We start from the raw sequence: 72,089 nt of genomic DNA, 5'->3' as shown, positions 1-72,089 counted from the left end.
TTTATTTGATTAATTTGTGTTATTTCACAATTAATTAATTAAAATAATATATAGTATATTTGCGGCACGTTCCAGAGTGGAAGATACTACCAGTATCGCCCTGGTGTAAGACCACCATTCAGAATTGAAACGTTGCTCCAAATGGGTTTAGCCGTGTTTAGTGACTAGATCTGAATAGCCAGGTACTTCCCCACCTTCCTCTTTCCCTTCCCCACTTACCCTCAGCCACACAACATCCCCCAATTGGGGATGCCATATTCTCACTGGCTCTAGACGGGAGCAGTTGGGACTCTTGTGAGGTATTCACTATAAAACAATTCACTATAAAACAGTTCTGAATATTTCAATTAATTGAGGTTAATGAGGGCGTACTGTACAGGGCCCGCAAATACTTGAATAGTACACAACTGCTAACCCTGTACAAATCACAAGGGCGCCCCACGGTTGGATTTGGCAGCCACCTCTGGTGTGAAGCCCGAAAATACCTGAAAAAACCCTCGACTCTGTGCAGAAACGGGCGGTCTGTTTGATAGATTCTCCCATCTTAACAAACGGATTGCAATTTTTAGAGCATATGCTTGTTCTACCGGTATTTCTATGGAAGATGCTCCGAGGAACTAGCATCATTAATCCCTTCAGCACCGGAGCATAGTCGGGAAACACGCCAAATGCATGCCCAACATATGTACACGGTTAACATTAGTCGCATGAGAACGGGTCGTTTCTACGACTCGTTTCGGTGTTCAACGGCTCGGCTCTGGATCAAATTTCCGGCCTCTGTGTTTCCTCCCTCATATGACATGGGTCTCTTCAAGACACATGTTCACTCCTTCCTCTCCTCAAAAAGACCCTCCACACAGCATCTTCAAAGATGACATAGCCCCTGAGGGAAATTATTATCCTCAGGGCCTCTTGTGTGGAGTAAATGTAAAAAAAAAATCAAAGATTTATTCCACTAAAAAATAATAATAATATCTTTATTTAGGAAAGTTTACACATTACAACTATACATACATATTATGGTGTACATTGATTTGTAACTTTTATATTTAAGGTTATAAAATTAACAAAAATGAAGAACTATTAATACAAAATATGTATTAATAGTTATTATTATACACCAGCACAAATATTGTGTACAAAAATCGTTTTCTGAAAATCATATAATAGGTATTTTATAATAAAAGGAAAGAAAACAACTCAAATAAATCAGATTTTATAAAATATACTTCCAATAATACTGTAAACACAATACTAATATTATTGAACTTTGGTATTTTAATTGTAAATCAATCTACATTTTCAAATAATAAATTAATGCTATTAAAAAGATAGAATATCTTATAAAAGCCTGTTCTACAAAACTAATTTTAAAATAATTAATTCAACTGTAAACGTAATATAAATAAGTTTTGATTGTATAACTTTACTTTTAAATAAACCCGCAATTTTAAATATTCGCGCCAAACGTTCCAATGCATTACGTATTTTCGAATATTCAACCAACAAATAAATCTGTTCAAGTCCGTCCAAACAGAAGCTCGACAGAAGGACAAAAGATTTGGCAACATTGCATATCAAGTAAGTGCTTTCATAAAAAAGATCAACATGCGTTCATGATTTAATGATGAAAATTTTGTGAGCATATGCATAAAATAGCTGTATATATAATAGCTGACCACATTTTAAATTTATTTCACAAAAAAACATGTTGCCACGTAATTTATAGCGTTATATATCACATGTGAAAGGATGATCAAGAAAGGTGGTTTACTCAAAGATGTTCCAATAAGTGTTGTCCGATATAAATATATATATATATATATATATATATATATATATATATATATATATATGAATTAATAGAGTGATAATACGTTACCTAGACCTAGTATAACCTAATTTCATTCAACTAGTGTAGCATTTTCATTCGTACACACATATTCTTTGAATGGCTACATTTTTATTTGCAGTTTAATAACATTCAAAAGTTAAATTTCTTCTTTTGAAGGGATTCCACATCTCCAGGAAATATTTGTTTTGTAAATACTACCAGCTTCAAAAATTCTACAATTATAATTATATTATATCTCGTGATTTTTCACGGGTCTGCGCTAGTTATTTATACTTGAAAACGGTTTGCTTATCTCCACTGCCATCCAATTATATATTGTATATTATTATATTGTATACAATATTGGCATGCAGATGAATCAGTGTTTCTTACAAGGTGTACACTTCTTACACCCTGTATTTCTTCATCCCATTCAAATAAATAACTGTCCTTTCCAGAAGTTGTATGCGTCTCCTGGGGTGGCGCTGTCCTGTTAATAGTCCTACTAGTTGCTCCTAGTAGTCGTGAGTTTATAAACTATCCATATTGAATAGTTGTCAGACTTGCTTGAGGTTTTAATCATCTATGATCATTCATAATTGTCTCTCTTACTTGTAAAAGTATTGCACAAAAATATGAATAGTTTTCTCCTATTTAAATAATTATCTATTCGTTTTTCTAGATAAACATTATCAGTTAGTTCAAGGAAAATTCGTGTTAACAATGGCCAATAAATCATTGTTATAAAAATTCATTGACAAGTTCAAAGTCGATTCGTTATTGTCTATTGCCATGAAAATTTTAAACACTCAACCACATATTCCACGATGATTGTAAACAATTTGAACGAGTGTGTATCATACAGTAGTTTCTAGTAACCAGTACAGCACAGAAATCACACACGAATTAACTCGACGGATCGGCTCGTCGAGCCGGATACATATACGAACTTCCGTAAATAAAACGTGTTTTTTATTTGAAAAATCAACTGTATCCAATCTTCTCAAACTCTCACACTAAGTAGAAAGAGGATTGTATGCGCAATATCAAACAAACGTGGATTATACAGACTTTGCAAAGACATTCGACCGTACTATGACAAAAGATCCATAGAATAGGCTTTGACCAATCTCTACTTGAGTTTCAATAGGTTATGAGTCCAGGGGATACCCTGCAGGAATACCTCAGGGTCAAACTTGGGACTTTCACTATTCATGATATTGATTGATGATATTCAAGAATCCACCCAAAGTTCTACGTGCTTGCTTTTTGCCAACTATCTTAAGTTGCTCAGGATTATATGCGACATTCAAGATTGTATCAAATAACACTATGATTTAGACGCAACATCTTCATAGGCCGATGAGAATAAACTTTTGTTGAATGTAAAAAAATGTGTCACTATGACTTATACATAAGCCCTTGAGGTGATTTTGCACAAAAACGGCGCTATACAAATCATCCAAATGTTATTATTATAAACCCAATTAAATTCGGTAATAAACTGAATGATGAAATATTCTCTTCAGTGAAATCCATAAGGGATCTCAGGGTCATATTTGATCCCTAACTTACCTTTTCAGATCATAAAGTGGAGTTGACATCATCGTGTTACAAACTTCTTGAATTTGTGATAAGAACAATTAAAACTTTTCAAAGCCTGATGTGATGACATCGATGTTCAACTGCATTATACTACAAAAACTAAAATACGCTGCTGCCGTTTGGGTCTCAGTTCTGCTGTTTTGACACACACACCAGCAAAAATATATAGAATTACTAGAACAAATTCAAAAAAAGTATATGAGAATGCGTGGTGAATACCCGCGATTTATGCCTCAGATGGATTTGCTTTCTGACACGCGCTACGAAAGTCTCCAATCTAGGAGGAGGATCTACAATATATGGGGCCCTTACAGTAACAGCATTAAATATAATAAACTATTTTATTAACAGCCCATATCTCCTGGAATGCTATAAATTGTTCGTACCGATCAGATGCTGGGGTCGCCAGAGTCGACATCACGACTTGCTCTATATTCTACATGTTAAAACGGATGTCCTGGCTCAGCATAACATGACAACGGCTGCTAAATGAAAACTCGAGTTCTCTTGACATTTTCAACATTGGCCTTGAAAGTTTCAAAAGTCATTTTTGGTAAGTTATGTAAATGATGTCATGTGTATTGTAAGAATTATATAAATCAGTAATAGACATTGATAATTTTTTATCTGAAATCTAGGGTAAATCAAAAAATTGGGCTTACTGTATGAGGTCTCGGGCTCATCAACTGCGAATGACATCATGCTCGGCGAGCGGATCCGTTGCCTACATTTACCCCGATCCGATCTATCCGTCGTAGAGCATACTCAACGGACAGATCCACCGAGCAGATCCATGTGTGAATTACGCGCATAACCCACAGTACCTACTTAACCGTTATTACTATTGCTCGAGTAAACAAAATTACGTGTACATACATACATAATACAACGCGCCTACTGTTTCTACACACCACCGGTGAGACGCCAGATATTTTCACCTGCACATTGTCTTACAACATTGATGCATATGTATATATCAATTCATCTATTTGGAAACACAACATATCACGATTACAATAATGGTTCGGTACGCTTTACGGCGATACTTTTGCCAATGTATTACAAGTCAAAGGTCTGAAAAACTGAGCACGCCACAAGAAAAATTAATATTTAAGGCGATGCACTATTTCGTGAAATATTTTAAATTGAGCCGCTATCAATATCAACCAAAGATATTAGAAGAACGAGATATGCTATGTTGGCCGCCGGGCCGTAGGCGGAGTACTACCTAATTAGGGTACTTTGAATACTATCGGGACGTGTACGCACAGAAATATGTTCTATGTATTAGTGCCAACTGAAACGATACGTCCTTAGCGTAAGCGAAGGTGTGCAGTAGTCAAGGGCGGATCCAGCTTTGGCGCCAGGGGGGGGTCACGTAGTCGTGGTCAAGTTTTTTTTTTTTTTTTTAAAGAAAGACAAACATTCCCGGGTTACGAATAACCCAACAATAACTCCTACCACCACCACAGAAAGCCGAAAATGCTTGCTTGTGTTGTGATGGAGGACTTAGGTCCGGTCAGTTACAGTTACAAGAAGTTATAATTTAATTTTGATAATAATATATACAAGTAAAAAGTATGTATTGTTGGATATGGTAACACTAGGTATATCATTAAGATTGTCTTTTGCTCCGCAAGCCCGGGCGGCGTAGGCTCGTGTAATGTCAATTGTCAACCAATACAGTACAGATTACAATTATTAATCGTGTTCTTATTTCACCACAATATAACATGGTGTCAGGTGTGTCTTCAACATAGTATTGTGTGTAGGAATCTTGCAACTTTTTGAATTTCCTTTTCCTCGTTGTAGTTATTCGCCATCATATATAAAATCATAATTACACGGTAAAAGTTCATAACATCTGTCAAAACACCGCCATCTTTAGCAAAAAGCATAAATATACCAAACCACCTACTCATGCAAAAATTCAAATCAAAGGTTAAGTGGTTAAGTTCGCAGAGAACAAACAATAAATCTAGTGAACGTTAAACGTCAAATTCAAAAATTGGCCGGATATCAAAGTGTTGCCGTATAAAAAAAATAATCAGTGTGGAATTTTACAAAATTAAGGGAACATAATCGGAGACGGAACATTTTCATGTAAATCATTCAAAATCCATCATTAAAAATAATACTATGCATTTCTAAAAAAAATTACTAACGTTTTCGTAATCTTAGTAAAAAAATCTATCCACACTTTTAGCCTTCATTTTAATTGATTCTGAAGAATTTGTTACAAATATTAAAAATGTGTCCACTTCCGAAGTTATTAATTCATCATCTAGAAAAATAAAATCTGGTACTTACCGCTAATTCCGCTAACTTTATAGTTATACACGGGTTATAAAGTTTTAAAATCGTTGAACGTAAAATATATTAATTGTAAGGTATTGTTTTATTAATCTAAAATATAAATAACTTGCATCCCTCGTGCGGCATAATTTTATTTTTTTTAAATTCAATTATAATTTCGCCGAAATAAATTAAAATGTTAGCCTTGGGCAAAACCTCGATGAACGAGGTTGTGTCTCGCCTTAAGAATTGCTTTAGGAAGTATAGGAAGGCTGGTAATTCGCGCGGGCGCGTTAGACCTGTCCAGACCTGTCAAAAAACTTCCGAAAGAATAAGTTCTGTAACTTACTAAAATTACGTTAAGTGACTTTTGGTGTCGTTTACATTGGGAATTTGGCCAAACTCGCCTTCAAGAGCGATTTACAGGAAAAAAACTTACGAGTCTAACCCCAGCCTTAGAACATTAACAAATAACATTTGAGTTTAAACACACATACACTGGCATAATTATGAAACTGATTAAATTACTTACCATTTCTTGTAATGAATTGAATTTGCAGCAAAAATTTTTAAGAACACTATTACTTATACTGGAACTTATTTTTTTTTAACTTAGTAAACAAATAAAAGTAAACACTTTATTAATAAAGTTTAGTCGTTCCGATTGAGGTTAGGTTTTGCTAGACGCTAGACGTTAGTCGAAACAAAGCGCGCGCAAGCGTCACACGTGGTTACACGAAATGTGTCATAATAATATGAAAGGTGGCGGCCGAAGCGCGCGCCGGTGGCGGTGCGCGGTGACGCGGTAACATTCGAATTTTCGATGCGTTCGTTCCCGAATAATGCGTTTGCCGTCAAACAAAGTATTATATTAAATTAATTAAATATTGAAAGTACTTAAATAAAATTTATATTGTGACAAAAAATATATAAAAACATTATGTTTAACAATTTTAATTAGTGGTCCACCTAGGTCCTGGATGGGCCCAGGACCTAGGTAGTCATGACCCCCCCTGGGCTGGGGCCCAGGGGGGGGGTCATGACCACCGTGACCCCCCCCCCTGGATCCGCCACTGGCAGTAGTATTGGTGAACAAAACCGGCGACACTGGGCAAAACAATTCCACACAGTATGAACTGCTCATAGCACATCTCGTTCTTCTAATATCTTTGATATCAACCCTTACGTAGATGGCGATAAGGTTTAAATTCCCGCTTAACACCATCCGCCTGTTTTGATTTATGCAAGAAAAAACATGGTTAAAAAGTGCCTTTTATTTTATTTTGTGGATGTTCAGACATAAATATATTTTTTTTTTCGATGATTTTATAAATAACCTAATTCTCCACATTATACAATAAAATCATAACCGAAAATGGGTTCGTAAGTAGGAGATTTTGAACTTTAAAGCAGTTTTCATAGGCTTTTACATTATTTTTTTCTGGGCTTATAAAAAGACTTATCTAAAAAAAACTCGATTATTTCAAAGGCCAAGATGTATTCTACTCGCAGTATTTAATTAAAGCATCTAAAACATTTCTAGGCGACCAAATTTTCAAACCAAAAACACATGATTTTGCATTACTACGTATGGCATAGCCTTAAAATGAATGAAAAAAAGAAGGCTAATTCTGATAAATTTATGTTAGCTATGAAGCAATATTTGAGACCGTTCGGATTTAGAGATGTGTCGATTAGGTACATATTATAAAAAGAGACAAACGAATGCATACGGTATCTTTGAGTTTATCGAAGAACATAAGCTATGATTTCTAGTTACTTCTAGGATAAGGAATTCGATAATTCTAGGATAAGGAATTCGTATTTTAGGAATTTTGTAGATTGTTAGAATTTTTCCTAGAAAACGAATAAATAGTCATACATTTTCAATTATTCGAAAATTACATACTTTGTATACACCATTTTAATACATATATTTTCAAAACCAATTAAACCACTATCAAATACCTACCTGCTTACTTAGAATCGGCCACTGATAACCCGCAGCCAAAGCGCAATGCACGTCACTGCATGTTACTGTACACTCAACGGGCAAATTAAAAAAAATTCACTGCTTGTTTTGTTTACCATATGTGTATATACTTATGCTAGGCATGTACAAATAGGATTTTTTCCTGATTCTAGAAAGGTTATGCATTATATTATGAAACATTGACCCTACCCAACCGTTGACTATTTACGTTTTTATCTTAATTCGCAATAACTTTACTCAGTAGAGCCTGTGAAAGATGCTATAAGCGCACTATATTTTGGTGGATTGGCCTATTGTGTATGGCGAGCGATATGCTGGAATAGGCCAAGCCATGATGCGTATAGTGTAATGTGTCGCCTACCTAATGGAGCTGGCAACATGTCGAGGGAAAGTATAACAAACTCGTGCGTCGATCTTGTCTTGTGTGCTCGCATCTTACATTTATTATTGAAATAAAACATAAGGGTTCATTTTTATATAAACAAACGCAAGATCGAGTATTTTAAGTTCAGTTTATGGAAGATATATATACCATGACTATAAAGCAGTAAATCTATGCCAATAGTGTGCCAACTCTCACATGTAACGGTTGTGTCCGCCGCGCTGTTCGCGATGCCACCGGCACGTTATTGTTACCGCGCGTGTAGGTAGTGCAGTGAGTGAAGCGGATACCAAATTAAGTGGGCCTCTAACTACAAACTATGCCGCTATTTAAGGGGCCGAAGACCGATAGGTCTCCCAGCCAAGGGGAATCGATAAATATCGGGGAACAATTAAAAATATTGTCCCTGAATATTGAGGAAACCTCTCGATCAAGGGTAGATTTCCTATTCAAAATACTCACTGACAGAAAACCATACGAAAGAAGAAGAAGTAAAACTGTTTGTACGATGCAATATAAACACAAATTTTGTCCTGAAATTCGGACAGCCTTTTCTTTCTAGAATTTCTACGCCGACGCAACGTAATAACAAAGCATATTATAGTAAAATATTCGTACTTAAATTGTTATAGTAATATCATATATATTTAGAGTAGGTAGATGGCGTTTTTATCGATTAAAACTAAGTCGACTCCACTCAACAGCAGACACTTCATACCACGTTGTCACCCACGCAGCCAGTAGCCAACAGCCTTTAGAAGACTTAGGAAGTCAGCCTCTCCGTGGACAGGGCCGAGTCTTTCAAGGCAAATGTCCATTACCGACCGGTCACTTGCCTTCACCGGAGACCCGGGACTCTAAGCCCGAGACCCACGAGTTCTAAGACCTAGGCTTGCCGTCTCTTTGTTGACCTTTTCGGAGGAATTGCCGCATTGTGACGCTACTTTTCGCAAGACCTTGATCACATTACAAGCTGTGAGAATAAAATACTTTTATATTTGAATACCACAGCATCGCCCGAATTTTAAATATTTTGATAATTTTCTGAACTTGAATGAATTTAAACAATTGAAAAAAAAAACTTATATGAAAGTCTTATGATGAAAATAATATTACTAAAAAAAATCCTTTTGGAGAAAATAATAATAATAATTTTTTATTTTATTATTATTTGTTTATATGTTACATTTTTAACTACCATACTAGGCTAATGCCCGTGTTATGGTAGTTATACATGAAATAATAATAACAATGACATAAAATAACTAAAAAATACTATTTTATAGAACCATAATAAAGAAGTAAAGAAAAAAAAAACAAATTTAGTGATAAATAAAACTGAAAACAAATATATTAAAATTAATAGTAAACTGAAAAATAAAGAAAAAGTATTTGTATATTTAAAAAAATACAAATAAAAATTAAAAATATTAAACATTAAGATTAAAATATAAACATAATTAATATAGATTGTTTAATGCATATAATTGTTTGTGTGCAAGTTTATTTATCGTAGGTATTATCTATAAGACAACATGTTTATGTTCAACACTTAATTTTAATTTTCGTGATATGAGACAAGTTGGAAAGAAGTTGAATAAGTTAAATACACTAATTTCGGTTGTTGGTGCATGGGTGCGTGATTTGAAATTGAATTACTGCGTAGTGCGTAAAATTATTCATGTTCATAAAAAAACTTTTAATTTTAATTAAAACTGATTAGTTTAATACAATAGATCAGGCAAGCCGTAAAGTGGGTACCAAAATAATTTTAATTATTAATTATTCATTATTTAGAAAGTGTTTTTCTTTTGTTTAAATGAATAATAGATGCTTAGATGAATAAATTAAAATACGTTGTTGAGACAACGCGCGTGGTTTTAATGAACTGCGTCCAGTGGACATACTTTAACGGGCCGTTCATATACCTATTTTATTCGTACACACATTGTCTTAGTAGTTATCTGTTTCATAGGCGGTGCTAAATTTTAAATTCGAAAGATAAATTTCCTATTTTGAAATGCCGAGGCAAATATATTTTTTAATAAAAACGTTCAGCTTCACAAATCCTACAATTATAATACGCCATGATTTTGCAAGGGTCTACGCTAGATGTAAATATAATGCTCATGATGAAAATAATATTGAAATAATTTCGTTGAACTAGGTAAATTCATATATATGCAAATTTCACTACGCCAGAGACATCAGCTCGAAAGTTCGTATTGTTTTAGTAATTTCATATTTTCATATTTTCAGCTTTATATTCCGATATTTATTTATTTTATTGTTGAAATTTCAGATCACTATCATCATTTTAGCGTTACCTGTTCAGGAGACGAAGATTGAAATAATTTTGCCGCCTAAAAAGGTTAATTGAACCGTTTGTGAATCCCACATTATCCTTCGTGCAAATGTAAATGTTAACCTAAAGTTCAATAGGCATTTAAATTCTCCATATTCTGCTACCACGCAGCTTAGAACGAATGCCAAATGACGTGAGCATAATATGATTAACAAATAAATAAAGGATTCAAATCATCAATAATTGCCACAAGGATGAAGTTCAATCTTGTTAATCCTACTTTGATATGAACCCAAACAGTAATCACCCTTGGCCCGATTGAATACAGTGCATTTCCTTGAGATTTTCGCCTCTCAATGGCGAAAGAAATATAGAGGAATATGTTTTTTTTAAACAAAACTTTTTAGGTCTATTATTACTTAAATGTACGTTTGAAAATGTAAGAAAAAAACATTTTTCAAGGTTTTAAAACCTTAAAAATGGGTTACTTGCATAGACATATAAATATTAGTAGACCTGCCCTAAGTGATTAAAAGCGTATTATTCCTCACTCCCCATACCGTTTCCATTGGAGCCGGCTGTGCTCGCGTATTGCCTCCCATGAATTTAGAAAACGTGACGTCATCATTCTTGTGCGAGCTATGGTCGAGGCATCATCGGTTCATTTTACGAAATAACACGGCAAAATGGTGGCTTGTGGTATGAAAACTTGTAAAAATAGATGTGAAAAAGAGAATAAACCCAATTGTCGTATTACATTCCATATATATATATATATATATATATATATATATATATATATATATATATTTATTATTATTTTTTTTTTTAAAAAGACAAACATTCCCAGGTTACGAATAACCCAACAATGTTTGAAAATCTCCTACTACCACCACAGAAAGCCGAAAATGTTGCTTGTGTTGTGATGGAGGACTTAGCCAGCCGAGGAATCGAACACGTATAATAATAACATATAAGCATTATTTTACTTTATTTTAAGCATATTCACATCGTATAATATGGATCAGTTGTAGAAACATATACTATCACATAGAGATACGTCTGGACGCGAAACACAAAGCTGGTTGGTTGCTGGGAAGTAAATTATGAACATTTATAAAAGTGTCTTAACTAAATACGTAAACGAAATATTCGACTCTGAAAATAGAAGAAATTTATTTTGCCGATTTGGACTTCACAAATTTGTTCATAACGTGGCGAGTAATTTGCGCTCCCATGTAAAAATGTCTATTCATTCACAAGCAGATTTTACTTTTAAGAACTAAATGGTGATATTATAATGCGAGATGCCTATTTACTGTCAGATTGATTTATTGACGAATCACAGTCAGCTTTCCTCTCTGCGTCCCGCAACTCTTGTTTTAACCCCTCGTCCTTAACTTCTCGTCTATTAATATTCATATGTCTGTGGTTACTTGTATGGATTATGGATTATTTGTGTTTTTTTAGCTTCGGGTTTAATTCTCAATGTAAATGAATCTTCATTAAAAAATTACATTTTGTGGGAATAAAAATAAAGCATTCCTTTCTGTATATATCCATATATCTTGCCCATTTTCTGCCAAAATAATTGTCAAAATTATCTTAGAAAATATATTCATTATTTTACTAATAAATACCTATACAGCGATTTTACAAAACAGTGGTATAATGTAAGATTAGGTTATCTAATCCCTACATTTGAAAAAGTTTAAAAACGTATTAAAATTATCATGCATTCAGTATTGAAGAAAAAAAAAATGTTACTACAGAATGAAGTAATGAGTAATTTTTGTGAGGTCCAGCAATCATGTTCACAAAAATCCAGCTTGGCAGAGTCTAAATATTACATCACTATGCTCTGGAGACGTTTCTTAATCAACGAATGGTTTGGTTACATAATAATATCATCCTTCACATTTCTACAATCAAACTCGCGAACATTGTTCATTTGGCACTTGTTCCAAAACCAGTAACCTCGACTCGAGTAATAATATATTTTAAAGCAAAAACTGGTTTGGTGGTCGTATGGCTTGCAGCCGTGCGTTAATTACGTGAGGAGAATAAGTAATATAGTGGAGTCGGAGTGACATAATTACATCAGATGTATGGATTTATGCCGGTAGCGAGTAGCGAGGAGGATGAGAGTGCAGAGATTCGTACCGATCACCTTGACGTATTGATTTTTATGATGGCAAAATCAATTGCATCTGACGATTATTGTTGATAGTTTATTTATAATTGAATTTTTCGTGTAGGTATATTGTAACTTTATTTATGGAAACTCACGAACCGGTTTCAGCAGAAGTGTGTCTTCGGCAGATATGAACTCAAATTTAAATAAAGTGTTATACACAAAATTACAAAGTTTCCAAAATACGTTGTAAAACATTTATAGATGAGTTCCCTGCTGTGAAATGCTTGTTCGGTAAAGAATAGTTTTAAAATAACCTAATATGCTAAAAAACATTGTTTCCAGAGATGAAACAGGAATTGGTTTACTATCCGGTATCCGACTTATCCAGAAAATTAACTAAAACACGTACAAAAAAAAATTCTCTTAACATTTTTAACAAACCATGTTGGATTTTTAGTACTTATATTATTTTACTTACAGACAATTATGGTGAATAAACAAAAAATTTCAGCGTTTGGATGTAATAAACTATTAAGTTTACTTTTACAACATTGCCAGCTTCAAAAATCCATTGCACCGCTACTAATTTCCCAGGTATTTATATATTCATATATTATGATATATGAATCCACATAGACATTAAACATGCGAAACACTAGAAGAAGCACGTAGAAAAGTGAGTGTTGCTGATTTATTAAAAATCTCCTCAAATTATTTGTAATCCGGTTAAAACGGGACTGTAGGCCGCTTCCTGATAAACTTTTAGTAAATTCGTAATAATAACTGAACACGTGTTCGTGAACCTGCGTTGGTCTTAATAATATATAATGACGAAATGCGAAAATGTTAGGATTTTTATGAATTTTTATGATCCGGGTGTTTTCTACGAGTGGAAAATTAACTTCCCATAACTGTTTAGAAAATAATTAAGTCCGTGCATCGTAAACACAAAAGAAAAATAGCGATTGCGACAAAGATAAGCATTATACGACATTTCTAACAACTCCCGACATCGAAACGCTTTCAAACGAACCATTAACAATAAATATAATTATTTACTTGCAATTAATAAATACTACCAGATTGATAAATAATGCCTAAAGCGAATACATTATTTTTCTTTCGATTTAAGAAACTGTAAACCCTATTATTAATATAATAGACTTTTTAAATAACTTAACTTGTTCTGAAAACGATGCAAGTCGTTATTTGTTGTCCGTTTGTGACTACCGAACTCAATCGAGTAAAAAAAAACATTTTTTTTTACTATAATACATCTATTTTTATAATTATAATCATAGTTTGGTTTGCTCTTAACTGCTGTGAACTTTTAAAATGTCTTCTAAAACTTAAAAAAATATATATACATATGTGTATAGGTTGACTGAGGATTGAACCTTTCCCCCTGTGCCTGATTAAAATGACTGAACCGCGCTATCACTTAAGTCAAATCCTAATTGGATGGTACCGATACTTATTTCGTGTATAACTGCTGTATTTTTATAATATCACAGAATTTGAGTGAATGCTTGTGAGTCCACCAAAAGTTGATGAATGCATTGTCATCGAGTCTATCTGCCAAGTTTTAGCACGATCGGATGTCGGGAAATGGATTAATTTCCTCCTCAAAGATTACATTTCATTGATTGATTCATTCGTTCAAAAAAACAAAATCTAAATTCAAATTCAATGGAACCGTCGTTACTTTGAAATTTGAAGAATTTTTCAAATTCTCCGAAACAACCCGTCCTTAATTTTCAAGTTCTGTAAAAGATTTTTTCAAGTTCTGTTATTATTTCAGTTCTCTCAAGCAACTAGCCTCTAATGATATAATAACAGAACTTGAATAGGATTTTCACACAACCCAAAAATGAATGTTGAAATTTGATGAATTGTTTAAATTATCCAACACAACCCGTCCTAAGTAATAAGAATATTGTGAAAAAAATATATTTTCTTATTATGTTTCATCTTAAGCCTGACAATATAAATCAATTTACGTAATTTGTGTTAAAAATTATTTAAAAATTTTCAAAGTATTGAGCCAATGATTTAATATTGTTTTAGCGCTGTTAACCTTGTAATTGATTGAGACAAATATATTATCTTGATCAGCGTAAAAATGTCTTCATAAATATCATACGTAAGTCTGGATTCCCACAACGCAGGAGAACTACTCCATGTTTACAAGCAAATTATATTGTCAATAGAAGCATGACAATACAAAGCAAATGAACACCTAATAACGCCATTGGAGTCGATGAGTATTAATTGGGATCATACTTTGGTGGAGTTTATTAATAAAGTCAATGGCAATCGGTTGTCATCAACCTCCTCCATAGATATTAACATAAATACTTACCGTTTGGCAATAAAGTGTAGAAAATTAATCAATTGTAACTAAAAACATTAATTTCTCTGGCAAACAAAGATATTTTTTTCGTTCTTTCATTCTAGTTTGACAGTTCGTTGAGCGGTTTATTTAAGGTTCGTTTTAAACGCACAAGGGAAAGCAAAAGAACTAGTTTTTTATTTATTTTTTATTCATAATTTTGATCTTTCAATTCGTTTTTGTTTTGCATTTATTTAACATCTAATAAATAGTTAATTTGATACATTAATTACAGAAAACGATAAAAATCTTCTTTTCAAGCGTTTACATAAATTTACAGTTTACATTGGTAAGTTTTTAGATTCTCACGGCCAAAAGCATTTTTGTTGACACATCTTCGGATCTACCGGATCTGCCCTGATGATGGACACTGCAACGCTGTCCGAAACGTCGGCTAAAGAAGGAGTTAGCGCAACACGGCATAACACCCCAAAAACAAACAACAAAAATACAGTTTACATTGATGATTTTCAAGTTGAGTGAAGATTCTATTCAAGTTCTGTTACTATATCACTATTGGTCAGTTGTTTCACAAAACTGAAATAATAAGACAACTTGAATAGAACCTTCACAGAACTTGAAAATCAACTTTGAAATTTGATGAATAATTCACATTTTGTGAAACAACCCCTCCTTAGTTAATTTTGATTTGTCATCGGCATATGAAATAACTTTTGATTTAATAAGGGATTTTAAAAATTTCGTTGACGTAAATAATAAATAAGATAGGTCCCACCGCAGTTAGTTCCCTGTGGGATGCCAAAATCCGTGGTCTGCGAACCGCTCAGAAAGCCATTTAACTTAAAAAATTGCTCTCTATCAAATAAATCATTGATTTTTAAATAGTTTACATAAAATTGTCTTAGATTAGCCATATTTTCTAAAGAACTATTTCTAAAGAAAGTATGAATAATCTCTAAACACCATTGGTTTAAAAAATACGCACTTAGATCAAAGAAAATAATTTTGTTTAACTCTCTTCATTGTGCTTTTTAAATGTACTCTCATTTTCACATCTTGATCTTGCTATTTAGAACCATTTAGATCATAGCACCATCAGTTTTTTTCTACTATTAAAAATGTCAAGACTGTAGATGACTTTACTTAAAAAACACAAAAGATATTTATGCGTCACCTGTATTTGAACCCGATTATTATACCACGGCATCTTTTCCAAACTGAGGAAATTTTGCCAGATTTAATTTTTTTAATATCATTTATATTATTTCATTACTTAATTTATGTTTGTCCATTTTGATATCCACTGGGAAGAATTTCTTTGATAACGAAAGCGGCAGTGAAACATTACATCAGCGTCATAAAAAGTATCTGCATTATCGCGTCATAACATTTGATAATGATACGAGTGGCTAAAAACGTTAGTATATATATAACAACTTAAACATTAATTTAGCTGGAGATAAATTCGTTGGCCACTCCGTAAAGAGGTCGTAAAAGGGTTTCCCTTACATTTTATATGCAGCATTAATTTTCCCATGATACCCTCCATAAAACTAATAAAACAACTTTTCAGAACCTTTTCAGTTCTTCTTTCAGGATGTTTTCAGCTCTTCGCGGAAATAATTTTGCTTGCAGAGCATCAAAGGCACGGCGGGCGGCGTCGCGTCATTTCCCCGAAGAAAATCTTGCTTGCTTGGAATATGGCATCATATCCCATAGCCTCCTTTCGATCAAACGATAGTAGCATTGCGGAGAAGTATGTTTATTTATTTGTATTGTGGTTTAATATTCTGTTTACCTGACATAACATGCATTCTGAAATAACATTATGGAAAAGGCGGAGAACACTTTATGTATTGGAACTGAAAAAATCTTGGAAGCTGTCAAGCAGACGATGAAAAGTGGAGCAGAAAAATGAGTATACACTAATAAATACCGAATACGAAAAATATCAGAGATACGCATAAACGTTTGAGACATTTTTGTAAATGAAGTTTTCAACTAAATATAAAGAAATTATAAAAAATTCTAAAATATGTATGATGTAATCTGTGTAATTAATTCGTTATTTTTTATTTGAATACTGCACAAGAGTCCTGCCCGGAAGCAGTGGGACAATGTCATCTTAAATTGGGTTATTTATTAATTTAAACGCCCTCATGGGCTTTTACATTATGCATATGTTACATAATTTACTTCATAATACAGTGACAACAGAAGTTATAGTTAGGGTTATGTTGTGAGTCTGACGGGATACGGACAGTGAAGGAGATGGACAGAAGGAAAGTGAGGAAGTACCTGGCGATTCAGATCGGTGATCACCATACACGATTAAAGCCATTTCAATCAACGTGTTTATTTGGAATGGGGACCTTTTACCAGGGCGTTTCTTACAATATCTATCACTCTTGACACAAATCCAATATGGGTAATTATTATGTAAATTTGGTGCGTAGGATCACGAAGCTAATTGGATAAAATAAGTTAGATTTATTTATTTTTACTTCAATAGAGCCTAACCGTTTTTAACAAAAACGTTATTAAACAAATTATTTGAATGTCACCACAAAAACTCTTCGGTGTATCGCCTCGAGAATAATCTGGTTAAACAATAAATAGTTGGCATTCAATAATAGGATCAAACGATTAGCAGAAGCCTTATTTATAATCATTGCCTAGACTCAAATTATCGGAAGGTACTTCTATATTTAGAATTACATTAATAGGAAAACGCAGAAGATTTATGTGTATATTTCTTCGAATAAAACTTATTAAATTATAGAACTAACAGATACGTGATATTGCAGAGTAGGTAAGTATATTACTCGTGATATTCAATAAATTGTTAAAAGTTCTGAGAAGGCATAGAAAATTTGGAGTTTAACTAAGTGCGTACATTTTTTCGATGTCCCAGTGCACACACGTGTTGAGAGCAATTTTAAAAATAAATTTATTTATAAACTCTATAATCACTTTTTATCCATTCTTGATAAAATAAGTAAAGTAAATTTCCCATGAAACATCTTTTAACAAAATGAGTAATCTTCCTAAATGCTTTACAATACATGTAATTGTTTTTATTTAAAACTGCACTTAACACACATGTGTGCGTCAGGCCATCGATTTTTTTTCTTAACTCAATACACAGATTCATGCTACAGACTCATAAAATAAAGAATAACACTAGAATTGCATTCCATACAAATTTGAATGATTTTTTTTTCCATTTAGTCCAATAACCCAGCGCTCCGTTTCACTTACGCTCGCCTGACATCGTAGATCTCCATCCATTAGAATTTCGTAAACACAGCTTTATATTGGAAATTTGAGCCTTGATTAGGCAAATATTTGTATGACGAAATACGCCCACAAAGCACTTCTTGTGTTATTCTTTAATCTATGGCATCAGAAAATACATACTTTTTCCGAACCAAAGAACTGAACATGTACTTTAAATAAACAGGACAATATAGTTATAAGATAAATATTATCATATTTTATTTAGGGACACATCAGTCAGTATACCAAATTAAGCAATGAAAACTATTATCTGTCCCCACGGGTGGGTGCGTCCCTCTTTGCTTTATGTAATATATATATATTTAACCACTAAAACGATGTCACACTATTGGCAAAGTCAGTATAGAGGTTAGTATCAAGATGGCTGTCGAATAAAGGAGCAGGATCGTAAAGTTCCTCACGCGAAGGGGGGCCGACATAAATGGCTGGAACTGGAGTGTAAGCCCCGCTGAAGCGCACATAAACACGCAGGCCGTAACCTTAGCAAGGAGTTCGAAAAAATTAAGTCGAATTCAAAATTCGTAATAATTTATTCCAGTGTTGCCCGCCCTGGAAATCTGTTACCATAAATTAAATATTGGCGATGGTCAACATTTCAGAAATATTATCGATGAGAAGCATTTCATGTGATGAACAATCGAGATTACCTACATTATTTTTGTTCCACATTTTTAATTTTTGATGACATGCCTTTTGAATAATGAATAAAACGAAGAAAAAATGAAAAATTACGAAACAACCAGTAGTAAGAAAAACGAAACTAAAGTATCCCTCATTTTATTATGAACCCTTTAGGCACAATATTAGGTTATTTTTAGTTGAATAACCAGTAATAATAAATTTAAAAATATCCGTCACGGGACGCAAAGATTTGGAACATCGAAATCGATATTTATTGAAGGAAGTGAAAATTAAAGTAAACAAATCTTTATATTTTTACTACTAAAACAGTTATTTTATTATTATTATAATACACACACATCGAGAATTGTAGTGAGAATATAAGCAAATATATCGCACATAGTTTTGGCGGCCGGGCGTTAAGAGCCGACGAGTCACGAGTCTCGACGCGTTCCTTGCAAGAGCGTCGTCCCGTCTTGCCACGGTTGCTACGCAAGAGTCGGTTTCCCCCCCTAGACGGGGCTAAAGATGTTTCACATCAAAACATTGTTTCTTGTTTTATATGTTGTAGATATTAATTAGGTCGAGCATAATAGGGAAAATTTTTACAAAATACTTTATAAAGAGAAGTCTCTTTATTTCTAATTTAATTCAGGCCTTAGAAAATATTTGTAATTGCATTGAAAATGTATATTTATTTGGGTTCAATGAAAAATAAAAATATTTTGTGATAAAATAAAAATTCTTTATTAGTTAAGCTATGCTTATTAGTAAAGCTATGCTTCTTAGTAAAGCTATGCTTATTAGTTAAGCTATGCTTATTAGTAAAGCTATGCTTCTTAGTAAAGCTATGCTTACTAGTTAAGCTATGCTTATTAGTTAAGCTAAGCTATGCTCTAGAAGTCTAGAAGCACGTTTTGTTATGCCCATATAAAGCTTATTTACAGTTTAAAATTGCATAAAAGAAATATTCTAGAAATACTCGTACCTATTGAATGCAACTTCCATCAGACAAGCAATGTGTTTACTGTATTATTTTCCAAGGCGCTAAACATTTTACTTACCGTTATTTGCAGTGTGTATAAATTCGCCTCTCAATCTCTGATTACAAATTAATCTTCATAGTGCAATTTAAAAGTCATATGATAAACTCCCGTTAATCATTAATATATTTTGTAACTGCGCATCATTATTGCAGTTAATGGGTTATTGAATTGGCGAGTTGTTAATTGTTTGTGCTCTTGATGGGTGTTCACGCGCTTAAGAGGAAGCTACAAGTCAAATATGTGTACATTTTTCGTATACCTTATATTTTAGGTGATAGGCATTAAAATCGCTTGACAAACGGAGTCTAGAAACGTTCGATTTCCAGCACAAAACTGGTTTTTATTTATTTTCTAAATAATTTTATAAGAAAGTAAAAAAGTTATTCAAGTTAAACTGTCACAGGTAATCTTAGCTATAGTACTGTATTTTTTAAGTTGTTTCCTTTACGCGTTCATACATTCTATTGAAAAAAAAAAAATTTTAGTAGTTTACATTTATATTTTTTATTGAGTAATTTATTTTTTATTTGTATTCTACTCAAGCGAAATAATAGAAAAAACATTAAATTTATCTAAAGCATATTTTTTGGTATTCACAATGTACACCAATTCGTTTTAACGAATAATCAAAATAGTGATTTAGCATTGAGCTTCGCCTTAAGACTTTGCGAGTCTGAATTTTCGTGGATTAAATTGCTGTATACCTAAATAGTAAATAAGTTACCATCCGGTTTCACTCGAGTTTTAAAACTCTCTTTTCTTTCTGAACAAGTTTAAAATCGAACGTTTCTAGACTCCGTTTGTCAAGCGATTTTAATGCATATCACCTAAAATATAAGGTATACGAAAAATATACAAATATTTGGCTTGTAGCTTCCTCTTAAGCGCGTGAACACCCATCAAGAGCACAAACAATTAACATCTCGCCAATTCAATAACCCATTGACTGCAATAATGATGAAGTTTAAAAATACCCACCACGGATATTCATAGCCCCATGGTTCATCTCAGAAATAAAATTAGCGCAATTAAAACATTTGTGTTTACCTAGAAATTCCAGTTTAAAAAAATATGTACAATCTCCCGGACGCTCACAATACCATTGTTTTTGCTGTTTTTTTTAAATTGAATTCTTTCTCATTTGTATTTTTAAACTGGCCGTTGTGAACAGCAGTGTACTAATTGTGTTCAAAATAAAAAGATAAAACACTGGCAATTAACAAAGATTTGCTTATTAAATAAATAAAATATCCAATTCATTTTGATTGTGCTATTGATCAAATTCAAATTATTTCGTATTTTTCTTTTTCAATAAAATTTAATCGCATCGTGACATGGGTACCAATTTTTTCGACGTAGATGAGAAATTCCTTTTATTTTCTGTACAAAATTTCTTCGTTATCGTATTACGTTGTAATTGACGGACTGATGAAAGAATCTTTAGATCACTAATGAATTTTTATAATTATAGGTAGCTAAATGAAATTTTATTTCATTGAATTATTAAAATACCTAAACTTATCTAAAAAGAAAAATGACTCGATAATGGAAATGCATTCCGTACACTGAAACGATAACATAAACCATAACGTTCTACCTCACTCAACGACAGAAGATACACATGTATACTCTACCTTAGACTTTCTTTCATGCAGAAATTCTGGGACTAACTACCATAATAATAATATATTTACTCCTCATTTCCCAAAATACTGAATAATAAATAATCTCTAAATAGTACCTATAAAACAAAGTCCCTATCTATATGTGCGCTTGGTTCTTCTAAGCGTATTTTAATAGGGTTTTCACTATCAGTTAGAGATTTTGTTCTATATATATATATATATATATATATATATTATATATAGATTATACAGGGTGTATCGGCAAGTACCCGACAAACTTTAACCAGCTATTCCTCAGTACATTTGAAGTAAAAAATGTTATGGGCGCTTTGCTGTCCGGTAACATTTTTTTTCCATTAAAAACAAAAAATAAATAAAAAATCCACACTCCGTCACTGTCATTTGCATTGTTTCTCGTGTTCAACAGCTGTTATTAGCAAGTGTGTCAAAAAGTGTCCTCGCTCTTTCGTACACACTAAATAATAATAGCTAAAAATGAGACGAATGGTGCCGTGCCATTTCGTTGTGATTGTAAAAGCGCGCCAACGTAGGTACATACGTACATTATTTAACTAAACTCGAACAAAATATTGCCAGATGGGTTTTCAAACTTTGACAAAGGATAAAACATTGGTGACATGTGGTGAAAATATGAATAATAATTTTTTTATTAAAAAAAAATGTTACCGGACAGCAAGGCGCCCATAACATTTTTTACTCCAAATGTGCTAAGGAATAGCTGGTAAAAGTTTGTCGGGTACGTGCCGATACACCCTGTATATGCGTCAGCTAGTCTTCAGTAATTTTATCACTTGATTGTTACTTGAGCGGTTCAGTTACGTGTGAAAAGAAAGAAAAAAACTGCATATTTTTACTATTTCTATGTAAAAGCCACTTAAAAAGGGCGTTAATAATTAAATAAATAAAAAATACTGGTTCCACTATAAGCCAAAACTTATGTAGATTTCATCGTCTGACCTGGCTAATGTTGGGTAGGGGGCAGTGGGTTAACGTCAAACAGCAGATAACTCCGAACGATCGAGTTCTAGGAGGTTCCGATATCTCCCCACCCATACCAACCACATCATGCAAAGGCTTCATTTCGTAGAGGGAAGTTAAGATTCATTATATTATTATATTTCCATTAAAATTTATGTAATATTTGCAACGTTCTTAAATGAGTATATCCCTGTGCTTATTGAAGTATAGTGCTATTGCATTAAAAAACGTGACTTACTACCGCTAATTTAGAACGGCTAGCATGCTGTCTTTCTTTCAATGTTCTATATTATTTATTATTAAAATCGGTTGTTTTATCTCAACGAGATACCAAATTTGATTCAATTTATAGCAAAAAAAGTTTTTATTTAATTTATATGATTTGTTCTTCAATTTTTTTTTCGTTTTTCCCTTCGATGTTCGTCATTATCCCTCTTTCCCCTATATCTGGTCATAAAAAGGGAGAAGTCGATTTCCGCTCCGAAATTCGAATTCGAACCGTCCGACTGCTAGCCTCTAATTATAGTTTTATATTTAAGCTTCCTAGATACAATGGAACTATTTCGTCTCCAATAGTGGAACGTTGTAAGCTTCAACGAAATGTCTGGAAGTCTGGACGTTCAGATTTGGTCACTTTATATAACTCTTCGACTAGTCCTAGGACAGGAGATTGTGGGTTCGATTTCCTCCGCAATTCAAAACAATTTTCTTCAATTTTTTAATATCATATTTTCGTAATAAGTACATACATATGTAAAATAATGTGAACGCTGTCAGGTCTTAGTGGTGTGCTGTTTTGTGATAAATTTCATCTTAAACTCAAGCAATCAACATCGATAATAAATATAATTGGAGTTAAATAATATACTAATTTTTCAATTTAGATTAAGTTGCTTAAATAATGCTCCCTAATCACTTAATATTATTTTTGTTTTACTATAATTGGGAAACAAACAGTTCAATATTTTTATATAAAATTTACTTACATAAACCAGTGAAGTTTCCACATAAAATTATAATTATAATGCATCACATTCCTACCTATAAATGGCCCTACACTCGCGTGGTTCCTTTATAAGTAAATAAATGACAGATTTCTGGGTAAAAAGCGTTATCTAACTGAGCACAATATTTACCACCAAAATAAATTAAATGTATTTCTAGGTAAAATAATTATTGTGTACCTACTATGATTTTATAAGAGGTGCCTATTCTTTTTTATCACTATCTTTTTATTATTATCAATAGGTTCCTACCCACGATTTTTTTTCCAAACCACAATCAATTTAGGCGAAACGATATGATGCATTTTATAAATAATTTGTTGAAAATTGTAGAATAAATCAAAATATAATCCGTAATACGCGTTTATCGTGTATAATAATAAAGAACCAGAATATGCAATATATTTGAATAATAACATCAAACCTGTAAAATAGAAAACATGCGAATGGACCTAGAAAAGGAACTGATGACGGAGGAGGGAGTCATTGTTTTGTTGTAATGGTACATTTTAAATTGTATCAAACATAAAAAGGGGTTATCCTGTTAGACGTACCTAAACGTATATTAAATTTTATTAGTGACAGTATAATCCGATACAGTTTCATTCATATAATGAGAGCAAATAAATAAAATGATATTGTCATAAATCTCGGATTGGTACACATAATAAACAGAATCCTTAGGGGAGGTATCTAGTGGGTAGTACCTACTCACCTCTGCGTAGGATAGTAGCTAGCGGCACGCGCCGGTTCCTCGTGGTAAGCCCCAGAAGCCTTCACAAACACTATTATTATCCTTTAATCAATGGATATTCATCTCACATAAACCACAATCCAATGTTCACTCAGAAACAAACACGACCCCGGGTCATTCACAAATGTCAAGTAATATGTTACTCAGTGGCCGAATTCAATAGCCGCGAAAAGATGAAATCAAATGTTCACTTTGGAACGCGAACGAAACGAGAGGACGCGACCGGCGCTTCGGGCGTCGCGGAACAACTCGGCGCGTATCGGATACTAGCCTCAATATCTGCTCCACGCACAATAACGGCACTAGAAAATAAGCCACCGAGTAAAAAAAGAACGAAAACAATACAAAATTCAGAAAAGCATTGAGATATGAACAGATTTTTTTACTTTGTTTGGTGTTACTGTTTGAATTTTTAGCGCCGTGGAAACTGCGTTAGGGGTTACAGATTGCGCCGACACGCTCACTCTCGTGGAGATTCCCATCTCGCGCGTGTTGTCTCTCCCTCCCCCGAGCACTAGGTGCTTAGGTGGGTACCGAGCAGGAGGAGAGTGTCAGTGTTTATAGTTTGTATGAGCGGCGGACCCTGAGGATTTGTAAACACGGCATTTTTGATACATAAACAGTATGATGGCTTCTGTGTTTTATTTGGACATACGCTCCGACGAATCCTGAAAAAATAAAAATAAAGTAAAAATGTCTAGGTATGAATGCTTAGCGGTGCCAACGCCCACCAAACTACCCTTCTGCAAATTAAATAAATTTATCGTCGCAAGTATTAGGAAGTTTGGAAGTGTACCTACCCAGATGAATCAAATTATCCAGTAAGTACCTACTTATAATTTGGTCACCCTGTTCTCAGCAAGGTTATTTTTTCAGATTTTTTTTAACATGTACCGATTTCTCCCAAATGTATAATAAGCAACTCAATTCATTTTTTTATTAATATTGACCTTCTAACTTAAATATGAGTTTACACCATAGGTTGTATATATTTGTAAAGTAAGTTTTCAGTCAATACAATTTTCAAAGTTGTAATTTTTCAAGGCCTGCCAAGACGCATCAAATCAATGGCGGTGTGTCTCTTGATGAATTTTGTCGTTTAATATTTGAATAATAATAATAGTAATATAATATTTGGATGATTTATTTGGCGCCGTTTTTGTGCAAAATCACTTTAAGGGCGCTGTAGAAATATATAGTACACTTTTACAATGATCTACTAACTAAATATGGAGATAATATACAGTACCATACTTATCTGGTAGGAGGTCACTTGAGATTAACATTAACTAATTGTTTATTAGCGAAATTTATTAACTTGATATTGTATGCCAAATTTGATACGTTTTTATTCTTAGGTTTAGCCACGTTTAATTGAAGAATACTTCGTAAAATGTCAGCATCTCAATTAAGTGATCAATCTTACAATTTTTCTTTTCTTTCTTTTTTATTTGTACTAAGACTGTTAATAACTAGCGCAACTAAATCGTATTCTAAATAAATACCATAAGTACCTACCACAATCTATGGATTCTGACTATTCAGTGAGCTACAGTGATAAGATTTAATAACTCGACTTTCTAGGTGTAAATAAATAGATAACTGAACATAAGTACCTACCACAATCTATGGCTCCTGACTATTCAGTGAGCTACAGTGATAAAATTTAATAATTCGACTTTATAGATATAAATAAATAACTGAACATAAGTACCTACCACAATCTATGGCTCCTGACTATTCAGTGAGCTACAGTGGTAAGATTTAATAACTCGACTTTTTAACTAACTAACCATCACGCTGTTTCCCCGCAGAGGTAGGCAGAGGGGAAGGACCGGCAAACAACTCGGTCTTGGCACACACTTCTTGCCTCATTCACATTCATACATCGCCTGATACATACTCTTCTAATATTCTGACTCTTGACATGGCCCGACTCGAGTATCTGATTTACTTGATCGTGCCATGTCTTCCTCGGGCGTCCCCCACTTTCTAGATCTAAATAAATAATTGATCATAAGTACCAACAACATTCTATGCTTCTGACTATTCAGTGAGCTACAGTGATAAAATTTAATAACACATAGCACTCTTTTTAGGGTGAATTGCCTAATACAAAAAAAAAAAATAATAACTAGACTTTCTAGATGTAAATAAATAAATAAACAACTGAACAAAAGTACCTACCACGATGGTATGCGTAGGTATTTATAAACTTATTAGCAAACAGGGTCGTGACTATTCTGTGAGCTAAAGTGATGAGATTTTAAAACTCAACTTTCTAGATGTTTCAATTCCAAGATTTTCAGGAGCTTTTCAGTTAAATTTAATGCGATGAATTTTTCTTTTTATTGAAATTAACTTCACCAATGAAAGGTGTCTAATGTTATTTTCTAAATATTAATCTAATTTTGATACTTTACTCCTATTTTGTAAACTTTAATGTTTCACTTCTCACCATAATATTACATAACGCAATATATAATGCAACGTCGAAAATTCCATTACATGCTCGCTTATTGTTGAATAATTTTACATATTATGTAATTTGTATTTACCGTCCTCTGTGTTTCCTCCCTCCAATAACATGAGTCTCTATAAGACGCATGCTCACACCTTCCTCTCTTCGAAAAAAAACCCCACACAGCATCCTCAAAGATTACATAGACCCTGAGGGTAGTTTTTTCTTTGTGGCCTCCTGTGAGGAGTTAAAGTTTGAAAAAACTTACTTTAACTCTACTTATTAAATTAATAATTAATTCGACTACTATTTTGATTATATTACCCACACACAGTGGGTTTCCATCACTTGTTTTTGTTTTACATTTATATGTTACTAGTGGCTCAGTCTGCATACTGAAAAACAATTGCGCATGTTGCTTTTATATCCAACCGATGGCGCTGGTTTTCTACAGATGTGTGTAGTTTTAAATAAAATCAAAGGTTTTACCAATTTAACCATAATTTCGCGATTTTACAACATCGAGCGAAAACGAATTGTCTCGTATTGCTTCATTTTTCATTTATTATAAAATAATGAAAACACCAGTATTAAATCTCAGTCGATCGGAAAACATGCGTTCGGTTCCATGTTTGAATAAATTCCGTTTTGGAATATGGCGCCAGTCTTGTTCTCATTGCCGTTGCTGCAGCGCGGGCTCCATATAAGGAACAAATCCAATCTATAAATAACGAAATATCAAATACGAAGGTATACAGCTTTCAATTCCAAATAATGCAATGTGGCGGCTTTTGGGGCTACTTTGCTGCACAATGAACAATGCAAGTTGCAGGTTACACACACTTAAACCTTAAATACACGACTCGGCTAGTGGCGAAGCTATCAGTGAAATCATTATTATTTTTTAATTAATTATTACTATGAATTGGTTTACATTATTAATACAAAAAAAAATGCTTTGTGTAAATTGAAATTTTTCCTACAGTTTCGCTGGAGTACAGTTAAAATAAAAGTGTTAGTTACGTTATAAAAAATAAAAGCATTAACTATTAAATGGTTTTACTTTTTAATTAGAGGATTAGGAACACGACGACACGAACCAAGAGGATGAAAGAAAATACAATAAAGACGCATAAATTGGCAAAAAGCGAAATGAAGGATCAATAAGGAACTATAAAAGCCAAAAAGTGATTTGAACAGCAAGATGAAACACGAAAAAAAGGCAACAAAACACTAGAGTCAAAGAGAGGCAAGAATGACCAAGCAGCAGGAAGAAGCAAGAAGAGGCAAGAATGCAAAGAGCAAAAAAATATATTATAAGTGCAAAGAAAGAATAATAAAGGGAAAGGAGAATCTAGAATATCCAAAAGGAGCCAATAAGAAGGGACAAAGGGAATAAAACAAGAAGGGACTAGTAGAGCTAAGAAAGGTTAAGAGATGATAGGATGACGCAAGAAGATACAGGAAGAGACTAGGACAGTTAAAAGGAGTCAAGAAGAAGCCAGAATAACCAAGAAGAAGAAGAAAATACAGGAAGAACCCGGGAGAGCCAAAAAGAGTAAAGAAAAGCCATGAAAAGAGAAGTTATAAAGAAGAATAAAAAAACAACAATAACAACAACGCTCAACTAATTCCATTATTCCTGCCCATCTTAAATTCCAACATTGGCTTATTATATTATTATTATTATTATACCGGACGATCAAACTCCAGCATCGTTCCCATCTCCAGAGCACGTTTTCCAAGACTTAAATATGTCCTATATTTGTAAAGGTTAATTTATCTTTTTTATTTATTTATTGAATTAGTTCATATTACGTTTTACGTAAGTATATAAACTAATATGTAGATGCGTAGATGGTTACATTTTATTATTTATAATAATATATTTTAACAGTATTTATTTTTGGAATAACTTTATTGAGTAAAACCTCAAATTGTAATATTTAATTATTGAAGACAATATTGTCGATTTCTAAACGAAACTCTGAAACAGAAAAAAAAACAAGGCAAGGGTCCTGGGTTCGAGTCCTAGATGTGACCGTATCCTTTTCTGATTTTTCTGTTACAGAGTTTCGTTTAGAAATCGATAATATTGTCTTCAATAATTAAATATTTTAACAGTATTCATATCATATTTTTTAAATAAAAAAAAATCAAAAATCAAAACCTAATAATTATTTTTTTTATCAAAGTAAATGTCAAATATCTAGTATGGATATGTGCTATTTTATTTATTTGTGTTTTTATTTATAAAAACTTCATTTAACTTTAATTAACTTCACTTTATTTTTGTAATATTTATATTTTTTGTAATACCTGCATCAACTGTAAAGCGCCCCTGAGGTGATATCTCACAAAAGCGGCGCTATAAAAATTGTCCAATAAATAAATAAAGAATTCGATTTTTGATGATTATAGAGGCAACTTTGGTAATTATTGAAAAAAATGATTTTACTCTATTTACTAAATGTCTACCAAAAATTTCGCTCTTATTGCGATGTTTTATTTTATATTTCATTATAATAAATAACACAGCAGGAAGATTAAGATTATATTTTTTTAACAGTTACAATGAAAAATCTATAAAATCATAAAAAATTATATCTGTTATGGCCCATATATCATAATTTAAAACATACATAATAAAATAGCACATATTTGAACTAGATTAGTTTGATCAAGTATTTTGACAAATCCTCCAGTTCTGTGACTGTTTTCCTCGTAAACGGTAATCCAATTATATTTACGTTTCTATTACGTTAATATTTTATTAAAATCAATATAAGTCTTTTGACATTTGATTATTCATCATTTTTTGTACAAAAAAATAACACATTATATGCATCAGTCTCTTTTTCATTCGAATCCAATTTATGTAGCTCTTCTCTTATTTGATTAAATTCTTGCATATTTTCCTTTCCTTAATATACATCTCGTAGCTGTTTTGAATCGTTCCTGGTTTATCATTGAAGAAGAGGATAATACATACTAACAAATGTAAACAAAACATGACACAGAAAAATAAAACGGTCACGGTCTTTACTGGGAATCGAATCCAGGATCTCTATCTTACCGGGACATGCCTTTAACCACTCGGCTATTGGGATCTGTCATTTTTGTCGATCATAAATTCAGAATTAACAATATTATACTAAAAAAATTTTAAGTTCAAAGAATTTGTTTGTAACCTAGATAGTGTCTCAGATAAACAAAAGCGATTTTTATTTATATGGGACACCTGTTTGAGATAGACAAAAATGACGTAAAATAATTAGGTCCCAATGGCCGAGTGGTTAGAGGCGTTGTCCCGGTAAGACAGAGATGCTGGGTTTGATTCCCAGTTGAGACCGTTACCGTTTTATTTTTCTGTGTTATGTTCTGTTTCATGTTTCGTTTAGATTTGTTTATTATTATCTTCATCTCCAATGATTGGTCAACATTTAAAATAAAAGTTATTCCAAATAAAATTGATCTTCTGGTTAGTTTAGGTTTCCTTTATTTGACCAAATATAATATCTTAAAGCAGTAATCTAAATGTGGGGCAACTATCTACTACTAATTTTCTGTCAGAAGTACAGGGTTTTCCAATAAGAGGTGTTATTTTGATATTCAATCGTAAAATATCAATGGTTTCGTTGCTTGTGTGGCACGTAGCGCCGTCTTATTGAAAGTAAACGTTGTCCAGATCAATACCATCCAATTCCGGTCATGAAAAATCATTAATCATCTCTCGATAGCGCAATCCATTCACCGTAACTGTTGCTCCAGACTCATTTTCGAAAAAGTAAGGTCCAATGACTCCGCCGGACCATAAACCGCATAAAACAGTCACACATTAAGGATAGAGAGGCTTTTCAACAATAACTCTTGGGTTTTCTGAGCCCCGGATGCGAAAATTTTGCTTGCTGACGAAGCCATCGAGGTGGAAATGGGCCTCATCACTCAAGATGATTTGCATTTGATTCACTTAAGTGAATTTTAATAATTGCAATGCGTTGTTGAAGCGTGTATCGTTCCATTTTTATCAATGGCGTAGTTTCTACTTGTCAAATGTCAAAAAATGACAGCTTCAAAAGTAACATCTACCGAAATAGCGGGCTATTTAAAATAACACTTATTGGAAAACCCTGTAGTTAGAAGTATGTGAATTCCTCAGTTAATGGTTTATATTGCGACCGGATAAAAATTTTAAAATCTAGCATGCTTTTCAATAATTTAATAATAAATAGCCTACAGCGACGGCCAAGTGAAGTAAACATTTGAGTAGAGTCTGGAGGTCACGGTTTCTAAAGTATTTTGACTGATATACTATTATGGACGCTTCGTAGGTCTATAAATAAAATAATATATGTATTACAAAATAATATTGTGACTGAGAATAAGGGATCCCAAAACCATGAATTTATTCATCTCCTTATTTATATATTTTATCCCGACCCAGCAAAATAATTAAAAAAAAACAAGAGATGAAGAACCCCATTGTCTCAGATTACCATTAATGGCTGGTAAGTACTAAGTACCCACTAGCCCAAAAGAAAATTGTGGAGAACACAAATAATTTAATACCTAATATAATTTTTGTAGCGTGCTGTCGGGTGGTCTAAAATCGCGCATCATTAGAACAAGGGATAAGCCCCCACCCGGAAGACCCCCTCCACCAATAGCCGGGGGCGTGCGCAGGACAGTCTCCCGTTATCATCTAACAGCTCCCCTCAGCTAACGCTAACTCGAGCCTCACGACGAAAATTTACTCTGAGTCTTCAAAACACTACCACTGTATAAAAAAATTATGTTAAAAAAACTTCTAACTTTTTGCTTTGTGTCTGTTTTTGTCTGTATGAAAAAAATGAAATGCCCGTTATTACGTGCCGTTGGCAATGTAAGTTGTACGTAACATACGAATGCGGAATAAATTATTGCGCTAGATCGGAAACGCTGAAACGTGAGCGCAGTTTAGAATTTTCTTGTTAGCGGGAAAACTCGGAACGTCTTCATTTTTCGTGATAGATATCTTGTCTGTTGTATTATGTATTTTTTCCTGCTTCAGTTTCATATCGATATATTGAAGGAATATACCTTCACCTACCCTACAGACCTGCCGTTGGTGTTCATTTTATGATTTATTCGCTTTGTTTTTTTTTTTAATTTACATACAAAATTATGTACATAATTTACCTGTTTGATATGAATTCATCTTCATTTTTGCATGCTTCTTTATTTATTAATTATCTACGCCCTAGTGGATTTTTACACGTAGGTACCTAATTATTATTTAATGTGGTATTCTTCTCATAAAATACATGGCTTCCCATATATATTCAACGTTATTTTTGAAAATCCATGTAAATGTAAAAAGATTGATCAGTTCCACCGAGCAAACGGATTTGAACTTAACTGAAGGAAATGATCTATGCAAGATGAAAATAAACGGAGAAATTTTTAGTTACGCGTACGATACAGTTTTATTATTCAAATCTTCGGTTGATTGGACTAAGGTGAACAATATAGCAGAATTAGGAATCACGCAAGTGAAAACGTGGTTATCCACAAACTTACTTACATTAAACTATCGAAAACAAAATTCGCAACATACAGTATAAATACTAGAGGAAAGCCAAAAACCATAAGAACACATTAATGGACAAACACCAACATATGCGATTGACCTACTCTAGAAAAAACTGACCAAACAAAATATTTAGAAAGCATGATAGACCAAACCTCAGATGGACACATCATATCAAACAAATCACAAATAAACTCCTGAAAATAACACACATTTTCCTGAACTTAAGAAACATATTTAAACTAATACATGTGAAAACAATATATTATGCACTTTGCCAACCCATTATATAATACGTTATAATTGCTTGGGGAAAAGCAACAAACTCAGCTATTGATCATAATGGAAATTACACAGAAAACTATCATAAAGATAATTCTTTAAAAACATAGTATGACTGACAGTGACCAAATATTCAACAAGTTTGACGTACTACACATATGCAAAATATACATAAAAAACACTACTAAAGTACATTTTGAACCAAAAAAACTTAATTTATACCAACTAACAATATACTACTTAGACTAGCGTACATACAAAAAATAAAAAACTCAAGCATAATGATAAACACAAGCTTTGGACAAAGACACCACAAATACCAGGCAATAAAAGCTTTTAAAAATAGGGAAACAAAACATTTCACAAGCAAAATTATGACATGGATTAAAGAACAAAAATGCAAAATAAATTTATCTTAAAATATATCTACATAGTACACATATTATGCACAACCGACTATCAATTATAAACATATTGCTTAGTTGTTATATCTGCCTTAATTATATAATGTTACTTCTTTATTTTACTTACAAATATTTCATTTCAATTCGTAATAGACATAATTTCAATACAGTAGATACATAATTTGTCACATAAAATTGTAAAATGGGAGCCTCGGCACAGGTAAAGCACACATCGAGGCTCACATTACCAAATCATATTTTATTAAAAACATGTTTAAATGCATAAATAAAAAATAAAATATGTGGAAAGAGAAAAACAAAAAATGAGCTCATGGGCTAAACAACTAGGAGTCGTATAATCTAACGTTCTTTGTCCTTATAAATAAATATTCATTCGTATGCTCGGTAGGTTATTATAAAGGGAGTCCGGGGGTAAAGTGCGCTAACTTCAATTAACTAACGTTCCATTTACACAGATTTTTCAAAGGCATTTGACGAAGTAAATAACGACATACTATTAAATAAGCTCTTGAAAAACGGTGTATGTGGAAATCTTCTGAGATGGTTCTCTTCTTATGTTTAAAATAGAAGTCAAGCTGTTGCCTTAAAAGGTTACATGTCACAAATCATAACTATTCCCTCAGGGGTACCTTAAGGTTCCTATTTAGGGCCTCTCTTGTTTACATTATATATAAACCACATAAAACGTGTCATTAGTCATTCTTCTTTCCTATTTTACGCAAATGACATGAAATTATATAAACTTATTGACTCCACAGATGACCTCAACCTGTTACAAGAAGACGCAAGCAAAATTAAACAATATTGCGATATCAATCAACTTTTTCTAAATACAGAAAAGTGTAACGTTATAACATTTACACGTAAAAACAACAGCCGATTAATTATACTTACAAATGAAACCATGTACCTACCCCTACAACGAGTAGAATCAATCAGAGATCTTGGAGTACTGCTAGATTTTAAAATGTTACTTAAGGACCATATTGAACATATTTTAGAAAAAGCTTACAAACAATTGGGATTTATTATACGCATTACAAAGCCTTTCACTATAGAACACACACTAATTCTGCTATATATGTCATATGTAAGGTCACAACTCGAGTTTGCCTCAGTCATTTGGAATCCTAAATATCAAACATACATTGATCCTATTGAAAATATCCAATAAAAAATTATTAAACGCCTACCTATCGCTTTAGCGATCATCGGTTTGACCCTACCGCTTTAAATAAACGTAGAAAAAAATCTGATGCCTTATTCTTATACAAAATCGTGAACAGTCTTGTTAATTCATCATGTCTGCTAAAAAAGATTGCATTTCGTTGCCCTGAACACAACACCATATCGAAAGACTTATTTAGAACACTGTAAAGCCAAATATGCGCAAAACTCTTTAATAGGACGTATCTGTAAAACTCACAATGCCTTACGAGATGTAGACATTTTCAAGTGTAACTTGAAAAAATATAAAATGCAAAATGCTTACTAAACTGATAACTTAATTTTTTATTTTGTGAAATAATCCTTCATCTTAGTTTATTTTATTGTTTTTATTATAATCAAGCGCAAACTGTATTACCACTAACTGTCTTTAATTGTTTTTATAACATTTTGTAATTCCTTACGATGTTTATTCTTTATATTTCTTTGTCATTTATAAATATATTGTATAGTTGCAAATACTGAATCAACAACTAGAATTAATGGAACATTATTTGTCTTATATTGTAAAAAAATGCTGTTTATATGCCAAATATATAAATGACTGTTTGTTTCCTAAATAAAATTTAAAAAAATAATTACAATAAAAACTTTGGAGGGGAGGGGGGGGGATTCTAAATGATTTATTTATTAATTTTCGGAAAACCGACAATTTACATTTATTTCAGTTTGTACATAAGTATAATATAGCCAAAATAAAAGCAATTATGGGTTTCCTCCTTGTGACTTTACCTCTTCTGAGACAGCATAATAAGGAATAGTACAAGTAAAAAAGTTGAACAACTTTTTTAAATAGTTGAATTGATTTTGTTTTGAATTGAAAAAGTTGGAATTTGGAAAAAATTATTTATATTTTTTTGCTTCTACTTGGACATACCCTGTATTATCTTTATCATAAATAAATATTAATTAAAATGCTTGTAGGTACAATTAGTCCTTCATTCATTGAAACAAGTATTATGAGTGTTCTCTGGCCTATTTTTATACTTGGTTATGTGTGCAGAATCACAATTTTGTACCACAGAATTACTGTTACTGAAAGAATTTGAAACTGATATGGAATATTAAGACGTTGTTCGTATATATGTTTATGAGTTACTTATTTAACCAATGAATTTGGCACTGATTGAATACGATCCATATTTTTTTTACAGGAAATTCTCTAAGCTGAATTCCATACCTCATATCAGATTCAGTAGATGATACGAGAAATAAATTATTCGAAGTTTACAGATTGGAACAAATTACTTTAATTTACATAATCTACGCACTAACAATTGCTTGCCGAATACAGTCTTTATTTATTTGTGTATTTCACTTGAAAAAACAAAATTGTGGGTGAAATCGGATAATCGGGGTTTATCTACTTACTGCAGGGGTTGGGAACCTTTTGGCTGTCGAGGGCCATTTTATGTTTGTTTTTTATATTTTTATTTATATTTTATTCTTCGCAGCGCCCTTCCGCACTTCAAACACGACAATGGTTTCCTTCCTTAATGCGTCTGCAGATAAACCCATATCCGATGTATCCATGAATACCGCACAGGAGTCCCAACTGCTCCCAACATCCTGGAGCCAGTGAAACTATTGCATCTCAATTCGAGGTATGTTGTGAGGCTGGAGGTAGTGGGGAGGGGAAGAAGATGGGGAAGAGGTAGGTGGAGAAGTACCTGGCTATTCAGATCTGGTCACCAAATACGGCTAAAGCCATTTCAAGCAATTTTTCTATTCTGAATAGTGGTCTTACACCAGGGCGATACTGAGAGTATATTCCACTCTTGAACGTGCCGAAAGTATACTATAAATTATTTCAAATTAATGAATTGTGAAATACCACAAATTTATCAAATAAAATTAGCTTGAGCACGCGGGAATCTGAACCCGCGACCTTCGGCTTGCTAGTCGAAAGCCCTACCCCTCGACCACGAATGCCGTTAAATTACACATTACACCCATAATTTCTTGCTAGTGAAATAATAATAAATTAAAAAGAGGTGTTGGATCGCCCAATTATTTGTGTCTAAAATGCTTTCGATTAACGTAAGTACCTGTCCGCTATTTTTTACCTTTCTCAGGGTTTTGTAAGAAAATCTTTAAATGTATCTGAAACACCGCGAAGGAAAACCGCTGCCGCTTTCTGAAAGTCATTTTTTATTATCTTTTTTGTGGTCAGCAGGCCGCACCAAAAGTATTCGCGAGCCAAACCAAAAAGTCTGGAGGGCCACAGGTTCCCCATCCCCGATTTACTGCTTCACACGATTCTTGGCAGTTTTTGTGGATAAAAAATTTCAAAATATTTCGTTCGTTCGTCTATCAGTTAAAGATAACTGTATTGTTGAATTTGATTTTTCTCATAAATAAATAAAATAAATACAAAACTCCGAATAATGTGATTGTGAATGCTGCATTAGAACAAAGTAATCGGAAATATAAATGCAAATAAGAAGGTACCTGAACAATTTTTCATCGCGATTGCCAATAGTTGTCATTCTATTACAACTCATTTGTCTATGGGCTGGGTTGTCAAATTGGTGTGACAGTGCTATCGGTTGGACGCTTTTATGTTTTTCTAACTACGACATTATAAATTTCAATGTAATTTGCTTTATAAATGAAGTATTGTTTACAAATTTAGCAAGTTTTTTATGTAACTGTAACCTATATCAAAAGTGCAAACTCGTGATCTTATTTACAATAGCGTGTTTATATTTTGAATAATTAGAATTAATATGGCATGAGTCATTTACGTAGGGTGTACATTACTGTAATATCCTTTCTAATTCGCGCGGGTATTGTTTGAAGTATTGTTCTGAATGATGTTGATTTGATATTTTTTATTAATACGTATATGAAGTCCTTCAAAATGACAGAGAATGGTTCATTCATTGCAAAGCCCGCTAGAGGCTGGCTACATCCAGATTTGTTGGTATCTAAGGATGGGATCACGTACGCTGTACGGGTATGTATGCATTATGCTAACAATATCCTGTCTATATTTTGACTTGCTAAACAATCAGTTATCTCTCCATAATAATATTCATAAGGCGCACTTAAATAATAAATTATTTAACAATTTATAAATCTTCCATAACCGTCATACCACTGTGTTTTGTTTTGTTTAAATTGCGAAGTTACCGATGATGTAAATCTGTTTAAAATTTACAAGATTCCATACTAGTGTTACATTTAAGTTTTCCTCCATCTGGAATGCTTTAATAAATCAAACAAAATGTTTTGATTAAGATGTAATATGCATTCTTCTTAATTCTGGTTGACATTATTTCACTTGAAAAAACTACTAAGTCTACAACAAAATACTTTTCATGCATTCTCTTATCTCAGACAAATAAATAAATAAACTAGTCACCAAATTATGCATCCATTTTTTTCAATGTGCTGTAAAAAAAGAGTTGGCCCATATGCTATATTTTTAAAACAGTTTTTTTGAACACATAATAATCAATATATTTCTTCCAGTATATTGGCTGTTTGGAAGTGTTCACATCGATGAAGAGTTTGGATTTTGACACTAGATCATTGGTAGCTAAGTAAGTCTTCTTTTTTTAATGCCCAAATATTGGTAAATTTTGTGACCTTGCAACACCGAGTCAGTTCTTAAAAGCGAATAAAGAATATTGCCCCTTAGAATCATTATGAAGAAGTGAAAATGATCTGTCTAATATATTGTCTAGCAGTTAGTTATAAACTGCATCTTCTCACTTAAGGTACAAGGCACAGTTTATTTACTTATTTTTTGTAAATCGATAATCTAATTTGCTAGGCTCACTTATAAGTAATGTTGCCATTCAGTAAAAAGGTATAGAATAAATTACCATTAATATAATTTTATTTAATAGGGAGTGTATAAACAGAGTATGCGAAGCAATCGGTCTCAAAACCGCTGATAAAAAGCGGCGAGTGGACAAGAGGGTGACTCGAGCCATCGCTGACAAGCCGAGGATGAACCAGGCCGGCTCCAATGTTTCTCTGACCATCTCCAGCAAGAGTCTATCGCTGAGCACACTCGAGGGAGGAGAGATCATCGCCAGGCACGACATGCCGAGAATCTCATTTGCATCAGGAGGAGATACAGTAAGTTAATAACTTATCTCATTGTTCATTCCTAGTTTATTTATTTTATTTTTTTACTGTCTAAGCCGAGCTGAAACGCGATTTATAGGAATGGAACGAAGCAACCATAAACGGCCCGAAACGCCGATTGCTGTTGCTTCATTCCTGTCCCGTAATTTGTAGCTCGCCTCCCGCGATTTTTCTTGTGTCTATTCACAGCATAAGGAGTTACTTTTGCGAGGTGGGTCTAATCCTCGAGTATCTTAAAACATTGTAGTATTTAATTTGCCTAGCAAACATTTTCCAAGGTAAAAATCTCATATACATAGTGGTAATATTGATGTGTACTCAAAAAGTGCTAAAATAAAAATCTGTTTTTTTTTTTTGTTGAGTAATATTTCACATTTTGTTACTATGTAAAAATGGGGAATGTTTGTATTGATAGTAATATATCATGCAAACAACAATATGCACCTCGTCTTTATTATTCCAGGACACACTTGACTTTGTGGCATACGTGGCGAAGAATTTACAAGATTGGCGAGCGTGCTATGTTGTGGAATGCGGGGGCGGCCTCGCTCAGGATGTCATCTCAACTATTGGACAGGCTTTTGAATTACGATTTAAAGAATTTCTCACTAAGCCATCTAATGTAGCGTGAGTAATCTATCTATAAGTTTGGTACTTTTGTTTTAAACGTTAAGTCCAGTCTATTTGCCTGAAAAATTGTTAATTTTTAGGATAAAATTATTATAATTTAAGTCAAAATCTGTTCTTTTTCAATATCAGATATAAAGAATCCTGTTACTATAATGTTTGCTGTAGTAAACTAATACTATTTGGATGTTTATTGATTGTAATTTTATTATAATAATTTTGTGGTTGAGGATGTTCTGTGGTAGGAAGTAGATTATCATAATTTGTTGTCTCAATTTTATCTATTCAAAATTATTGGTAGATAAGAAATCGCTATTATATAAATTATATTTCAAGTGGTGTTATGTCTATATTTCTGGTTTGCTTTATCGCAGAAGAACGCTCCATGGACTCCGCACTGGAAACAGAGAATACTACAATGACCTTCCGGGGAAAACACCACCAGAACTCCAATCCCTGGACTTTGTTCCTCCCGTGCCCCCGCTGCCCTCCAATAACCATCACATGTAAGTATACTCTGACACACATAATACAGGCTTTTCCAATAAGAGGTGTTATTTTGAAATTCAATCGTAAAAGATCAATGGTTTCGTTGCTTGTGTGGCACGTAGCGCCGTCTTGTTGAAAGTAAACGTTGTCCAGATCAATACCATCCAATTCCGGCCATAAAAAATCATTAATCATCTCTCGATAGCGCAACCCATTCACCGTAACTGTTGCTCCAGCCTCATTTTCGAAAAAGTAAGGTCCAATGACTCCGCCGGACCATAAACCGCACCAAACAGTCACACGTTGAGGATAGAGAGGCTTTTCAACAATAACTCTTGGGTTTTCCGAGCCCCAGATGCGACAATTTTGCTTGTTGACAAAGCTACCGAGGTGGAAATGGGCCTCATCACTCAAGATGATTTGCATTTGATTCACTTAAGTGAATTTTAATAATTGCAATGCGTTGTTGAAGCGTGTATCGTTCCATTTTTATCAATGGCGTAGTTTCTACTTGTCAAATGTCAAAAAATGACAGCTTCAAAAGTAACATCTACCGAAATAGCGGGCTATTCAAAATAACACCTCTTATTGGAAAACCCTGTACATGTTGAAAAGAAAAATAATTATTCTTCTCAGTTTATTGCAAATATTTATCCTTGGTTCCATGGAAAAAACCCTAAAAATTGTCAAAAGTGTATGATTACAAATTGGCGGAATTTTTTCAATGACAGTTGAAAGTTATAAAACTGTTTATATTTTTTTAATGTATACATGGCATAAAATGTGAAGTGATTACTTCTTACTAGTTCCCAACACAAAAGAATGTTTTCTAAATACATATTGAATTATTTAAAAATTATGAATGTTAAGTCAAAATGTTTCGGTAACGCTTTTTGTCAATATTTTCATGTTTGATAATATCAATGATTATTTCAAATACGATTTTCGGGATGATAATTTTGCCTAGTTTTCAAAATATTATTTACTTTTACGACAACCTAAAAAATAAGAAATATATAGCGCTTTTAAAATACCTCAGAAGCATTCCGAAATTCCATGAGAAATTTCGCTGTCATTGGGACATGTAGGTAAAAATATTTACCTACATGTCCCAATGACAGCGAAATTGTAAAATATGTATACTGTAATGCTGAGAACAAATGGTTAAAAATTTTTGGAATATATCGAATAGATCTTATCGAAGATATAAGCCGTCAAAATTATTTGCAACCAACCGAAAAAGGCGTGTGACATCACAGTAACTGCAACATTGCTATTTATTGCCTGTGATGTCACGAGACTCAATTGCATACATTTTACTAATGTTCACTTTGAAAGCTCATAACCCTAGTAATTATTTTTTGAAAAAATTATTTGTGTCATTATTAACTCTTTTAAATGTAATACATTTCCATCAACAACAAAAAAATTCGGAGACCACCTCATTGTATATTTTTACTGAGATATTATTTCAGAAGCACAGTCATCAATATCACAGTCAATACTGAATTTTTGCTATCAGTCAATGTTTTACATTCGTTCAACAGATGTTCAAAACACAATTTGATAGTTTTTACCAAAGTTTAAGGTCACAGCCAATAATAAAGACTTGCGAGTTGTCCAATTTAAAAGTGCCCACCCGGAAATTTGTCAAGTGTCGTGTCATCATTCTGATTTGTAGATTCTGCTGAACATATTCACTAACCTTCAGTAAATGTCATAACGCATCACTTATTTAATGTTATCAAATTATAACATGCTAATTTTATTTTAAGGAAATTATAACATAACATGCATAATAGCAATCAATGTCATTATCGTGAGTTGTTATCATTATTATTATCAATGCATATTAAAAATAATACTTCCCGAGTTTCACCTTCTACATGAGAAAATAAGTCACATATATTTTAAATAATAAATATAGTTTCCCATAAATTTCAATATTTTTTTTTTACTGCGAACAATATTTTATTTTTATACAATTTTCTCATAGATTTCAATATTTTTTATTACAAGCAATATTTGTTTTTTACATAATTCTCTGATAAATTTTATTACAATCAATATTATCATTTTTTTACGTACATGTATCATTTTCTCATAACTTTAAATGTTTTCATTACGAGCATATTTTTTTAAATTTCAATGTTTTTTATTACAAGAAATATTTTTGTTTTTGTTTTTATGTAATTTTTTATTTTTTATTCCTATTATGTTGTCTTGTTAGAGGTACAGTTACCAGGAGGTAATCCATAATTGGTTTTATTTTGGCTATACTACACATACACAAACTGATAAAATATAAGCTGTCGATGAATATATTATGAACCTACTTCCTAAGTTGTAAAAACAAGTATCACAACCATTGACGTCAGAAGAGTTAAACTTCCCTAACATGGAGTCCGGGTATCATTTCGACGAGCTGGAACCAATCCACGTGACAATCATTTTGGAACCGAAGAGTTCCAGCATTTCTTGAATAAACAATGACATTATTCATACATTGACCGCCGGCGAGCGATCATTCAAATAACGAGACCTTCCACAGAAAAGTAAAGTATGGTAAAGGTTTGCAGCACAACCCAATATCCGACTTTTCTGCGCAGGGTCTGATTTCGCTTTTATACACAGCCGACTAATACTGTCACATCAGGTTGTGTAGCCATATAAAATAACATATATTACTATGTATTATATTCAGGGATATACCTTGTGCATTTTAACAAAATACACATATAATTTTCTTTTTTTTTTTTGTAAAATTATGAACTCCTTTGTGGTATTATATATATTTTATGTTGCTTAGTTTCAATGTTTATTTAATTATTCACTGTAAAATAACTGTACCCTTAAAAAAATATTACCTTTTTCAAAAGTCTATTAAAATTTTTTTTTTCTTGTATAGTATTATGGCTAAGCGCTTAGGTGTTAATGTATTATTTAAATTAAATTATGCATGAAATAATTAACATAAATTTATTTTAAATTAATTATACTTAAGAGGTTGCGGACTATTGTATCCCCACTCCTGGCTGTGTTGTCTCCAGGCTACCTCCAGTCGGAAGTAGTGGTGACAAGTACCTGGATAAGCAGATCTGGTCATTAAACATGAATAAAGCCATTTCAAGCAACCAGAGCGATACTGAGAGTATCTACTACAACTAGGCGCAAATAATAATGTACATGATGCATATGTATTATTTTAGTTTAAATTATTTATGTGTGAAATAACTAACATAAATTAATAAAGATGATTGTATTATTTTTATGATAGGAACTTTTGTGTGACAACCCTAAATATATTTAGGCATTCACTCAGCGTGCACATGTCCATTATTGTTGTAAGTAAATTATAATTCCTTTTCAAAAATGTCTAACTAAATACTGTAACAAAATATTCGATTTCGTAAACTGACTACTTTTTCACGGGATTTGAAATTTGCAATAACGTTTATTACCGCTATTAGCAATTTGTGCGCTATTGTAAAAAGGACTAGTAATTCGTAAGCAGGTTTTATTTATAAATGATGATGATGAATGAGTTGCCTCAAAACTGTCGGATTCATTTAGTGACCAGTCACTGGAAGGGTGATGCCCACGTCTCCTCACCACTCCTCGCAACATGGTTTGTTCCCCTCACCCTTATCTTCCTGTCTACTGTTTCTCATTTCTATGATCCCAACTTATTTACATAATCTGATACAATCTTCTTTCCTCCATCATTAATCTGATGCAAAAATAATATGTGCAGTGGTAACCAAATTAATTTCCAATGAATTAAAACAACTCTAAATCCTGTTTTTAATTTTACCAAATTATTGAAAAAATCTTTATAAACATTGTGGTCCACTGTTGTAAGAAATCACATACAAAATTGTCAACAAAAATCACCCAAATTTCATACAGATGAGAAGTCGGCGTTTTGAAAGAGAATCGTTCAAGAATACGATGTGCCAGTCCAAATACCTAAAAAATCAATAAAAAATGTATTTTTCATGTTTTTAATTTTTTTTACAGCTTTATAATCCCAAGGTTTATTTTACTTGTAATGTTCTTGTAAATGATGCTTTAAAACAACTGGAAATCTGTCACGAAATTATTAATTAATTGTGTTTTTGTTGAAGTTCTCGTGGCGCCCCATCCAGCCTCCCGTGCAGTGCCAGCGGAGGCCTCAGCGCGGGCAACCTGATTGACCTCAGCAGTCCCCCGCACACAGGCCCCACAGCGCCCCTACGGGAACACAACTACGTCAATGATACGTCCCTCCTCACTTCAAACTCAAACCAGCAGCAAAGAGATGTTTTTGGAATGCGTAAGTAAAAATATTTAAACTAATTGTTCCTTTTTGAAATTGAAGTTGTAAGGTCCCTTGACTACCCTGAACTTTTAAATGTTGTGTGTATGCTCATGCATTGGAGCATTTTTACCTTAAATGTTGAGCAGTCCAGCGTATGTAAAAGTGTGCTTGTCCCAAAATAAAAAGAAGGGAGATAAATTCCAAAAAGTTTATTAATGAAAGTGTTAATTGTCCACAAACAAACAAGACATTCTTCGGACTGTGAATTACGTGAAAGATTACCACAAACGCTCACTATATTATAATAAGTACAACAAATTGCGCAAACATCCAAGAAAATAAAGGTACCTAAAACGGTGGTCGATAAAATTTGTCTTCCAAATTAGTAAAAACTAAAAATTATTATTACCCATGCAATGTTTATTATACACTAGCGCAGACCTGTAAAAAATAACAGGATATTATCTGAATTTGTTCAAATGACACATAAATTCAAAGTAAATCCGAGTTCTTTGGTTCATTGTACCGGAGTTACAAGCAGACAACTGAAATGAGTATTTTTAATGAGCAATTGCTTTATTTTATTTGTAAGTTTTTCAAACTTTCTTTAAATATCCCAATCCTTATCTTAGTATTATATTGATATTTTTATCTTAAATCGTCTACATACTTTCTAAAACTTATTCAATAAACATTGAGCCAGCCTTCAAAGATATTTTTTTCTTATTGAAGACAATATTAGCGATTCTTAAATGAAAATTTTGTAACAGAAAAATCAGAAAAAGATACGGTCACATCTGGGACTTGAACCCAGAACCCTTGCCTTGCCGGTACACACTCTACCAACTGAGCTAATGGAAACCTATCTCCTTCGGTCATATTTAACTGTATCATACTTCGAATAAGAACTACCAACATCATCTTGGCATACCGGCAAGACGAGGGTCCTGGGTTCAAGTCCTAGATGTGACCGTATCTTTTTCTGATTTCTCTGTTTCAAATTTTCGTTTAATAATGGATAATATTCTCTTTAATAATTAAATATTACAATTTGAGGTTTTACTCATTAAGGTAATTTAATAAAATAGATATTTTTTTGATAGCACCAAGTTATCAGATCGATACTTCTATAAAACTGCAGATTGTTTTGGGGATTTTCACTACCAGTGACGTTACTTGGATATTATAATACGGGCCCTAAACCAGTTAAGGAAACTTGTTGTCTACACAAAGCTGAAAAATTATAACACCAGATACCTATTTGATTATATTTTGCCACCTAATCATATTTTATCAATGCCCTCACAATGCTGCACCGGGTATTAAACCATGTTAGTAATATTTTTTTCTTGATTAAGCAAACACTATCTATGTAGTTTTTTCCTTTTAATATACATTCTACTTTATCTAATCATTATAGTAATTTTTTGTATTATTAGTTGTAACCTTTTAATGCGTAATGCTTTATCTAATTCCCTTATATGTAATAAAATACATTTGAACATGCGTAATGCTTTATGTATTTTCTTTTTCTAGCTACCTTCTTCAAAAGATGTTGTATTTAAGTAGTGTATTGCGAGATAATTACTACAACCAGTTAACTTTGAATCGGCCTTTTCGTGATATACATAGAACCTTTATTTCTTCGCCCACGTATGCTCATTGCTAATTTCGGAGTTACCTAGTTGTAGTAATTATTATACCTCAATATAATACATCTAATGTCCTTATAATAACATTGTTTTAAGTACACAATCCTTCATCTAGTTAAATGCATACAATGTTTCAATTTCTTGCAATAAATTAATTGGAATATTTTTTATGTAGGTTCATAAATATGTATATAATATTAATTGCAAACCGATGCTTTTTTTAAGGATTATCACAAAAAGTGACGACTTTAAGCTAGCATGCTGACGCTAGATATCTATTTATTACAATAATACCATAAAAATACTAATGATTTAACTCTTTCAGAACCCTTCTCAACGGCGATAGAAAAACTCAACCCTGGCCAACAAAGAACTCTGCTGCAAAACGAGCCCTGGTTCCACGGAACCGTAAGCCGGGCAGCTGCTGAACAGGTTTGTCCATAATAGAAACATGTGGCTAATTTTTTTGTGAAATATCACCTCAAGGGCGCTGTATACACGGATTATTATTTATTTACTCACCATTTTTTTGTAATCACGGTCCCCATTTACAAAAATTATTGAAACTAGCAATCGCCATTGAGATGATTGATTGTTCTGCTTACAAAAAGTACCCATATTTAGTAACTTAATTTTGTATTGTATCATATTCCAAGAAGTGCGCCTCTCATTTATAATTAGATTATTGAAAAAGTATCCGATTAGGTCATTTATGAGTCACTGACTTAGCTAGAAGATATCAAAGTTGTGACCTCGTGTCTTTACTGTGAAATGAACTGTATCTTACTTGTAATTTATTATTTAACTGATAAAAGTACCTTTTCCAGAATTCCTTACATGAAACATGAATATCGCGAGGAAATCACATGATAAGTTTATGTACAGAAAGATTTTCCTAAATGTGTAGCTATATATTTTCAGTTCTGCCTTTTAGCCATAGACATCAAATTGATAGACCAGCAAAACAAGGAAAGGGAAACAAACCGAGTGTGCGGAGTAGGGAGGCGGCATGACCGTCTCCCTTTCCGTGATTTGTTAATAAATTAATCTGACAATTATACAGGCCACTCTCACTGTAAAATCTACTTACAAATTACTAGTCCTTTTTGCAATGGCGCACAAATTTCTGGCTGTGTAAAAAATCTAACCCAAATCAGGTATACAAAAGTTGGAGCTTGTTTCCAAAATCGAATATTTTGTTACACTGTTTAGTTAAGACACTTTTAAAAATGTGTTATAATTTACCCTCTCACTCATTTTCGTCACTACACCAGGCAGTTCGGTTAAAATAAACATTTAGATCCTGCGTAGAAAAGTCCCGCAATGGACTGCGCTGCAATCCATTGTCTTACTTGGGCGAATTTTACTTCTCTGAACGTTGTCTGGCGATTTTAATGTGCACTCTTCTGTGTAGTTTATTCAAAGCACTCTCAAACCCTCCTGGTGCCAAAAAGACATTCACCAGCTCATCAAAATGATCCCCAGAATTTATATTAGTACAAGTCTATCAATTTGAATGTCTATGCTTTTAACCATGTTCCCGGAATCCACAACCATATAGAATAGTGACCATACCATATAAGTCATTTTGGCCATATATAATATGTTGTGGTTATCTCTGGACGGTTTAGGTTATTCCATTACTGCATTGTATTTGCTCACAAAATCCGAGTATCATTTTATCCTTCCGTGGTTCCTAATTTATATTGAATCCAAACAGATGAAAATTAAATTATTTTATTAATTTTAAGTAATTATTTTTTTCAGTTGGTAATAAACGATGGAGACTTCCTCGTCAGAGAATCTCAAGGATCTCCAGGACAATACGTCTTGACTGGAGTACAGCAAAACTCCCGGAAGCATTTACTGCTGATTGACCCTGAAGGAGTGGTAAATATTAAAATTGTTCTTAAAATTATTCACTTCAATTCAATTACAATAAGTTAATTTTTCGATGCAGAAGAAAGAATCCGGGGATGCACCCAAGTCAACCAAAATCTTAGTTGGGTTATGTCGAAAGTCGGTATCACAGAAGAGTATTTATGACAGTGATTGAAATAAGGAACGTTTTCCTAGATAGGGTTGTGTGGTGTTTCCCAGAGAGATTGTATGTGCGTCATTGACAATCATCTTCTCCTTCTCGGAAGTTTTGTTTGAAAACGATAAAGACAAGATACTAGATGGCGTCATGTACAACCTCTTTCTGGAACCACTCTATCTAGTTATGTAGTTGTTTTCCAATGCACTAAATATAATATATGTAGTGTTGTTGTAATTTCTTTTTTTACTTTATGTTACTCTTACGTTTTATTGCTTCATATTTTTTTAATATTTTCTCATTATACTTGTAATCACAATTTTACAAGTGTGTATTTTGTACCTTCTTTAAAATGGATTACATCTATTTACTGTCAATATCTCCTGTATAATACATATTCTCCTATGTACACTGCATCATGTATCACTTCTATGTAAAAGCCTTTTTAGGCGTACATAAATAAATAAATAATTCAATATTATTTATGTGACATGTTATTCAATAGACACGGCAAACTTTGTAGGCATAATTATTGCTTAGCAATCTATGTATATGTATTTATAGTTGTAGATAAGACTGTTTGTGGTTTAAAACCTACTTCATTTATAATATGTTAGGTTAAGAGGCAGAATGGTGACTGAATTTGACAGAAGTGCATGTAATACAGGTAAATTAACCCCACAAGTTAATTTATTCGCTTTTGGTCTCATCAAAAATATCCCTTACCATCACGGAGAGAAATATGATCTAAACGGTGTCTCAAAGAGAAAACCTCACGCTTTATATTAAAATATAGAAGTTAACCTGAGAATAATTAAGATTTACACCTCTATGAAACCAAAGGTTCCAACTGAGATTTGAAATAATATGTATTATGAAACTTAAATTTAGCAATTTTTTTTATAAATTATTTTTATATGTACCGATAAAAAAGTGAGGTAATAATAACATTTATCATACATTTGTCTAATAAAATGTGGTTGTCTCTTTTTTTTTCATTTGCAGTAATTTTAGTTACAAAAAACGCGAGGTGAGCTGTATATTTTTTTTTGTAATGTTTTTATTTAATATTTTAAAAATTTCTAATAATAAAATTTGAAAGCGTATTTCATCGCCTTTCAAGAGCAGTTTTAGTTTATGAATACCTTCAGAAATATTCAGTTTATTTGTATTTTACTGCAAATCGGAAATACTCCAACATTCTGACAGAATATGCCAGAGGCATGAGGTTAAATGATAGCAGGAGCTGCTTACCTGTAACTCCCATTTTTTTTTCTGTGAAAAGAGCCATATCCGTTACTCCACGATACATCGACTCGGAAAATTGTACACGGAAAACTAACGATCACATCAACAAAGCAAAGTTATTTTTAAAAATACCCTATTCACAGTTTTTGCCTTAACCTTAAAAACTTATATTATATTCAACACTGGTTTTGGCTGGTCATTATTTTTCAAAAACAAACTAAAACAATTTCATCACAAGAAATTGATTACTATTAATTTTTAACAGAGCAAAACTTGCAAAAACCGGGTGCAATGAATACATCCTGTCAAGTTTGTATCTAAATTTGCAGCGCTCATTTGCTTGACAAATAACATTGTTAATTATTTCCAAATCTGTTATTCCTAACTATGTCATTTATTCCAAAAGTTTGGTATTATGCATGTGCATCCAGAGGCGGCTCTAAGGATCCAGTAGTGGTAGGTCATTTGAAAAAAAATGTGTGACTAATCTTTATTTTATATTGTGAAAAAAGTCCATATATTATTATCTATATTTTGACCGGTCGGTGGCCGAGTTGACATCGCGTTTGGGTCCCACCCAGGCGTAGTGTGTTCAACTCCTCGGCTGGCTAAGTCCTCCATCACAACACAAGCAACATTTTCAGCTTACTGTGGTGGTAGTAGGAGATTTTCAAATATTGTCAGGTTACTCGTAACCCGGGAATGTTTGTCTTTCTTTTTAAAAGAAAAAAAAAATTGTTAATATAGTAAATTGGAAATTAATACACAATCCATGTATGTACTTACGGCAAATTATTTTTAAGATATTAGGTTTTAATTTAGTTTTGCACAACATTAAAGTAAATAAAATAAGAGTTTGATTCTATTTGACAGTGATCTTTTACGTTTTTTGTTTTTGTTTTCATAACAACATAAATAATTATTCTAAACCTTTCCCGAACTATCCAATTGAAAAACAACCATTGTTCTACACAATACAAGCGTGTAAAATGAAAAACCGACATGTGTTTATGTCACCATCTCTGTAAAATATATAATATTCATCGTGTTGTCTCCCTCACGGTCATGACCTAAGCGTCCCTAAGCTTTCTTCGGTACCTAATTTTTACTTCGACAAAAATTATAGTGCCATCTCGTTTATTCTATGGCGCGCATAGGGACAGAAGATGCGAAAGTGGACATTCTTTAAATTGACCCAGCGAATCGTATGGACTTGTGAATGAAAGCTTCTAGCTTCTATTAGAGACAACAGATGTCACTCCTAGTCACTAGCCGCCGCCGCTTGCAGCTTTGCTGTTTCGCAGTACATTTTAAATAAATTAAGAATAAGACCAGTTGTTTTGATGCACATAATTGAATATTATTATTGTTGTCTTATAATTTTGGGGGGTCAAACACCAATTGACCTAAGGGAAGAACCGCCACTGTGTGCATCGTATTTCAACGATCAAGTATGTGTGTGCGCATGCGCCGCGAGTCACGCACAATTCAAATGTCTTCACTGCTCTAACAAATGAATTGCCATTATGAGAGTAGTCTGTCTCCCTCATTTGACGGTTTCAGCCACTAGAGCCAGTGCCCACAGTGAGAACACATCATGTGACATCACATCTTCGGCATTCTGACATATGCACCACACGAGTCTAGTATAGAGTTGCTAAGTTTATGATTAGCAGGAATTTTTCATGGTATTTAGTGGAGCTTATGTTCATATATCGATGTTTGGCGCTTGTATTCTCTCATTATTATTGTGCTATTTTACTTTTTTTTCTATTACTGTTCTTATATAAAATCTTATGTTACCATGAATGTGCAGCAATGCATTGCTCAAATTTACTAAGGCAGGTACCGCCTCTAGTTAGGTTTGCCTATTTATATCTTATTGCAATTAACTCACGCTAATCAATGAATTGACTACAGGCTTTATGGGTTATTTCACATTTTGGCGGGGTGGTCGATCGCTTCTGCAAATCACCATTATTTTTGTGGCAACTTTCACAAACTCAAAGTGGATCATTGATGCAGTGCAATCAAATACTAAAAAGGTTTAAATCTGTGTTAGATCAGGTTATAGGTAAAATTAGTAGACGAAGAGTATAATAAAATAATAGTTTCGCTAAGTAAGTTTAATGAATTTTATTTTATCTTTTTAGGTAAGAACCAAAGACCGCGTGTTTGAGAGTGTGTCCCACCTCATAGTCTACCACTGCAAGAACGAGCTTCCCATCATTTCGGCAGAAAGCACCCTAGTCTTACGAAATCCCATTCTGCGGTCGAAAACACCAAACACGTAAATGAATGTCCCCCGACCCTTCTTGAACGAAGGAAAAGTATTATCATAAATATAGTAAAATCTCATTTTTACGTTTTTCTGTGAAACAAGTGCAGTAATGCAATTCTGGGAAAATATTTTACACAGTTACGTTGATAAGAATAGGGCAAATGATGACCTTCATAAATTTAAGGTTTTGCAAAAATGAGGTTTTACTATAACTGTCAAATTTTGACATTTTCATTCCTCCATTTTACCTATAAGTTCTTTCTTCATTGCCATTTTATTATCTGACCTTCCCTCCCAACATTCGTCCTTAAATGTCTAACATTATTCGTCCTTATATTGTTATACGAAATTTCATTGCATTGATTTACAATTATTATAGACGCATGTTAGGGAATCATGTTGATATAATTGGATGTTGTTAAATTAATTGGATGCAATATTAATCGGTGTTGCAGTTCTATCATAGTAAAATAATAAATGTTAAGACATTTATATAATATGAATCTAACTATGTGTGTTAACATAATATTTAAATCAAATCAGTTATTCATTATGGGAATTGTGTAATAAATTATAGTAAATAATTTTTAAGTCCATGAAAATCATGCATTTCATTACAAGGATAAGGGGTTCCTCTGTTCTCAGGTAAGTCCGTTGGGTTTGTCTATTCCCAGATTGAATCTATTGGGTTCCCCAGTTCCCTGGTAGAGTCCATTGGGTTCCCCGGTAATCAGGTTAAGTCTGTTGGGTTTGTCTATTCCCAGATTGAATCTATTGGGTTCCCCAGTTCCCTGGTTGAGTCCATTGGGTTCCCTAGTTATCATGTTAAGTCTGCCGGGTTTGTCTATTCCCAGATTGATTCTATTGGGTTCCCCAGTTACCAGGTTACCTATTCCCCTGTTGAGTTTCCTAGTTGAGACCATTTATTAAGGCGCTTGGTAATTCTCATACATGTATGGCAGTGTTATCTAGAATTTATAATGTTTTGTCTTGCATATTGACTCGGAAACTCTTAACATAAATGTTAAAAAGAGCTCATTTAATGTTTGTGTAAAACCAACAACAAATTAACTTTGGGAATTTCATCACATGCACAATTAATTTATTCCATTATTAAAAATGTTGCAAAATCGTGCACTCAAATCTGTTATTTTAAAAGGAATGTTTAATAGTACCTCCATTATTTTTTAAGACAATGTTACTTCTTTGAGTGATTACTTAAACTTCCAGATGATTGTATTCTATCAAATCAATCTTCAATCATCACAATGATGAAATATCCTCAGACACTTAATTGTGCCAATATTCCTTCTTACAAGAGTAAATAGTGGCTATATTAAAACAATTAAATTAATATACATATGTACATAAATACATCTACTTAAATTACAACTATTTCTAACTGACCTCCAAATGATGTGTTTTTTGTATATTTTTTTTAATGTATTCTTTGTATATTATTTAATCTAACCAGTCAATTTTGTTAACCATTAATGTAATGTTAGTTTGTAAGCTTCAGTCAATTGCTTTTCAGGAATATTGAAAATTGGACAATTCTTCCTTTAGTATGTTTACCTCGAAAATTTTTTGGTTAAATTTTGACCACCGTGCCCGCTTTTATCTCCAATTGATTTTAGATTTAGAAGAGCAAAACCTTAACTGTCATCCATCAAATCGCCAGTCATATAGGGGTTTGACTGATATAGTTATTGCTTTGGAATGTTTGTGTATTACTACAATTAATTAACTCTTGTTTATTTTTAACCTTTAGGTTGCATTCTAATATATGGGTGATTTCACCCCAACGCAGCACATTGTTTCATCTTGTCTCGCCAATAATACTTTTTGAATAAAAATCAGACTGCTTACATGATAACATTATGTAATTAAACACTAGTGGATCCCGCAATGCTTCGCTATTGCTAATATCTTTCTCTAATGTCTCCGACTTCTTCCACCACATTACGTCCACTTTAATTCAACTCCGTATCTCATTTTGGGGCAGAGATATTGCGTCTACTTTTCGAGTTTTGCAAACACAAACATACACAGGCTGAATTTGTATTATTAACACATTGTAGTCGGGCGCTTCAAACAATATAATCTAGCCTATAGAGGGTGTTTTTCGCGATTAGCGCATAAATATATCGCTTTCCTAAAATTGACACAATTTCTAAACCAAATAATATTTTCAATTGAAATTTTCAAAGAAATCATATATGACATTTGATCATCAACAATAAATTATAATTGCTTTCATTACATCATAATTTCACCACATTTCAAAGCTGAATATAAAAACCTGATATTAATTCAGTAAATAGCATTCAATATTCAATATTTGAAAATTCCAAGTAAAAGATAACATGTTTATTCATATCATATAGTCATATAATAAAATATATTTGCCATGCCCGCAATTTTACAATCGCTGGATGTGTGAAATCTGATCGCGTAAATTGAACAGTGTCGTCTAAGGTCGAAGGCGCACACTCAATAACTCATATGTTTAATTGCTTCTTGTCAAAAAAGAGTCTTTTGCGATTGTCTCGCCTAATTGAAGAGCCCATTCCACTTATGAATCATAGTATTTCACGCTGATAACAAACCCGTATAATGCCGTTTCCCGCCAAAAACCGACAGTTGACAAAAACGGCATTTGCCGTGTCCCGCAGTTGATCGACAGTCCGCGAAAAACGGCAAAGGCCGTGTCCCGACGACAATGTGTTAAGATTAGCTGATGTTTACCCGGCATTGCTAAACTTTTCTCTACTTTCTATAAATATAATGTGCATGTATTATTTATATATAAACCTTCCGGAAGAAATTCGCTAAATGATAGTGAAAAACCTATCAAAATCCGTTGCGTAGTTTAGAAGAATTAAGCGCACAAACAGAAAGACGCGGATAGTGATTTTATTTTATACTATTTAGAGATAAAATGCAGTGATAATAACTTGATATTGAAAATGATGACGGTTTCAACAGCTGTCATGTTTAAACACTCAAACTAAATTTATCCTGGATTCAGAAGTAGTGTAGGCTTGGCCTAAGTTTTCAAATTTAATATTTGAAAGACCTAAAAATGCCAACAGATCCCGATAACTTCCAATCTAGGATTAAGTTGGCGATGAAAAAACGGACCGTAATGTATTTTTTTTGTAAAAAGACACTCAGATAAAAGAATATCCGCCTAGAACACCCACAATTTTATATATATATACATATCGAATTATTGATGTTTCTATCGACATTTTAGCAATATCTTTCACTGTAATATTTAATGTTGTAATAATAATAACAGAAATTTATGCATCCTTTTTCTTTTCTATTTAATTTCATATATTTACATAAAATATGCCTTTGAAAAAACATCCTAATCTTTTCTATATAATATAGTTTTATATTCTTGCATTTTGCAGTTCTTCAAATTTATATGAGAGAGTTATCCTTATCGTTTTCCAATATTTTAAGATAGGTAAGATTAATATATTTTTATACATTTGTGAACATTTTGAACCCCAATTCGCAAAAATCTATTTTGATGATGCTCTGTATATTAGGGTTCAATTTGTGTACAAGCTTATTTACTGTTTTTCTTAAATTTCCTTGATAATGTGTCAAAATCATATTTATTTGAGCATTTAATTAATTAATTAATATGCAATACATTATATGTAGTTATGTCTGCCTTTTCCAAGGTTCGGGAAGTTTAGTTCAACGGTATGATTATTACGGACTAACAAGAAGCAATTATCAACTCAAAATCTTGAGTGATTATTTGCTAGATTAAGAAATGGATCTGAGTTGTTGATATTTATTTATTTGATATTGATATGATATTGGCAATAACTACTTCTTGCAGGCTTATAAATACTACCAGATATATACAATATTCAGTCGCCTAACTACTCATCATATTGTTACTTGTGTAACTTATTTTTAAAATTATTAATTTAGTGAATTATATTTGTGCTGTAAGACTTTCATCCTTTGGTTCCATTGCTCCATTGCTCGCACACATTTGATTAATTTAGTCAGTCAATAAATAATGCTAACTGATTGCTTGTACAAAGTTGTATATTTGTTTGTTAATTTTGCTGTCACATTTCTAAGCGCATTTAGTCACGATGTCACAGCAGGCAGTGGAGTTTCATGACTGAATTTTGATACTTTGGTGCCCGTTAATATTGTTATGTAATAAATGGTTATATTTTTGTATTCAAGTAAACCCACAAATATATAAAGGAAAAAAATATTAGATGGATTATTTCACATCCTCAAATACACTGCTGTAACAGTCAACAGTGTCACTAATCATTCCATATAAGGAAATAAGTAAAGCTAGTTACAAACGCGAGAAATAACCTCATGATGTATTGGGGCACAGAAGCTCTAATAATATAACTCCTCTCTCCCCCTAGCGTAGGGGGGAGGGAGGGAGAGAGCAGGATCTGTCGTCTTGCCAGCTGATAGTCATGTGAAAACTGACAGCTCCCTAATTTATCTAATGTCCCAAAATACCTGAACTCTGTGCAGAAACGGACGGTCCGTTTGATAGATTCCCCTCTCTTAACTTACTAGATTACTATCCTTACAGCACAGGCGTCAGGTAGTTATGCTGTCCCTGTTCTACCGGTATTACAATGGAAGATGCTCTCAGGAACTAGCGTCATCGATATATCGTGCATAGTCGAAAAACACAAAAAATGCGCGCTCAACATTTATACACGGTTGACATTTGTCACATGAGAACGAGTCGCTTCTACAACTCGTTCTTGAGTTCAACAGCTCGGCTGTGGAACCCTCCCTCCTACAACATGGGTCTCTTCAAGATGCATGTTCACTCCTTCCTCTGTGCAGATTATACATTCCCGGAGGGAAATTATTTTATTCAGGGCCTCCTGTGTGGAGTTAATGTAAAACAAAATATATATATATTACGGGGTTATATCTCTCGTCTGTGACTAGCTCAATGAAATAATGTATTCTCTTTATAAGACTTTTGCGCAAACACTATTGAAACTGTAACTTTAATATACCATTTTATCCCTTCTGACTGGTATATGTTAAACTAAGGTTATTTGAACCACTTGGGTCAGGAATTAAAAAAATTGATTTAATGTTTGTAATTAAAACCTTTTTTTTTTTGCTAACCTGCACGCACATGGTTTATTGTAGTAGCGGAGCGAAATTTTTATTTTGTGTTTTTTAATCATAATGTTCAATGGAATCCCATCACGAATTAAGAGTCTAAAAAAATAAATTTATTAACCTAGTATACTTACTATAAATTAAGCTTTAAGGCTTAAATTAAATACAGAAAAAAATTATCATCACCACAAGTAATTGGAAATTTTGGTATTTTAAATGTTAAAAATTATGATGTAGTTTCAGGAAATCAAATGCACATACCCAATAACAGATAATCATGAAGCAAGAAGTCTTAACCCATCCGACGCTAGCCGCATTATATGATGCATGAATAATTCTTGATTCCAGTACTTATGTACTTGCATTTTTTTTTAATAGAAAATATGGCTTTAAAAAAATTACCATGCATGGCTGTTACTACGAACATCGAAAATGTGCAAAAAGGTCTACTAATTCAAACATTTTATTGCACTAATTTCTTTCCTTCAATAATACTGCCTAGGGTTTTATGGGTAACTTGTGTGTTTCACTCGCAATTCAATTAGCACGACGCAATTGGAGCAGTCCGCTCAAGCCAAGGCGCTGGTAATACCTAACACAGCGACGTTTGGCTAGAGGCCGGCCCTGCATGGTACGGCATTGTGCTTATTTTTGTATCCACACGTCATGTTATCCACACTCAAGTGAAAAACTTTTCTTTTGTTTAAAACATATTTGGTGCTCATAGGTTTTTCAGAGATAACTACAGCTTACTGCAGAGAGTGACGCATACAAGTGCCATTTTATATTTTAAATTATACTCATTGCAAATTGCATGTACCTACCTACTTTTAATTTTTAGTCATTAATATAGAAATTTTATATTCTTAATAAATTTTCAATGTTAATCAATGTCTATTATCAATAAACGAAATATTATATTATAAAAAAAAAAAACTGAGATTTTTATTTCCCTGCTTGCCCTTACTCCTATCCACGAATAATCCGTACCCCCAGAACTACCTCTGCATGCGAGTAAGCGTTCATTTAAAAATTCAATATGATTATGCTATGCCCACAGGAAGCCCAGAGGAAAATAATCCTCCACCAAGACCTAGACAAACCTTATCCCATGAACCCGGGCACCCCTGCTAAGTCACCAAATGTGGGGTGACCTATGGCAGAGTTGGTTATCTAGTAAATGGTTCCCGGGGCGGCGGAACCCTTACCAGCCTCCCAAGTTGTAGTGTATCTTTTGCCTTTTACGTGAGTGAAGTCCAAAGAGTGCTGCGTATGCCCACTGTCCTGAGGGTAGTCTTATCTTTGTGTTAGCCTAGCTCTGCGTTTTACGTGGGTGAAGTCCATGTGCATTTTGTAGCTCTTCTTGGAATTCTGTAATTGAATTAACTGAACAAGTTTAACAATATAAGGATCAATGTTTTTCATGAATTATTAGTAAATAATGATTTATAACAACAACAAAATATTAGTACGAGAGATTAGTACTCAGTAGCACCTCTAATGTAGCTCTATGCCATAATATTAATAATATCTCCTGGTCCGCCATCAATAAGTTAAGGTGCTCCCATAGCCGCTGTGCTCACATGATGCACAGATGGGGCCTTAAAGAGTCGGCGATGTGTGAATGTGGTGTGGTGCAGACCACCGAACATGTGGTCAACGAATGCCCGCTCCATTCATTCCCCGGCAGGATTGATGAGGTTCACATGGCGACGCCTGAGGCCCTAAAATGGCTCGCAGACCTAGATGTCCCCCTCTGACTCCCCCACCTTACGAAAGAAGAAGAAGAATAATATCTCCAACTTACATACACCATACATTCTGATAGCAACCTGCTACACTAGCGCCTCCTAGAAGCACGAGTAGTGTGCCTTGGTTTTCTCTAATACATTTTAATGGATTTTATGTGAAATTATACTCATTATTTGACGTAAATAAATTATATTATTAGAATTTTTTTTTAATTAGATTTCCCACATACGACCTTACTGCTTTTTTGCTCATACATTAAAAAATAGTTAAAGCGGATATTAATTCTGTCTTTGATGGTTTTGAAAGGTAATAAAATACTTAGATACTCAAATATGATTGTGAGAAATTTTACAATAAGATCTAAATATATTATTTATTTCTTGGCTAATTTGTATAGCGCCGCTTTTGTGAGACATCACCTCAGGGGCGCTTTAAAATTGATGCAGGTATTACAAAAAGAAAGTGAAGTTAAGTTAAGTAAAATGAAGTACAGGAACAGATGACATAAAGATAGAAGATGGATGGAAGATGCAAGAATCCCAGGTGGTGAAGAAACTGGGCCAGCTTCTGTAACGAGAGAGTCCACCGCGTCCACCAACAGTGCCAGCACGAGGTTCGTCATCCGTCTGCTGCTAATAAAGCGCTGTCACAATATCCTCACATAGATAACAGACCTTGGCAGCACCGCTGTGACGTTCTAATGGATATTATTCATCTCCATATAATCCTGTTCCTGGTGATTGTAGAAGCGGTGCATTGTGCCTCCAATATAAAACGACGGTCGGGATAATAAAATTACCCTCGGCGTAGCGAAATTCTTGCTCGGGCGTAGCTTTATTCACTTTTATCACACTGCACTCAAATCACATTACTATAAAGTCCTAATAAGTGGTTGTTAGGTTAATTGATTTTAAAAATAATTTCAATGGGATGTTGCCACATTTCCCTTGAAAATATTAAAAAAACACACAGCAGTTGGAGGATGCTTCTGGCTGCAGCGAAGGCTACAACCTTATATTATAATATGAATTTATAAAAAAATTGTAATTTATTACTAAAATGTATCTAACTAACTAACCATCACGCCGTTTCCCCACAGAAGTACGCAGAGAGGACAGACCGCCAAACAACTCGGTCGTGGCACACACTCCTTGTCTCATTCACATTTATACATCGTCTCATATATACTCTTATATTATTCTGACCCAACTCAAGTATCTGATTCAATTGATCGTGCTATGTCTTCCTCGGGTGTCCCCAACTTCTGCTACCATTCACATTTGTGTCATCAAATCATGTATCAATATATTCACTAATTCAAAACACATACCTACGAAATTATTTTTTTCCTCTTTCACATAACTGGGCTTCTTTAAGACCCTCCTTAAAGGATTTATTTCCCACAGCCCCTACCTTAACCCGCCTCTCAAGGCTGCCCAACCGGGATGCTCCTAGTTGGGCCTTGTGAGGCGGGAAATTTCACTGGAGTTGGACGTATTATTAATATCATAGGATTTTGATAGAACGAAAGGATAAATAAATAAGAGAACTTAAATATATATATATATATAATAGAATACTTTTTTAAAATTCGTGTCTATTCGGAAATGTGTACTATTCTTTGAGAAAACGCTCGAGTGTGATTGCTCTCTTATGTTTTATATTTAGCTTTTGACGTTTCAAGGATAAATTGTTGAAAATTGTCTGTGGTATATCAAATTGCAAACCTTGATCGGTTTAGTACCGTAAAAATAGATCATTTGCAGTTATTTAGGTCGGAAAATCATTTATTGTTCAGTGTATTTTCCAGTTCAACGAAATTAACGCATTAAAATGAGTTGGCGAGAGTCGGTAAATATAAAAGTATTGTATAATTTCAATATTAAGTTTGGCGTTTTAACCTAACAAGCTTTATTTGCGCATTTAACCGTTTCGAGGCTCTTTTATAACGAGCTATTCAGTCAGCAACTGTCCCAATCAATTATTAATTATATATTCTCAATGGCAGTATCGTAATTTAGTCAATATTGAGCAAAAATACCATTCTCAGAGCTTTGCAGTGAACCAGGCCTAGCATACATTTTTATATTTATTCCTACTTAGAAACAAATATTAGGGCTGCATAGTGGCCATGGCAATTCAATTATTCAGTGGCTACGACTGAATTAATATCGTAATTATTTTCCAATTTTATCTCTATTAAAGTAAGTCTGGGATAATTTTTAACAACAATCTTGATCAGTGTATTATTATTTTGTCATGACAGCCTCAAATAAGTCAAGTTCTTGTTATAGTACCTACCTTCTTTTCTTCATCAATAATTGATGGCAAATTTACCAGATTCAGCAGGAATGTCACAAATGAATTCCTCAATTGAATTGGTGAATGAACCTTGAAAAAAAAAATTATTTATGTACTAATTCGTTGATGGCACATAAATCCAAATTGATAGTCTTGCCCTAACATGAAATCTGGGTATCATATCAATAAGCTGGAGGCAAATCATGTTACCATATTTTTGACACCAGAAGGGTTTGCGAAATGCTTTAAATAAACTGCAACATCAGCCATTCTCATTGATATAACCAAACCCTGCGCAGAAAAGTAAAGTTCACTAAAGAAAGATAAAGGTTTGTAGTGAAGTCCATTGTGGGACTTTTTTTGCTTAGGGTCTGAATGTTCGTTTTTAAACCAACCGTCTGGCATAGCAATGCTAAAAATGAGTAAGGTGGGTGAATTTGGAAACAAACTACTTATGTTTACCCGAGTTAGGATTTGTAGTTAAGTTTTTTACGCTGCCAGCAATTTGCGCGCCTCTGTAAAAAGGACTAGTAATTTGTAAGCAGATATTACTTAGCAAGTTGCCTGCGTACTGTCAGATTAGTTTATTGACAAATCACAGAAAGGGAGATGATAACTCCGCCAACTTGGTTTGTTCCCCTTTGCCTGTTTGGCTGGTCAATATCAATATCAACTTGAATGTCTATGGATGATGGGAATCAGCCTGATGAAAATGAATATGTGCAAAGTACTTTTATTGGTAAAGTTTTCTTGCTCCGCTTACTTCTTAATAGGCTAAAATTATTTAAAAAACACTCAATTTAATTTAGAAATAACTACTTACCTCGGGGGGAATGGGAAAAGATGCGTTAGAGTGCCATTTTTTCTTAATTGAAATTTAAAATTTCACGTGTTTTGACAGTTCGACAGTCATATTTTTTTCTTGCAAGTATGATGTGACTTTACCGAACAGTTCTGCTTCAATTAAGATTAATCTATTTTATGCGTGTTTTTCGATCTCCCCAATGTAAATAGGTGTTTCTTGTAGTAATTAAGTTGAAACGAAGCGTTACTTAATAATTTGGGCGTTTTTAGCAGTAAGCGGAGTAAGGAAACTTTGACACTCTTTCTGTTATTGAAGAAGAAACTGAACTTTGAAAATTAACCTGTTTTTCAACCTTTAACTCCTAATAACTATCGTTACTAGGCAAGCTTTACACTCATGAGTTAAATTTACAGTTTTTGAGCACGTTTACATACTCATCCAACGTATGGTAATTAATGCAAACGTAGGTTGTTCAGAAATTTAAATTATGTAAGTGCTTACAGCGACTGATAACTGATATGGGTTTACACTCGGTATGATGGCTTCGTGTCGACAATGAGTAGCTGCTGTCATCATTTACAAATTTTGACAAAGAAGACAAAAGGGCCCCAAGAAAGTGTTGGATTTGAAGTTGGTTTCTTCTCTCCGGGAAAAAAATTCTCCAGTCGCTTTCGTTTCGTTAACGGCGGAATTAAAAATGGAGTACCATTAGCAGTTCTTTAATTTTATTCGAATGACAACCAGATGACAGCAATCGATTAATGTCATCTTAGAAAGGATTGGACCGCTAATCAAAAAGGATACAAATTTTTTACCACCTGAAAAATAAATGATATATCTGATGAAAATAGTGCAAAAACCTTAATTATTTTCAGTGGCATGAATAGTTTGTTAATTCTGTCGGTTATTAATGTGATTTAACAATAAATCCATACAATATAGAATTTCTGCTTTGGGAAACTCCAAAGACTGAGTAAATAACATGAGAAGCTACTAAACATTCACTCTGATTTGTTCTTCCATGAATTCCATGAAGAGAAAAAACCTATTTGTTTTGATACGAAAGACATGGTTAGATTTAATCATTATTTTATATGAATGAATTGGTAAAGCATTGCAGTTGAACGTATTGATGAGCTAATTGTATCTCTTAATAACATATTATATTCGTGAGCCAATTGTATCTCTTAATAACATATAATATTCATGAGCTAATTGTATCTCTTAATAACATATTATATTGATGAGCTAATTGTATCTCTTAATAACATATTATATTCGTGAGCCAATTGTATCTCTTAATAACATATAATATTCATGAGCTAATTGTATCTCTTAATAACATATTATATTTAAACACTCAGCAGCAATCATCATTCCCACGGGTTCACACTTATTCAGCAGCAAGTGAACATAGACTCGGATCATACATAAGGACTCTCATGGTACATCAAATTCGTTTCAGTTTGTTATGATTTTTTTCTGGAATAAATATCACTTTTGTCTAGAGATTGCGTAATGCAACCCCACAATCCTTATTTTTCTTTGAATACAATCATATTCCTAAAAGAAATTACTCATTACTCTCATTGGTCCTGTTGTAAATTTATGTTCACTAACTAAATTTTTGTTAATCACATTGAAATTTATTCCGAAAAACTATAATAAAAAAACTTCCAGTAGAAATTTAGACTTGCATTAAATTGGATTATTTTTTAGCATACTTAATCTGTTATGCCAAAAAATATCCTCCTAAATCACTAAATATAAAATATGCGTTGTCGAATAGAACTAACAAATAGCAATTAGCATTTAGCATGGTATATTGACATTATTGTTAGAAAATGATTTAATTTGTTTAGATCTAATTCTTGCATACAGATATGGTGATGACCTAATGATATTATCAATAGATATTTAGCGGCATTTTATCAAATATTTTTGTGTAGCATGTTTGCTAACTGGAGAGATTCTAATAATGGCACCAACATAATAATTACACCAAACATTATTTTTCTGACAACTTATGAATATAACGTTTGCACAAAACACAGAGAAAGTTCCCTCTTACAATAGAACCTTAGTGAAATTAGCAACTGATGGGTTAACAAAATAGCCACAGACTTTAGTTTGAAATGAGTTATAATAATGTCATTAAAAATAAAATTTTCTCTTTTTTTATAATTTTTTTCTTTTTATGCCAAAAGCATTTATTTTTACAAGTAAATAAACATCTACTACTAATGCTTTATAATATACCATAGATTTACATTTAGAAGGCAGCACTATTATGATTATTGTGGAAGATAAAATTAAAAATAGTATTTGATTTAAAAATAGTACCTGTAGAGTTCTGCAAAGTAAACACAAATTCAAGCAATATAATATTCTTTGAAAGGTGTTACAAAAAACATCTGCTCTTGCTCTCGTAACACCTTCGTAACACCTTCGTAACACCTTCGTAACACCTTCGTAACACCTTCGTAACATATACTATATTATAAGCCCAAGGTTACCAGTGCCGCTGTCATTTGTCTATAAAACAGGTAGCTTTGTTTTTCTATGTTAATTGAAACATGATATCACCCTTTGTCTGTTTAGTTAACTTAGCCAACTCGTTATTGCCTGCACTATTATTATGTCTCACCACAAAAGCCTTTGGACAAGGATTTGGGTAACAGTTAACACTTTTTACTTGATTTTTAACTCCTTGAATATGATTAAAGCATGGTTTGATGATTATTTAGAAATTTTGAAAATTGTTAAATTAATTTTGTGCATATTTTAGTGATATCTGTATATAAATTGACTATAAATAGTAAACTATTCTTATCGTAGAAACTTTAAGATACAAAATGCTTCCTTAGTCTAGATTGAATAGAGTGTGGGTCTGATCAAAGTGTTTAGAATTCGTTTATAAATAATTATTTCTTCAAGTGATGTAGATCTGAACTAAATTGAAAATTTTTTCAATGCTAATAATAATCGTACTGTTTACTAAAATTCATTAGCATTACTTTATCCATTTAAAGTAACAGTTTTGAACTTCGGAGTGCAATAGTTAGCGTCCAATTTAGGGTAATTTTAGTGTCAACATATCAGGCTATAAATTGTGACAAAAGTTTTAAAAATATTCTTTAGGTGCTATCTTCGGTCGCAGAAATAAGTTGTTTCGATTTGGACCGTTTTATTTTGAATTAAACTTGAATATAAACCAAGTGCACACTCTACGAGCTATATTTTGTATTAAACTTGAATATAAACCAAGTGAGCTATAGCTCTATGAGCTATATTTTGTATTAAACTTGAATATAAACCAAGTGAGTTATAGCTCTATGAGCTATATTTTGGCTGTTCATGAAGTTAATCTGCTTTATAGTAAGTGAACTCTATACAACTGAGAATGTTAGATTATTATTATTTTTTCTGAAATAATTATCAAATTTCAGTTTTGTCATGAAATCAGTTGACTGTTTAATTACATGGCATTAGTGTATGGGGTTTACATGAATCTGTTTGTATGTTTAGGGCAGTGGGAGCGACAGCACGGCCCGCCACTTGCAGCATGTGATGAACTCCACTCGCTCCCCGTCATACCCCATGACAGGGTATGGCGCCCCCTACGCCACCTCTTCGCTGGCCCCCAGCGATAAGCTCTTCAAGGATATTGACTGTGATGAAGTGTACCCGCGTCTTTACATTGGAAATGCGTAAGTAAAACTTGTTTATCATAACAGGCCTTTAACTCCTCAGGCTTCAGGCATATTCTCTCAGAAGGTCAGAGTATTTCCGCTTTGCAATAAAATCCTGAATGTATCCGAAAACTTAAAACTGTTTTTGAATGGAGATAAAATACAATTTCAAATAATTGTAATATTACAAATAAACATTTTTTTTTTGAAATATTATAATTTTAAATGCAAACTACAATGGTTCACCTTACGTTTTTTGTAACTAAAATTATTGATAACGAAAAAATATATAAAAACACACTTATTGTATTAGTCAAATGTATTATAAACGTTAATTTCACCTCACTTTTTTGTTGTTTCATATAAAAATAATGAATTAAAATATCAAAAATTTTAATTTTTTTTTTTTGCTTTTTTTTTGAATTTTTTTTTCAAATCGCTGTCGGAACCTCTGCTTTCATAAAGGTGCACCTTTTAATTCTTTTCTTCTGACCGCTGTCAAAATTATTTAAGTATGTGAAACTGAACAGCCTACAAATCGGTACCTCAGTTCCAAAGTGTAACAATTCAAAAACCATAGTTCTGAGATAATTAAGTAACAAGATTTTGGGCAGGTTTAATCTTCTACTGTACAACTATTTTTTTAAGATATTTATGAAATTCTAGGATTTCTTAAAAACATTACTTTTTTTTTCTAATGTCAATAAGTTTTCAGAGGTTTTCACAGGATTTTCTTAGTTGTTACAATTTGAATCTAAAGTAATTGTGATGTTTCTGATTTAGTGTATGATGGTATAAGAATCATTGCTTAAGTATGGAATTGGTAAATATTTTTAAAACATATAATCATTTCACTGTCATTTAAAAATAACTACAGATTACTATTTGTTTCATTTTGGAACAGGTATATATCGGTATTCTAAGCATTTCTTCATACTTCACTCAAAATGTACGCTATAAAACTGAGGTATTAAATTAATAATTGGGGCCTCTTTACTTTCTATATACATACAGACTATTGCAAAATTGAAAACTACAGCTTAACATAAGGAACATAAATAATTTTATCCTTTGTCATGATAATAATTCCGTGTTTATCACAATCATTCATAAAATGAAATTTGTTTTGGTTTGCTTTATAATAATTATTTTAACTCGGAAACTGTTTGCTAAAAAAACCTATTGTCTTTTATCTACAAGTGCTCGTAAATTTAAATTAAATGCGTCATGCTAGGGAAAGACAAGTGTAATAATGATACTGAATTTCTAATATTATTTATTAAAGATGAATTTCCCTATTTTATTAATCCTTCATAAAGTTTACACACAAATATAAATTATTTCCATTGTTTTCTGTTGTCATAATAACTTTGTGCAATGTCATATACATGGTGTTTCTTCACACATTTGAAAATGTCTGTTAATAAAAGATAACTTCGACAAACATTTTCTGACTCACTTAGCGGGGTTTATAAAAGTACACAAGTTAAACATATTCAATCGCATTGGCTCTGGAAATTGTATTTTGCTTTGTCATCATGTTACAGTACATTTAACCCAGTAAAAGTGACTGAGACTAATTTAATGGCAGAGTTTGGTTTACAACTAAATACGTTGGCAGGGCCTATTTCTGATTTTCACAGCACCAGAAGTCTTATTAGCCATTAACCCGATATATCTATCCGATATACCGTTATAAGTAGACTGGCTTTATTATCCAGCCTCATCCCATGTAAAACACTCTTTTGAACATATTGACCGATTGAAAAATTAAATTATATATAAAAATGACATTGCGACTGTAAAAATTTCACGATGCTAAAGCTTTCCACTCGAATGTTGTTTGTCTTAAAAATAAACAACAGATTTTTTAGATAATTTATTTAAATTACTTTCAGGGAGGCTGCCAAGTGCAAAAATTACCTGAAGCTCATGGGAATAACGCATGTTCTCAACACGGCCGAAGGAAAGTACTTTGGCTTAGTGGACACGGACCACCTTTACTACCGAGACTGCCCCCGCATCAAATACATGGGCTTCCCCATGGTGGACCACCCCTCTACCAAAATATCCACATATTTCTACATTGCTGCTAACTTTATCAATGATGCTATTGCCAGCGGTGGTATGTTTAAATCCTATATTTATATCGATTTATTATTTGATTGCAACACTTCTGTTGGTATCTGATTTTTAAATAGAAAGTTGGCACACTCTCCGCTTGAGCTAGACTGGTATTTGTGTTAGAATTTTAGCCTTGCGACATGCCACATGGGCTGTCTGAAACCAATCAAACCATTTGTTTACATACCATTCTATGTGATTTAGGCCTCGCTAAAATGTATTCCACTCGAAGGGTTCACAATCATGAGCTCACTAGGAATGAAACGAGAAGAATAATGTTGAATGCATTGTTCTACTCTAGTTCTCACACCTAATATGTGTTTAATACACAATAAGTTGGTTATTCCCTCATTAGAAAAATTTGAATATGTACTCTTAGGTCCTTCTTTCTTCCTATCACATAATTCGTGATTCATCTCACGCTTCTGCTCGTAAGTGTAAATGTAACATAAGATGAGACAAGCGCTAATGTTTTGTTTTAAAGTAAGAGTTTAAAGGCCAAGTGACCGCTGTTGGAATTGTGGTTGAAAATGAATGGTCAGTTTTTGCCTTACGAATACCGCACAAGAATCTCAACTGTTCCCAATCGTCTGAAACCAGTGGGACTATGGTCTAATGGTGGTTTCTCCAGAGCGATTCTGAGAGTATCTTCCACTTTGAATGACCTGTAAATGCATATTTGCGGTGTTTAATTCGGTTTGGCTCTCCTTAGGTAAAGTGCTGGTGCACTGCGTGATGGGGGTGTCCCGCAGCGCCACGTGTGCCATCGCATACCTGATGATCAAGCGCAACATGTCAGCGGCTGAGGCCATGAAGCTGGTACGCAGGAGCCGCAGCATCCGCCCCAACGACGGCTTCCTGCGTCAGCTCTGCGAACTGGACAATGAGCTGCGCCGCGAGAGGCGCTAACAATTACTGAAAATCCAACTCCTTGCATACAATGCAAACGACCGGCAACCGCTCTTTAATAAATCCGCATTAAGACTAACGGCTCTGGGGGGGCTACAACGTTCCTATTCTTGGAATTCAATTGATTTTAACTACTGATGTTCTGTGATTTTTCGCTATTCATTGTATTTTTATTTTGTACTTAACCACTTGTCAGACTACTGAAAGAAACACTTCAACTCAAAATATATAAAAAAAATTAAATGCATGTCTTAAATTTTTAGTGAACAAACGGTTTGAGACATTGCAGGCGCTCCGCTTTACGCTAATATGGCGCTCTATAAATTTACATAAATTTCTTCTGGGTGTTATTATTTTGAGAGCTTTAAAGCTTTGAAAGCAGTTGTTACAGTATCCTGTTCTCAGTTTCTGTACATAATATGTTATGTACATCATTATTTGTGTCTCAGTCTAGTCTATTTTCCAACAGACAAAAAACTGTGGCATTTATTTATATTTTTACTTATGCACGGTTTTTAGACCGAGGCACTCTAGGCTCTAGGCTTCTATATGACTTTGTAAGTACATATATAATTAGGTTTGATTTGCCTTGTGGTGATATGCACTCTACTGCAGTGGTCCGGAATATAGAGGGTACGCCTGGACACCCAGTTGCCAGATCTAATCATGCTTCTCATGGAAATAATTCAATTCATCTAGAAGTAACTTTTATACAAACACGGATACAGGAAAAACTAGCGAGTAGCAGTGACTAGTCAGTGTCGGTCATCTGTTGAACTTTATAGTCGGCACTGTCTTGGGAGCTTAAAGACTTCAAATAATTTAATATGTACTTCTTTACATTCTTTTGAATGAAACAATGCAATTACTGCATTCAAACTAACTAACTTAACACTTTCTTCGAATTTACCATCTATTAGGCGTATTGTAAAAATGCTTTAATGTGACTCTCAATAAGATTTGGCGGCCCCTTGCAAATCGAAGATTTTATTTACGAAAGAGCTGTTGTATCTTTATTTTTTTAGAATGACTTATTTTTCTTACATATTTATATTTACAAATAAAAATTTTCATATACAAAAATATATCATCAATTCGAATCCATCTCTGCATAAGTCATATTTGGCCACTTTAACATAAATAAACATTCTCATATACACATTGTAAAAATTTATTCTTTATTTCTTCCAATGTGGTCAAATGATATTTTTGAATAACTTGCTAATGATGGTTATGAGTTATGACTAGTGCCACGATATTATGTTTTTAAACCCAGACACATTTTTGTGTTACTATTTTTATTGTTTCATGTTTGCATTTAAACATGCTTCCACCAAACCTGACAAATAATTTTTATTATAATACAATATACATTTTCATCTTCCAATCTTTGTTATTTTCTTCCTTTATAAATAAACAAACAAAAAAATATGTACAACCATATGTACTGTAAAATACTCATTCAGGAGTTTCAAAAAGGTTGTGTTAGATTGATCCAAATTTAATAGGATTAATAATTTCATAAACAAAATAAAAATTAATTACTTTAACGAAAACAATATGTTATCTGTATTCCAATTTATTTAAAACAATATTATTAATCACATTTATCTTTAATTGAAAAGTTTATTTTATATGCCCTAAATGGGTAAATAATACTAATAAGTACCTATAGTTAAAATATTTACATCCTGTTTTCAGTTTTTAATTAACAAAGTATTATGTAACAATTTTTGTTTTATATTCATTATCTTTTTTCAATGGAAAGAGAGAAATAAATGTGCAGTTAAATGCAGATGATATTATGTAACTAGGATATAGCAACAAGCATTATGCCAAAAAGATGGACAGTAAAGTCAAAATATTAGTTTTACTATATCAAACTATTTATTATAAAATTTAAGAAAAAAGTTATATTTATAGATTTTAAAGAATAAAATGTTATTATTTATACATATAAAAAATTTATTATTTTTTTTATTTTTTGTTAGTGGGCTTAGTCAAAACTAAAGAGTATTCTTGACTGTAGAAAATGTACATGCATATGTACAAAGATGCAAAGTAAAATATATATTTTCTACAAATTTACCTGCAAATATTCGAATATTGTTGTAGCAATATTATTTAGCAAAATATTCTTTCTTTAATATTATTTAGCAAAATATTCTTTCTTTGCAAAACTATTGTTTTACGTCTTTTAAATTTTTAAGTATTCAAAAGTAATTTATTTGATTCAACTATTGTTATTTACTACTTAACATAGTACATATTTTCTTTCAAATATTAATATTTGGGAAGTAATGTCGAAATTAAATATAGTATTTTTGTTCAGAAGAAAAGAAGGGGTAAGATTTAAACTTGTGATATCAAGATTTTGTAAAGAAATATTTGCTTCTGTGTAGGCAACATAAGTACAAATACTTTGACATGGGTAGTTGAGGAATTTGTGGAAGAAATGCTGTGAATGTGACCATATGTTTTGCACCTTGGCACCTGGCACCTGGCACCTTGCACCTGGCACCTTGAGAGCTTTAATTATTATGTATTACTATTGTTAATAACCATAACCAATACTTATTTACAAAATCACCCCTGTTCAATGGGGATTATATTATTCTACATAAATATTTATTTTCATTATGTTATATCATAATTATATTTATAAATGTAATTATAATTATAGATCTAAAGATATAATGCAAATCTGAAAACCAACCATAAAACTTGTATTATTTTTATAAAAAATAGTGGAAAAATTGACAATATAACTGCTGGAGCGACAGCTATCCAAATTTGGATAGCACTGCTAATTCCCTTGGGAGATTACTACCCAGATTTGGGTAGCCGTAGGTTGATGATATTTATTAATTAAAATGTATTTATTTCAAACTCCCTGCAAACATCTAATATGTTTAGTCGCTAGCTTGATTAAGCTTCTATTGAATACCAAAAGATGTCACTAATGTTCCACTCATGTAATATTTCAGATAATATTTTGTACTTAGACGCTACTTCAAATCGTGTTCTAAAAGTTGTATTTTTTTGCAATGTATTGACTATAGATATTTCCAGTAGACCATGATAACTTCATATTATTTATATAATTTAATTTTTACATTTTAATGAAAACCTCAGCACAGGAAATCCCAATAAAGATATCATTATCTCTGCTTGTAACAAAAAAAGGCAGTTAATAAAACATTTATTTTATTATAGACAACATATACAAATAGTAATAGTCTATACTGCCCCAAATAAGTACAAGGTAGGGCAATATCTGGTAACTAACATACAGTACAAGATAGGGCAATATCTGGTAACTAACATACAGTACAAGATAGGGCAATATCTGGTAACTAACATACAGTACAAGATAGGGCAATATCTGGTAACTAACATTCAGTACAAGGTAGGGAAATATCTGGTAACTAACATACAGTACAAGATAGGGCAATATCTGGTAACTAACGTACAGTACAACGTAGGGCAATAACTGGTAACTAACATACAGTACAAGATAGGGCAATATCTGGTAACTAACATACAGTACAAGATAGGGCAATATCTGGCAACTAACATACAGTACAAGATAGGGCAATATCTGGTAACTAACATACAGTACAAGTACAGACAGTATTGACTGTCCTAAAACGGGAATTCCTCCTAGTTGGGCAGTCAAAGTATTTTTTTATCTACATGTGTCATTGTATCATCACCTGTACTAAATAAATAAAAAAAAAATAAAAAAAAGTTAGGGCAATATCTGGTAACTAACATACAGAATTCACTTGTTTGTTAATTTAACGATTTAAGTTAAATAGATTATAAAACCTAAAATTATGGAATAAACTATGAAATACAAGTGGATTTATTGGCTTTACCAAAGTAAGCACTTTATGTTTCGTATTAATATTGGGAGGTATGATTTTTGGAATGAGCGTGGTCGAATCTCAAACCGAACGCCAGGAAATGTCTGTCACTCGAGGCTTTTTTTTTATTAATACTTTATTGGTTGAGTGGTTATTATCTACCCACATTTTTTTCTCAATGATATACTCTTTTTGCTACCTTATTGATTTGTATTCTGTGTCATGTTAATCACTACAAATGTTACTCTATGTGTGTCGAAGATAATGTTAATTGAAAAAGAGGCTTTAAAATGAAATATGTATCAAAATAACTTTGCATCAAAAGTAGGTCACAAAAGATAGTTGTTCATGCACACATTCCATTTGAAGTGGCGTTGCAATGCTCTGAATATAAAATATTGTTTATTTATGCTGTTTATTGATTTCAGTAAAATGTTTACATATTATGAATTTGTTAAATATCTGAGCATGTTTCACAATATGAATTGCATTCATAGAGTGATTGTTTCTGCAAGTAATGAGCATCAGTG

At 32.9% G+C, this 72,089-nt stretch overlaps 2 protein-coding genes across 5 annotated transcripts; both read left to right on the top strand.

Moving 5' to 3' along the window:
* Window positions 1-36,738: 36,738 nt before the first annotated feature.
* Window positions 36,739-57,013, top strand: Shc (SHC-adaptor protein). Of its 2 annotated transcripts, none has more exons than XM_089649040.1 (9): window positions 36,739-37,176; window positions 37,695-37,765; window positions 38,075-38,309; window positions 38,782-38,945; window positions 39,323-39,451; window positions 43,562-43,749; window positions 45,712-45,818; window positions 47,154-47,276; window positions 50,826-57,013. In XM_089649040.1, exons 1-9 carry the CDS (start codon window positions 37,066-37,068, stop codon window positions 50,964-50,966), a joined length of 1,269 nt encoding a protein of 422 aa, XP_089505166.1. In that variant the 5' UTR covers window positions 36,739-37,065; the 3' UTR covers window positions 50,967-57,013. The 2 variants fall into 2 exon arrangements, with proteins under 2 accessions (XP_089505166.1, XP_089505165.1); XM_089649039.1 differs by having other exon boundaries at window positions 39,320-39,451.
* Window positions 57,014-59,572: 2,559 nt separating this feature from the next.
* On the top strand, window positions 59,573-69,830 carry LOC149425084 (dual specificity protein phosphatase 3). Of its 3 annotated transcripts, XM_089649031.1 has the most exons (5): window positions 59,573-59,710; window positions 62,330-62,410; window positions 64,494-64,675; window positions 66,556-66,782; window positions 67,494-69,830. In XM_089649031.1, the coding sequence occupies exons 1-5, from the start codon at window positions 59,693-59,695 to the stop codon at window positions 67,688-67,690; spliced, it is 705 nt and encodes a 234-aa protein (XP_089505157.1). In that variant the 5' UTR covers window positions 59,573-59,692; the 3' UTR covers window positions 67,691-69,830. The 3 variants fall into 3 exon arrangements, with proteins under 3 accessions (XP_089505157.1, XP_089505163.1, XP_089505162.1); XM_089649037.1 differs by lacking the exon at window positions 62,330-62,410; XM_089649036.1 differs by lacking the exon at window positions 62,330-62,410 and having other exon boundaries at window positions 59,581-59,722.
* Window positions 69,831-72,089: the final 2,259 nt, after the last annotated feature.

This window comes from Hesperophylax consimilis, chromosome 3 (assembly GCF_061612785.1).
Source record: "Hesperophylax consimilis isolate HC1 chromosome 3, BYU_Hcon_1.0, whole genome shotgun sequence".
NCBI lineage: Eukaryota > Metazoa > Arthropoda > Insecta > Trichoptera > Limnephilidae > Hesperophylax > Hesperophylax consimilis.
This window is presented reverse-complemented; position numbering and strand designations above follow the sequence as displayed.

What these genes read in the sequence shown, in the direction of transcription:
- Shc (XM_089649039.1), top strand. Translation starts at nt 37,066, where the DNA reads ATGAAGTCCTTCAAAATGACAGAGAATGGTTCATTCATTGCAAAGCCC. An exon ending in TTGCATCAGGAGGAGATACA is followed by an intron (nt 38,310 to 38,781) that starts GTAAGTTAATAA and finishes TTATTATTCCAG; the next exon opens with GACACACTTGACTTTGTGGC. An exon ending in CCCTCCAATAACCATCACAT is followed by an intron (nt 39,452 to 43,561) that starts GTAAGTATACTC and finishes TTTTTGTTGAAG; the next exon opens with TTCTCGTGGCGCCCCATCCA.
- LOC149425084 (XM_089649031.1), top strand. An exon ending in CATACATAAGGACTCTCATG is followed by an intron (nt 62,411 to 64,493) that starts GTACATCAAATT and finishes TTGTATGTTTAG; the next exon opens with GGCAGTGGGAGCGACAGCAC. An exon ending in CGTCTTTACATTGGAAATGC is followed by an intron (nt 64,676 to 66,555) that starts GTAAGTAAAACT and finishes AATTACTTTCAG; the next exon opens with GGAGGCTGCCAAGTGCAAAA.